We start from the raw sequence: 65,223 nt of genomic DNA on the forward strand, positions 1-65,223 counted from the left end.
AGAAAGGTTAAACACCTGAACGGAGACGGATTAAAAGAAGGCTCCTCACATTACATTACATCAACATAACTGATTTTGGGAGTGGTAAAAAAACAACAACAACCGTGTAAACAAAGTTAAACTAGTTGGTATGAATAAGGTAATACAATCTGCTATGATTAAGAAGGTTTAATTATTTGTTTTTAATAAATCCCCCCCCCTCTGCGATGCCGATTAATGTTGCAACTTAAAGTTACATAGCTAATTTATTTGACTTTTTTTTGTTTATATACATCAGTAACTCACTCGGGTTTCATACAAAGTTTTTTTACAAAATATGATCACGTCCTGTTGGCATATAGTTGCAGAGGCGGACAGAGTACACAGCTTCATCACTTGAGTAAAAGTACAGATACCCCTTGCTAAATTTTACTCAAGTACAAGTAAAAGTACTGCAGTCAGATGTATACTTAAGTAAAAGTACTGAAGTACTTGTTTTTAAAAGTACTTGAGTATCAAGAGTACATTTTCTAAATATTGCATTACTACTGCCACAGTGCTTACATTTTTGTACAGAAATGTCCTACACATCGAGTTATGAAAAATGTTAATGTTAATATCTTGGAGAATGTAAAAGGAATTGAAAGTAAAACCAAGTCATTTAATCTTTTTACCATGTTGCTTTATTTAACATTTCTCACCAGGCAGTAGCACAATGGCAACACTCTGACAAACCTCTGCTAGAGTTTGAATGGATTTTTTGCACCCACATTTGAACCTGACTGTGTTAAACACACCGCATACTAAAGAACATCAAACCAAATGCTCGGCTTAATTTTTGTAGGCAGTGATGAAGTTCTGTTTGGGTAAACACAGCAAACACTTGAAGCAAAAACTATCATTCAATTGTTCAGAAAATTGAAATAGTCGGGCGAGGTGGGGCCACGGGTTGACACATTCCCGGGATGGAACTGCTGCGTCTTCATCCATTGTTCGTCTCTTGTCTAATAAATCTGACCATGGAGTTGATTTCGGCGGAAAGCTGAATGTGATTGCTGATAGGCTGTCCCAATCAGTGGCGCCTTGCCGCCTGCACAATCCAATCACGTTTGAGAGGGAAACAACAAATTAAAGGTTTCCGAGATTTTTTTATTTTATTTTTTTTAGAAGATTTTTTTTTTTACTCACAGTTATGGATAGAAATGTAGCGGAGTAAAGAGTACAATATTTACCTCTCAGATGTACTTGAGTAAAGTCATGAGTACTCCCCAAAAATTAGTAAAGTACAGATCCCTCAAAATTGTACTTAAGTACTGTACTCAAGTAAATGTACTCCGTTACTGTCCGGCTCTGTATAGTTGTTATTTGGGAGTTTTACGCTTTGTTTTTGCTCCATTTGTTAGAAAATTACGGAGCCCCAGAACTGACACAGGAGAAAAAAGAGATACAGCGTGCGCACAAAATACTAATTTGTTCCCACAAAATACTAATTTGTTCCCACAAAATATTAATTTGTGGTATATATAGTGACGTATTGTGCCGTTTATTCTCTGCCTTTGCATATAACAATGTAATAAAAGTACAAGAGCATTCCATTCCTAGAATCCAGTTCTGTTAATGACTCCCAGTATCTCAAAAAACAGGCGTGGAGGTATAGCCTTCAGTTACAAGCTCCTTCTATGGGTCAGAGAGGCAGATAGTCCAGCAAGTCCAGGCTTAAAACGTTTTTGTTTGACAAAGCCATTCTCCTAGAGCCACAGTCCACCGTAACGCATATCCCATATGGTTTCAGTTTGTCATATGAGTCTATGTGTCACACAAAGTTGGGTCCCTGAGCAAAATATTGCCTCCTTCTGAGACGCCTGGCCTGGCGAGCTTGAGAACCAATGGGGTCCAGCAGAGATAGGAGGACATCCTCTTTTCTGACATGGATACCACGTTGTACGCACTTAGCATACATCCAACGATAACCATGGTCCTTTCCAGAGCCTTGCAGTTGGTCAACAATAAAGTCTATCCCAGCATCCAAGTTGTACTTCTGCCGGTGAAGCGACCTGGCCCTTAAAATTCAACACAAATGCCTCTCATTATTGAGAATTCCTTGAAACATCAAACTTCTCAGAATGTCTTTGTAGCTCATTCCTAGTCAAAAATAAAACTCGATCAGGCTGTCGTTGTCCATCACGTTTTGCTCCTCTGAGAAGGTGTGCTGTGCAGGAAGATTGTGTTTAGTGTGTTGTGCACACCTTATATATGTTTTGTGGCCACAAATTAGTATTTCGTGGGAATAAATTAATATTTTGTGGGAACAAATTAATATTTCATGGGAACGAATTAGTATTTTGTGGGAACAAATTAGTATTTTGTGGGAATAAATTAATAATTTGTGCACACGCTGTATCTCTTTTTTCTCCCATGTCAGTTCTGGGGCTCCGTAGAAATAATGTCCTTCATGTATATTTATAATAATAACAGAGGTACCACACTGCGCATGTGTAGCAGGTGTTAAACAAGGAAGCAGCTAATGGCTATTAGCATCTTCCAGCGAACTGTGGAAACGATGAAAAAAGATCTAAGATCCAGTGAAAAAAAAAAAAAACACCAAAAATATATGATTCCAAGAGGGAAAAGGCTGGAATAGCGCTGGGAATATACTATGAACATTAGTAAACGTCCTTATTAATAGTATCATAATAGTAATAGCAATGATCAAACAACATTATAAATAGATTGATTGATCGATTCTTACCATGATGCTGTGTCCCTGTTTCAGTTCATGAACAGGAATTTTATTTCTCCTTGATGTTCGGATAAGAGGCTCTTAGAGTTGCTGTAGATAGGTTTATTTAATTAACGGTTAGTCTTTGATCACACCGGCACCGCTGGTAGATGGCACCACGTCTGTTTATATCTGCCCGTTGCTGGGGCTCTATTTAGGCTAAAAAACATTATAAAATTACTGTCTGGGCGGATGCTTGGAATATATAGCCTTATTTTGTCCAGATCAACTGGATTTTGGTGTTTTTAGGTATAGGCATAACGGGGCTATATACCTTTAAATGTCCCAGAAGTCAATTTAGGAGCGGTGAGTGACGTCACACCCGAGCCCACTGGGTCGTAGTTGTCATTGATTATCCTCTTACTAAAATATATCAAAGGAGCACATAAATCTAACATAACTGAAAACACACATCTCGAAGTATTTCAAATGCACAATGAAAGACAGCGATGGATGCAGAAACAATATGGATGCAAAAACATCAACGACAAATACCCGGATTTAGCCAGAAATCGTGGATCAAAACTTTGAGCCTCTGATGGGACTCAGGCTACTGGCTGTTTCACCCCATTGTTTACAACCTCCAGTTGGTGAAGGATGTTTTGCTTTTGTTTGGTTTTTATTTTTTATTTTCTCATCTGACTTGTTTTCTTCACTTTTTTTTCTCAATTTACCAATTCTCCAAAACTATGTTTAAAAACTGAGACGATACGCCCCTGCTGTGCGAGTTGGGATACGTTTTGGAGGGTGATAGAGCCCTTAGGTTTTAGGGACTCCAGTGAGCCACAATGAGATTTATTACCCCCAAATGCATAAAACACAGTGAAACTTACCCGGAGTGACCAACCTATCAAAATTACTCCAAGAGCTCATCAGCAATAAATCCAGGAGGTCCTGAAAGAACCCAGAAGAACATCTAAAGTACTGGAAGCCTGACCTGCCTTAGTTAATGTCAGTGTCAATAACAAAAACACTGGGAATAAAGAGCACCTAAAAGAGAGTTTCATTGCTAAATAAACACTGTTGAACACACCTGTGTCATATTTCTCAAAATTAAACTTGATAATCCCCAAAGCTTATGTAAATATTCTGTGGATTGGTGAAACGTTTTGGAAGATTAGAGTCCTGGCCTATAACTAACACGTCATTTTTAAAATAAAAAAAGACCACACCTACAGTTAGACATAGCGGCGGTAGTGAAACGATCTTTGCTTCATCGTGACCGAGACGACTTGCTGCAATTGATGAAATCACAAATTCGTTGATCTACTAGAAAGTTGCAGAGGAAGAGAGCGGAGGCCTCAGTTTGCACACTCGGATTATGCAGCAGGACAGTGGTACAAAAGTGTAGCACACCAATAGGTCCGTCTCTGAATGTCTATGTTTTGGAAGGACCTGTTTCAAGCTTTGATTTAAATCTGACTGAGATGCAATGACATGTATTTCTGTAAATAAGTCGGTTATGCTCAAAAAACCCACCAGGTTTGCTACATTAAAACTATTCTGCAAATAAGATTTGGCCAAAATTCCTCCACAGCCATGTAAAAGGCTCATTGCCGGTTGTCTCAAATGCTCAGTGACAGATGTTATTATAAAGAATGGCAGAACCAGTTATCAGATTTCGGGCTGAATTACTTTGTCAAACACAGCCAGTTGTTTTGCGTTTTGAATTCGCTGAGGTTATCGGCACCGGAACAGATCTTTGTCACACCACGGTATTTTGTTTTATGCTTGGGCAACCGTCAACAGTGATGGCAAATGTCTCAGAATGAAAGCGTGCTCATGTATTGCTCCTTTGTCAAGTGCAGTCGTGCAGCCTGATCATCAGCATGGTTCCAGCACTGGCTGAGGTCACTTTACAGGAACAAGATGACAGTGCAAAGTAGCAAACAGAGCATTCCTCTGGCGGCATGAAGCTGACCTGACCGAGGTCGCCGCACAAAGAAGCTGAAAGCATTAATGGTAGCTGATCAGCTAGAAAGGCACAAAGAAGTAGGAATATGAGTATATTCAACACTCAATCAAACACAGAGATAAGCGCTGAAATATAAAGTAATACGCCAATCTTTCATTAATCTGGTTAAAGTTTTGATTCTTTAATTAGTAAACTTTTCAACCTAATGAATCACCAGACAAGAATGCGGTTATATTTTAAGTCACTGTGGGAGGTGTTTTTTTTTTTTTTTCTTTAATGGTTGAATTATCGTTTGGAATGAGTTCCTCCACATGCACAATATCCTCAAAACCACAGCACACCCAAACCTCGCCGCAGCATGCTGGGATGTGTCCCGCAGACAAAAGAGTCAGGAGTTTGCGTCTGACCAGCATCAGACACACTGATCCAGAAGATTAGGCGGCAGACTGCTGCAAGAATCCGAATTTTATGTGCATCCAAGTCTGGCGCTGAAAATATAAAGAGGGACACAAACCGGTTTCTCACACGGGCACAAACTCAGTCGTCTTCCTGCCTTTGTGGCTGACTGCAAAACTCCTCATGGGGAAGTGCAAAGTTTAAGACTTGGAGGATTTTCAAAAAACATAAAAAGTATTTTGATTATGTAAAAATAAAAGCTTTTTAGGTTAACGTCAGGATGGGACACATGGCGAAGTGTACGGGGTCTGTAAGTGAATCTCGACTGTGAAAAGGTGGATGGCTCCTTCCGTGGCAGGAAACTGTCTCTACCTCGAGTAGTGGGGTTTAAGTACCTTGGTATCTTGTTCAGAAGTGATGATAGGATGAAGCAGCACAACAAAAGACGGATTGGGGAAGTGATGCAAACTGGTTTAATGGCTGAAGAAAAGCATGAGGTATGGATCGTGGTTGACAAGAGATCCCTGCCACAAACAGCAACAATGATCTCGCTCTGTAGGGCGGCAGATTTTCTCTCTTGATCAGATTTAGTTTATACACACGGCTTTTCAAAAACTTTGATTTTATCCCTGTCGTGATGTAATTCCTTTATTGATTATGATGTATGCTTGGACTCAATGTGTCGCTGAAAAATAAAATCCTTCTAAATCTTCAACTTCTCAGCAGCTACCTGAAGGTTTTAGGTCTGAACTGACCGGCAGCTGGAAGCGCTCATTCAGTAACTTCCTTCACCGTTCATTGGAGGAAAAGGGATCCCAGAGCGTAGCGCTCCCACCACCATGTCTCTCTGTGGGCTTGACGATCTTTATGTGATGTGGTGCCTTGTTTCTTTGCCAAGCAAAGCTTATTAAACTACCATGCAACACATTTTCCAACATGGTTTTGGGTGATTTTACCCAAACGTGGATATTCTTTCAGGAATCAAAGGTATCTGTCCTGCAACCCTAACAGTTTGATGAATACAGGAGGTTTTTAACAGACGGCCTGCAGTTTGCAGAAACATGTAGTGTTTGAAATGCCCCTCTTGTTCTCATATCCATCTACCATAATTCCATCTATACCCGCGTATCCGTGCAGGTTCAGATGATGGTGATCTCATGATGCTCAAATAAAGTTACCTTTTTTTAGAATAACAGCTTTTAAACATGTGTTATACATGGTTTTCATTTAGCCCACGTTTCTGTTTTTCCATCCATCTGTTTTCTTCCGCTTATCCGGGGTCGGGTCGCGGGGGTAGCAGCTTCAGTAGGGAGGCCCAGACGTCCCTCTCCCCGGCCACTTGGGCCAGCTCCTCCGGGGGAATCCCAAGGCGTTCCCAGGCCAGCCGGGAGACATAGTCCCTCCAGCGTGTCCTGGGTCTTCCCCTGGGTCTCCTCCCGGTGGGACGTGCCCGGAACACCTCACCAGGGAGGCGTCCAGGAGGCATCCTGACCAGATGCCCGAGCCACCTCAACTGGCTCCTCTCGACGTGGAGGAGCAGCGGCTCTACTCTGAGTCCTCCCCGGATGACTGAGCTCCTCACCCTATCTCTAAGGGAGAGCCCAGACACACTACGGAGAAAACTCATTTCAGCCGCTTGTATCCGGGATCTCGTTCTTTCGGTCACGACCCAAAGCTCGTGACCATAGATGAGGGCAGGAACGTAGATCGACCGGTAAATCGAGAGCTTCGCCTTTTAGCTCAGCTCTCTCTTCACCACCACGGACCGGTACAGCGCCCGCTTCACAGCAGACGCCACACCAATCCGCCTGTCGATCTCCCGCTCCATCCTCCCCTCATTCGTGAACAAGACCCCAAGATACTTGAACTCCTCCACTAGGGGCAGCACATCCTCCCCAACCCGGAGAAGGCACTCTACCCTTTTCCGGTTTAAGACCATGGTCTCGGATTTGGAGGCACTGATTTTCATCCCGGCCGCTTCGCACTCGGCTGCGAACCGCTCCAGTGAGAGCTGTAGATCACGCCCTGATGAAGCCAATAGGACCACATCATCCGAGAATAGGAGAGACGCAATCCTAAGGCCACCAAAACGGATCCCCTCAACACCTTGGCTGCGCCTAGAAATTCCACATTTCTGTAGTTCATAAATTTTTCTACTAGCCATAAGCAGAAAATCATATTAGCTATCACAGAAATAGGCTCACAAAAACACCAGTCTGTGTGTGTAATCTATCTATCTATCTATCTATCTATCTATAGATAGACAGATATCTTTTGTATCTTTCACCTGACTGATCATACAGCAATGGAATACTTTTGATCCTTTCTGTGGAAAACCTAGTGAGACATCTGAACTTTCGTTACCATCTTAAGGTGCTTCAATAAAGTGCACAACCTTAAACTTAAACTGAGAGGCCTGTCACCACTTTGTGATAAATTACAAAAAGTATAACTTTAAAAACTAGAGAACTGTGATAGTTTGTTGGGTTTGTTGTTTAACGATTTAATGTAGGTGAAGTGTGACCTGACAACATCTAGTGGGAGAATGATTTATGAACTGTTTCCATGAGTCAATAGGCCATGACACAGTGATGAAATCTTCTTAAAAATGATGGTGATGGATGCTTTAACTGATGACATCTGTTGCTTTCTGGAAGAAAGGTGAGTCTGACACGAAAAAAGTGTTTTTTCCACCATTTTCACTGGTTTTTCATCACCAGGTCTGCGCCTCCCACTCAGACTTTGACCTTCGTATTTTTCAACTTAAAAACATTCCTGACCCCTCTGTTAACCAGGACTTGACGTAAACCTGTGACAGTTGAGGTTTGTTCATTCTTCCTCCAAAACATTGCTTCACCTTCTATTTGTGTTGTCACTACATCAGCCTACATGTTGATCACAGGGATCGGTATTTATAGCCCTAACGTGTTGGAATGATGACAGAGCGGCTCTCCACTCCTCAGCTTTCAGGAGTTTCTCACAGGACAGGTGCAAACACGTCGCTGTGCTTTGTCCCCGCCTTAAAGACTGCCGTTTCTTTACGTGGAAGCCCCGTGGGCAGGTGGAAATGCTTTACACCTACTGTAGATGACAAAGGCAGCCATTTGTAAGAGCAAACCCACAACAACAATTTCAAAACTAGACACACGCCCAGATCTTGGCCAATAAGCTCTCGGGTACAACAGTTGTGTCTCGAAAGCTGGAATATGGAAACCCAGTCCTGCCCATGGAAAGTATGTACTGTTCTATTCTATAGTCTGACAAAACAGGTCGTGCACACAACATGTTGAGCCCGTGCAGGTTTGGTCACTCCAGCGTAGTGAGATCTGGTCTCCTTGTAAACACTGAAGGTGTGACTTTATGCCAAGAAATCAGGTCCGAAGAAAGGCTTTAAATTTCAGCTCCTGATAAGCAGGACCATAAAAGGGTTCTTCCGTCGCCTCCTTTGAACATCAATCGCACAATAGCACCGAGGGCTGTAAAAGTATTCTAACATGGTTCATTTTCAATCAACAGATGCAACGATAAACTCTACAGACGGTATAAAAGAGACTGCTCTGTGAGCCAGATAGGATGTCAACCCATTTATAAGCTCGGTAAAAGCTGGAGTCTCCCCTCAGGGTGCCTACTTTCATCTCTCTCAGTAAAATAGCAGCAAACAATTTCCTGGCCTTGATGGAAATGTTTCATCTTGAAGGATAAGGAGCAAAAACTTTGAAGAGATTTTCTTTGTTTTAGTTGAGCCGGATCAACTTAGTTTTAGAAAAATAATGGTTTGTGTCGCAAAATCAGAAGCTGTTTCACAGAAAACTTGAGCAGTTTTGGAGAAATGTTTTTCTACGAGGCGGTTTTCCCTCAGATCTAAGCTTGACGCAGCGCATCCCTGTGCGGTGTACATTTGAGGACATCCTCTGGTCTCAGTAAAACTCTCTCAGACATCAGACCGTAGAGGAAAAAAAAAAAGCTTCACTTTACTGAAAAACCTACCGCACTTTAATCGAACGTTTTTTTTTCTGACTAAAATGTCTCAGGAAGAACGACATCACACTAACAACCCCTTTGTTCCTCAAGCATTTTTAGGCTGTGGACATAAAGGAGCTCTACTTATTCTGGCAAGAAGAGAGGCAAAATATTCAGACGGCGTTATCCCTGAAGCTCGTTGAAGGCAACAAAACGCGTGTCGCTTCAAGCTGCATGGTGGTGCAGTTTCTAGCTCCTTTCTACAAAAAGTTTATGTGTTTTTTCCGTGAACGCGTCGATTTTCTCCGAGTACTCCAGCTTCCTCTCACAGTCCTGAAACCCGACTGCTAGATTTACACGGTCTCTGTAAATAGCTTAGATTGTAGTTACAGATTTGAGAAATAACAGTTTATCTAAAACATTTCGGGAGAGGGGCAGAGGAAGGCGTTTCCCTCGGTGAAGCAGGGGAAAACAGTAAATCCTGTAACTGATTGCGTGCACACATGGTGTCTCCTGAACCTGAAAGGTGGAACACGGTCCAGATTTCACCCTGTGAATTATTCACTAAGATACGGCGTTCCTCGTTCCTGCACTCTCAGCAAACACCGTTTTAGGTTTTAGAGTTCCCTTTTTTTTTTTTTTGCGTAGTTGGTTTAAAGTTCTGGTTAATAATTCCTCCCCAACATTTCTAACTCAGTTAATTAAAAGACAACACAGCAAGCTGATGTTAAGCACGTAAAGAGGGAAGTTTTCAATGACATGGGTGCGCCTGATCTGCCTTCCTGCCTTGCGTGATGCTTATCACTGCTATGATGAACAATAACAGCTCTGCAACGACAGATAAGAGACAGAATAAAAAATGAAAACAACAACAATGGCCTGTTTGTGGCTTCTGCAGCAGCGCTAGACAAGTGTTCAGTGTTAATCCAATCTGGATTATAGAGCTCCCAGTAAAGCCAGTATTTAGCTATGATTCAAATTTATTTTTTTGTTGTTGTAGCTCCACCAAACTCAACGTCCAACTGGTTGGTGTTGCATAAATTTCCAGCGAGCTGCTCCTCGTTGGCGTTTCCCGGATGCTCTTCGCTAAAAGTTGTCATGCAGTTGTTGTCCGTAAAATACCCCCTAAAAGCTTTCAGTTTAGTTCAGGTCAGTCAGCATTCCTGGGAACGTCGCAGTTTTCAGTTTTTTTCCTGCTTTACCGACATTTTTCCTTTGCAATGTCATGAAGCAGGAATATTCCTTTCCTGCTTCAAGCTCCTCATGTATGTGCATCTTCAGCTTGTTTACCAGTGTAAGTTTTCCCACATCGCTGCCGTTTACTTCCTGACAACTTTGAAATGTTTTGTTTCTTTTTTCCCTCTGTGGGAGTCATTTACTGTCCCTCTTCATCGATGGAGACAGGAAAAGGAGTTTGGTTAGCATCCACATTTTATTACAGTGATACGCAATGCATTATTAAGGCTCTGTCACTCATTGCTATTCATCACGAGTTACGCTTCAGGGAACAAGTTCTGTCCTGTTTTTGGTACGTCGGCATTAAAAAAAAAAAAGACCGTTCAGCGGCTTTTGAGATCAAGACTGTGACAAAAAATAAGCTTAGCAAGGTCATACATCACACATAAGTGTTTATTTTATTTCTGGACAGGATGCCTGCAGGGATTCTTGCCCATTTCTCTACTCAGAAATTCAGCATTCAGAATATTATCTGTTCATTACTTCTTTGATGAGCCCTTACTATGCGTCTGAACCAATGCACAGTGCCCCCTATGATCAGAAACATCCCAAAAAAAGATCTGTACAATCACATTTAAATAGACTGTTGCTATGGCGACCTGGTAACCCCTGGCTGCCACTAGTTGCTGCAGTTTAGCGACTGTTGCAGATATTTTCTTTTAATCTCTCCTCCATCCTTGCTGTGATGAACTTGGGTCCACATCTAGTCTTCTTTGTCGCAGTTCCAACTGTTTTAACCTTTTTGAATCCTTGCTGTCTTCATGCATGCTCGGTATGAGGGATTGCTGCAAAGCTATGGATACAGATGACTCTCCCTGTGGCTCTATGCTTCTCCAGGAGGAGTAAATGCTGCTTGTCAATACTTGATGCAATCACCTGGGTTCCCTTGAGAGAGGAAACTTTTTGACCTATCTGTACAATCTGACCCAATCTGCATAATCTGATTGAATTTGACTTTGGAAAGTGCCTTGAGATGACGTGTTTCATGAATTGGCGCTATATAAATAAAATTGAATTGAATTGAATTGAATACTTGGATGGCATGTGCTCCTGCTTTTCCCTTTCAGAGGACTGGCTAGAAGAATAGGGCCTCCGTATCATTAATACAATTTCTAAACACAGCAAGGTCATCAATCCATAATAAAAGGTTTGTATACATTCTGACAAACTTCAAAATGTAAGGTAGAAAAGAAAAACAAAAAACAAACATCAGTACATACATTTTTGTGATTGAGAGTGCCTTGAGAAAGTGTTGAAAGAGATGAGCATCATAATAAAAGACCAAGAAGAATTCGCATATTAAGCAGTAATTGTAGCAGAGTAAATTTTTATTATGTAAGAAAAAAATTTTCAGGGTCAGATTCAAATAGACATTTCTGTGTGGCATTACGCCGCTTTAATTAAAGATGAAAGGTAAATGGTTTAAGGTGTGTTAAAAGGATGCTGAACTCCTCCGTTGGAGGAAAAACACTGTAACCCCGTTTGTTTGTTTGTCTTTTATGTGTACTCCTAGCCAGAGTGGCCAAAAAAAGAAATTTCACCACAGTAACAGGTGGTGACAATAAATAATCTTTGAATCTTTGATTTTTTTTACAGGGTTGTTGGTGGGCGGTCGGGTGGGGGTGTGGGCCATTAGAGCTATGTTTCCTTAATTTGTATTGCAGGCGGAGAGAATAGCTTCCCATAAACCGTATCGTTTAGGAGAACAAGCCACACTGGTCTGAGTAAAACAGAAACTGTGTGTCAGTAGGGTTTTAAATGGCTACTCTCTTTTTACATTATTATTTTTTTTCCTGTGAAGTCAGGTTTTTCTGTTTCTTTTTCAATCTTCATCCGTCTGAAGACAGGGTGATCAATTTATGACAAGCATTTGGTCATTTTGAATAACCAAGGATATCCAAAAACTTTCATTCTTCCACATAAGGACATGTTTTATCCTCAGGAGATTTCTCTGTTGTGCTTTTCTTCTTTCTACAAACATTTAGGCATTTCGATTGATCAAAACTAAATGTTTAAAGCTCATGTCAAGAAGCTTTTGGGGAAAAACAGTAATATTTGGTTCATTTCAACAGAAACAGGTCATGTTTTTCTTATGATGCAAGGAAGCAACTTGTTGCACTGCAAAAGAGGAATTAAAAGAAAGTAAAAATTTGTTGAAATAAGTGAAATTGTCTTTGATTTGAGCAGGTATATAAGATTATCTGCCAATAGAATGAATATTTTGACCCCTAAAATGAGATAATTAGATATACTGCACTTGAAATAAGATGGCTGAGATTAGTTTTTTTGTATTTTAAAAGCAAAAATCTTATTCCATTTGCAGATAATCTTATTTACATGCTCAAATCAAAGACAAACACTAATTTCAACAGAATTCTTTCTTACTTATATTTAGTTCCCTTTTAACAGTGTGCTGCCACCATCCCGCCTATGGACTATGGGAGACGTTTTATTTTTTCTCTTCAGTTGTATTCTGTCTATCATGGAGTGCTAATGTTTATAACTGGATGTAAACATTTTACCCATCATTGCGCTATGTATTTTTTTTAGTAAAACAATCTCTTTCTGTAGTTTCCCAATGATCTATGTTATTTACTTTGTTAACTTTTATGAATTATGTCTCAGTTCTCTAATATTCAGTTGGAATTTGAGTTGCATGTTGTGAGCTGGAAGGCTCTAAGTGTTTTGCTCATTGGAATTACCAAAGTTGTACAATGTTTCTTTCTGTGTCGTTTTCTAACCTATGTACATGCATGGCATTAGAGTTGCTAGTGTGTAAAAGGGAATAAAACTACATAGAAAACAAACTTTATTTTTGACAAATGAATGCGATGTGAGCAGGATTGGTCTTGTGTGCAACAGTGTCATGTATGGCCATCAATATCCTGCTAAAACAACAACAAAAGCTGTCAAAACTAACGTGATTGTTTTTTTTTTTCTCTTGTGTTTTTCCAACGTCATGATTTACTTTAGTCCTTTAAAAGCTTAAAGTTAGCTTTTTTTTCTCCATTGTAATATAGGTCATTTCAGTAGTTTTTGGTTATTGCACAAGCAGTAATGACAGACTGTTTCCCCTGAAGCTGTCATGACAACTTATCGGACACATTTGTGGACAGTCTGGCTACAATCTCTTTACAGAAGAACGCCATCTTCCAGAGAAATTTGCTGAAACAGGAAGGCAAACTTATCAGATGTCTCATATTGTAGTTATCACCGACTCATCCTGTGTGTGCGTGTGTGTGTGTGTGTGTGTGTGTGTGTGTGTGTGTGTGTGTGCACCGATTCAAAAGATAACTCGTCAGTTTAAACATAATATTTATTGTAGCTAAATTACCCGATAATAGAAAACTAAAACATCTATTTTGTGAAGTGCAGTAAGTGGAAAATGTTTCCAGTTAACAAGTATCGTATAAAACCAGAATGTTTTCATTCCTCTACATTGAACAAATCATTCGGTACCTTTTTTTCCAGATTAACTGAAAATGCCAGTACAAGCATTAAATTTAATAATCAACAACCAATTGTTTAAAAGGGTAAACAAAATAGTTTCAAAAAAACAAAGACAAAGAAAAAAATAATAATCACAAGTTATTTGTTCACAATTGAAAGGCATGGCAGTATATATATATATAAATGTTTCACTGTCTTAATACATAGGAATGCATAGTAATTAAGCTGCCTTTACAAAAATACAGAAATTTGTAGTTGGCAGATGAAGTTTTGGCCTTTTTTTCCATTGCAAGAGGAAAACCACTTTATTTGGGCTCTCAGTCCAAGAGAAGGAAATTCGTTCTGCCTGCAGGCACGTTAAACCTGTTGCACTTTGAGCAACAAATCGGGGACGGCAAGAGAAGACACAGCAGGTGATTCTGACCTCAGTGACTGCAGGACGATTGTATAATTTACCTAATTACACAACAGTATAATCCAACGGGGGGGCAGCGGTCGTATCTTCAGCCCTTCTGTGTTATGAGCAGATTAAGACTGGAAGGTGGAGCAACATCTTATTTCAAACTAGCTATTTTTCCATTTCCAAAACATAGATACAAACAATATGTCACGTGTTTTTAGTGAACATAACGCGGCAGTCTCATTCAAATGTGATTTTATGAATTTATTATGTTTGATTAGCTTGATAAGTAAAAATCATCTGCTGCAGTTTCACGTGTGACAACAGTTTCCTGGTGTCCAGAATCCAACCAGGCAATGGCGGTGCTGCTGTTCAGGAGCTCCTAGAAGGTACGAGCACTACTGATGATTCTGATGAAAGTGACCGAATGATTTTAGCGGTTTGGGTAGAAATTGTCTCAACTTTTCCACTGGCCCCTTCTTGTTCAAGGTGCTAACTGAACTGCTCTGAAATAAGCTGGGAAAACACAATAGAGATGATTTAGTCATGAAAAGGCATGGTGAGGTTACGGGTGTCAAGGACAACTGAGGTTTTAAAATGTTACGGTATCAAAGTTGCAAAACTACAAGTTGTACCATTAATTCGGTTTATTGCTGCACACACCTTGTCAGCTGGCTGAAAGAAGGCTCCTTCACTTTTCCCTTGCTTACAAGGAAGATATAGTTGGCTGTTTATACCACAGAGAGTCATAGAGAGTGGAAACTAAAGGAGATCACTGCTTTTATGGTGACACAGTTTCACAAGATAACTAGTCATAAGTGTCGTGTCTATAAAGCAGCTGACTGTGTGGTGATCTTTGGACACTTTTTTCCTGCTTGTAATTTTGTTTTAGACCTTTGTTTAGTATTTTAACAAGACTCAGTTGAAAAACAATAGGTCCAGTTCATCCAGATTTTAAAGGTTCCCCATAAAAAGTAGCAAAGTGGCCCTCTATTGATTTCTAAAGGCACTCAACCAAAAAGCAAAAGACTCAGACAACATTGTAAACCCAAATTGTGATGTGAAAGATTAAAGATTGAGCTTGTAATGAAAATATCAATCAATGTAAAATCTACATTTATCAAGCTTCAATTCTATTTTTTCCCCCACACAGTCCTGGAAAATAAAGGTGACTCCCAGTTTTTGCTATGCTGCGTAGGAACGCTGTAATAAACCATGAAAAACCTTTAATCCAATGGGTCTTTATTTGATATTCTTGCTGAAGTATTTTCATCAAAATCAAAATAAATAATCCATATGTCACGTTGTTTAGCCTTTGTATGAATAATTATTTTCTATCTTTTTATTATATTATATTGTTCTGTTTAAATAAATACTACATATATTTACTTTAAGTTATCATACCACAAGAATCTGACACCGGCCCATGCCTGGTCATGGATAACTACGTCTGCAGCAGCAGAAAGCTCTCGCAAACCGTTGTGAAGCTTATCAGGAAGAATCTCCACCACTTCTACAGTCTCTTCCACCGCTGCTGTGATAATGACTACAATTTACTTAGTAATGACTTAGTAATGTAGGTTTGATCTGATGACATCTGGACTGGAAACCGCAGTAGAAAAACCTTTTAAGTGGTAGTAAAAAGAGAGATGAGTGAATTCGAAGTGCAAAGTGCTTCAGAAGCGAAGCAGCTCTGAAATGGTCCAACATCCTGAATTTGTTCTAAACATAAACTCAAAAAAAAAAAAGCATTAAAGTGGGCTGGTGTTCAGTGGCGGTCCAAGCTGCATATGCTGGAGTACCTTCAGCAGTACCTTATGTAAGGTCATGTATTGTGTGCATGACATGGGGGGGAGGGGGGTTGAGGGAAATTCCTCTAACTGCTGGGAATGTTTTGTTTCCTTACATTCATGCTGGGCTGGAAAAATTACTCCCAACCTTCAGCTCTACAATGTGTCGCTTCGGTCCTGGTCGTCCTCCCTCATTGTTTGCTGTGCGTTCCAAGCGCTCGTCTAACATTCCCCCACCCCCGCCCCCAGTCTACGCACGCCTCCCCTTCGTTTATTGTTCTCATCGGTGTTATAATGTCCACCTCTTGTTCTGTTCTGCCCACGGAGGTAACCCTTAGCAAGAGCTGGTCTGGAGGTTGCTCTCTGTGAGGAATGAGGTGATAGCGGAGGGGTCGTACAGGCTGTCGTCGTCGTCGTCTGAGCTGAGGGCCGATGAATCCAAAGCCGGCCGCATCGAGGCTTGAGTTTTCCTCCTATCAGACACACACAGGAATAAATGATATGTTCAGAGGAACGGTTTAAAACCTCAAAATGTTCTTTTCTCTTGGCCTGTTTGGCCTTCTGGCGGAGCAGCGGTCCTAGGGCTCCCTCTACTGGCCAGTTAAGCTAACAACGTGTTACTCCGGTGTCAGGGGAGCTGTTTGTGACGTAATTATGTCCACAGTGAATGAGCAATGCACAATGTCTGTTAAATAAAAAAAAAATACTGCGCTTCAGGCAGGTTGTGTAAACTTTTACCTGCAGTTTGTGTGTCATAGCCAAAGAATCTGTGTTCACTAACTAATGATGTCATATTTACGAGCAGTTTTATATATCTAGTCATGTAAAGAGGCTGAGGAGGAGACGCTGTCAGTCTGTTAGTCACCCAGAAAGACAGCTGTGATGATCTCAGCTCTAAGGGGGGCGTGTTCGATAAAACCGAGCAACAAACTCAAAAAAAGAAAACGCTTACTTGAGCTCCGTTTCCAAAGCGGTGACTCTGGCCTGCAGTGCATCCTTGAGCTCCATTTGCTCCTCCATGTCTCTCTGGGCTTTCCTCCTCAGCGTTTCAATCCTCTCCAGCTCCGTCTCTCCCTCGTCCACCTGCCTCTTCAGAGCCTTCACCCTCAGGGTAAGCTGCAACATGCGTTACATATTAGATCGGATGCAGAGCGTCAATGAGCTGCTTTATAACCGGAATTATACCTGATCTCTCTGTTCAGTGTGTGTTTCTCTCTCCTCATCCAGGGTCATGTTGAGCTCCTTCAGTTTCCTCTCCAGTCGACGTTGTGACGACAACATGGAGTTCTTCTCTCTTTATGGCAGAGGAAAAAACACTAACAGCTGAACAACTTCTCAGCCGTGTCATTTTCTAGGTTTTCGCTGTTAAGGAAACTCGTTATTTTTTTTTTGTACATGAGTGAAGCATGTTTTCTGTGCCTGTTGCACTGTACCTTTCCTCAGTTCGTAGGCGGTCCTCCAGCTCCTGAATCTTGTTTTCCAGCTGAGAAACTCCTGCTGAGGAGCGAGACTGACCCTCCATCTCAGCCACACGGTTCCTCAGCTCCTTCAGCTGCAGACACACAAACAATCACTGTTGAATTTAAATCTCCCTTTAAAGGAGGTAAGGCTTACACTGCAGAAAGGGAACTAAAAGTAATTAAAGTTCATCCCCATCATCTTATTTCAAGTGCAACATATCTAATTATCTCATTTTAGGGGTCAAAATACTCACTCCATTGGCAGATGATCTTATTAACCTACTCAAATCAAGCATAAATACACTGAATTCAAGAAAATGTTAATTACTTTTAGTTCCCTTTTTGCAGTGTAAGAGCAGATTAAAAATGATATTTCTTCATTTTGTCACAATACAAACACACATTTTTGCGATAGATCAACAAAACAACAGCTACGTTTACGTGCACAAAAGTAATCGGAATGAAGTACAGATCGGAATAAAAATGCGTCACGTAAATACGACGATCGGAATATTGTGATCAGATTAAGCTCAATCGGAATAAAATGTTATTTTAGAGACGGGTGGTTTATGCCGATTGACAATACAATCGACACTCATGTAAACACTCATCAGGTTCATGTTATTCTGAATGTGGGAAGCTGACCTGAGAACACATGGTGCCCCACATCAATGTGACATTTTTCTGCTTTGAGTGACAGAAATACTGGGAGCAAAACTGGCTTAGCTTCCGATAAACCTATTAGAAACATTAAAAGAGCTCAAAACTAATATTTATTTGGTATCACTTCATCTGTAACTAGAAGCTGGTGCACGTCCAGCCGGGTAACTTAAAAGATAAACGATCTGGTACACTACTGCTTTGTCTGCTTTTTTTTTTGTTGCTCAACAAAAACAGAAAAACTTCTTCTGTGGGTTATTTTAGGCAAATTTGATAAATTTGATAGTTGTAAAGCCTGGTAAATATAAACGCACATCATGATCAGATTAATTGATTGTGTGCCCATATTAATGATACAAACCGATATTTTGTTTTTTAATCTGAATACATTTCAACCCTGCACAGTGGCGCAGTGGGTAGCGCTGTTGCCTTGCAGCAAGAAGGTCCTGGGTTCAAGTACACCCCTGGGTCTTTCTGCATGGAGTTTGCATGTTCTCCCTGTGCATGCGTGGGTTCTCTCCGGGTACTCCGGCTTCCTCCCACAGTCCAAAAACATGACTGTTAGGTTAATTGGCTTCTCCAAATTGTCCCTAGGTGTGTGTGTGAATGGTTGTTTGTCCTGTTTGTCTCTCTGTGTTGCCCTGCGACAGACTGGCGACCTGTCCAGGGTGTACCCTGCCTCTCGCCCAGTGAACGCTGGAAATAGGCACCAGCAACCCCCGCGACCCCATGAGGGAATAAGCGGTTTGGAAAATGGATGGATGGATGGACATTTCAACCCGATCGGGAAATTTTGTGCATGTAAACATAGCTAATAATCATCATCATCTTTGTCATTGCAATATTCATTCTAATGAAAAGTGTCCTCTGATTTAAGCCAACCCTTAGGGCAGTGGTCCCCAATCCTGGTCCTCGAGGGCCAGTGTCCCTGCAGGTTTTACATGTGTCCCTGATCCAACACACCTGACTTACTTCCCCAAAGTGGTGTCAAGTTCTCCAGAGTCCTCCTAATGACCTCATTATTTGACTCAGGTGTGTTGAAGCAGAGTAACAAATAAAAGTTGCAGGACACCGGCCCTCGAGGACCAGGATTGGGGACCACTGCCTTAGGGGGTGGTGGGCTGCCACTGTGCAGGGACCGGGGAGCATTCAGGGGCTAAGGGTCTTGCTCAAGGACCCAGATGAGTGGCAGTCTGTGGGATAGGAACTGGGAAAACCTGTGCCCTGCTCTAGCCACTTGCATTGGTGCCATCTTCTAACTTTGGGTGATGGATTAAACAGCTTAGATATTGTTTTATAACCCAACTCTGCCTTAAATATCTCCACATCTTTCTCCCTGGCCTGTCCGCTGTGTTCCCTGGTCTTCAGGATGCTGTTTGCTCACCAATGTTCTCTAACAAACCTCTAAAGCCGTCACAAAACAGCTGAATTCATACTTAGCTTTTCACATTAAAGATGGCTGAACCAAAATATACACTGTGGCCTTTTCAGGTTTGCATTTGCAAAAAATGTTGAAAGCATTTTTCTTCCACCTTTTGTCAACGTATCACATAAAATACACTGAAATTTGCAGTAGTAAAGTAACAAATGTAGAATGTTCAAGGGGTATGAACACATTTTCAAGGCACTGTAATCCTAATCATTACTAATGCAGTTTGACGTACGTGTCTCTCCATGGCGTTCTTATCCAGCTCCAGGTCCTGCTTGGAGGATCTCTCCTGCATGAGCTCAGAGCGCAGCTGATCAATCTGGTCTCTGCTCCTGGACACTCGGTCCGTCAGCATCTCCGCGGAGCTTTTCTCCTCCTCCAGCTCCAACTCCATACGCTTCAGCTTGTCCTGAAGGACAGAAAGAAAAAAAAAAAAAAGAGAACTCTTTACAAACGCCTCCTTCATATGTATTCAACATCAACTTTCCCGATTAGACAGTAAAAAAAAAAAAGAAAAAAACAAAAAAAAAACAGGGAGCATCTTGCCTCCAGCAGGCGAATTTCACGCGTTTTCTCATTGAGGCCGTTTTTGCTGGCCTCTATCTCTCCCTCTAGGTGGCGCAGTCTGTTGGTGAGAAGCTCCTTATCCAGCTGGTGGTTGTCTCTCTCCTCGCATGCAAGTTGAAGCTCTTTCTTCTGCCGCAACATCTGGTTAACGTAGCAGAAAAAGATACCATAACGCTTTATTAGTTTGTGGGTTTCTTGCACATTCCTTATATCTTAATAAATTCATTTGTTTTAGGAAGTCAGTTCAGAAAGAGTATAGCTTCATTAAACACAAAGTGATATATCTGGAATGCATTGATGCAGCGTGGCATGGATGGAATCAGCCTGAGGCTCTGCCGACAAGTTGCTTTAGTAGCGACTTTCAGCTTGTCGACATTGTTTCTCTACTTTCTCGTCTTTTTGACAAATATACTCCATACATTCTCTACAGGGTTTAGGTAAGCATGCTAGCCAACCAAGCACAGCCATGGTCAGAAACTGGGAATTGGTGCTTTTTTTTTTTTATTTATTTATTTTCATACTACACGTTTTCCCTCCATTCATACTACACGTTTTCCCTCCACTCAATTTTCCAATAATATATCAATGGTTTGCTTATCAATGGTCAAGTGGTTGCGTGGGCCATAACAGAGCTGTATTTGAATGTCTGAAACTGTATTTTGGGTTTTAATAATCATCAGAGTTAACTGAAATAAACAAAATATAACTTTGTGTAATGAATCTTTATAATATATCAGTTTTAACTTTGAGCTAAATTACTGATGTAACGTAATATTTATTGGTATTCTACGTTACGGAGAGGTCCCTGTATATCAACCATTCATCCCCAATCAAAGAAAACTTCACCATTAAACATTTTATAAGTGACAACAGTTAAAAAAACAGCTTATACTTCTTCCTCCAGTCGCCTTAAACTCAGTTGGTTTCGTTCCAGCTCAGATTTTGTGTCGACTCCTTGACGTTGGGCCTCCTGCACCTCCTTTCGTGTTCGCTCCCTTTGCTCCTCAAGCTGAACCTTGAGATCCTGGATCTCTGCTTTTGAGGTTGTGTTCAGAGTCTCGTACTGTGGTGGTGGGGGGGGGGTGGACACATGAATGAAACGAGTTTATTTAACCATTTCCTTTTGAGAAGTTATGATCAACCGTGAAAACAGCCTCTCTTACCTCTTTGCTGAGTTTCTCCATGGCTTTCTCCTGCTGCCGTTTGGTGTCCTCCAGCTGGCTGATGGTCTGTTTGAGCGTTTCTCTGTCCCGCTCTGTGTCCTCCACACGTAGGCTGAGATCACGGTGCTCCTGGCTCAGCCTGGAAGCTTTTCTCTTGGCCTCATCCAGCTCAGATCTGAGGCCTCTTACCTCGGTGTGCAGGGCGAGCTCCGCCTCGGAGCTTTCTGTAGCTGTGCTCTGCAGCTGAGCCTGGGTGAATCACAAATAAGTCATCCTTTCATGTCTGCCACTTTTAGAGCATCCTTGAGAAGGATAACATTCAGAAAGACTCAGCTTTACCTCTAATCGTGAGAGTTTGTCTTTGAGCCGGCTGTTAGCCGCCTCCTGGTCCCTCTGAGCGTCTTGGAGAGCAGTAACTTCCATCTGAGCTTTACAGAGACCTGTTTTAGTGGTTTCCAGCTCCTCTTCAGTTCCAGAGAGTTTCGCTTTAAGCTGGCTCACTTCTCTTTGTGCCTCACTGAGCTTTTGCTCCAGTTCTGAGATGGTTGCTGGGCTGGGGAGCTATTTGGAGGAGGAGAAAGTGGAGACTGAGACATTTTGTAAGAGTAAAGTTAATATCTCTGAGAGTAAATCAAGAGTAAACCAACCTGCTTATTTTTCTCCTGTGCCTTTGCATAGTCGTCTTTGGCCTTCTGTAGCTGGTCCTTCAGCCTGTCGATCTCGTACTTTAGCTCAGCCTCCTGGTTCTGGTGAGACTTTTTCAGGGAGATTGTTTCCATGACCTTCTTGTCATACTCCGTCCTCTGCTTCTCCAGCTCTAACCTGGCCTTCTGCAGATCAGCGCTGCACCGCTGGAGCTCCTGAACACATTTATTTTTTAACAGTTTGATGTTGACATCTTTTATAGGTTATGACACTGCAGGTGATATAAGCTACTACATATACTGAACATTGGTATGACTAATTAAATAATTTGATGTGTTTATGACGCATATGAACTTTGCAGGTTAGAATGACAATACAAAACAAAAACATAAGGGGAACAAGTTTGAATTTATTGTGGATTTAGAGTTCTCCTTATCCATTAGATCCATTTTAAACAGTAAAATACAAAAGCTGGCCACAAAAAGGAAGAGAGGAAGTCACAAAGAAGCGAAAAAAGACGGGCATAACAAAATATGGACACAACTTTTAGACAATGGGAAAAGGAGAAAAGCCTGGAAATTCATGTATTTTCCCCAGACTCTTATTTCATACCAGATTTCTTTGGACTATATGTCACACTTTCTTTCGTAGTTTGGCTGATCCTGCGACTTACAGTCAGGTGTGACATATATCAAATAAATAACATGTTGTTTTAATGGTAAATCATAGTGACCAATATGAACCAAGGAGTAAACATTACAGTCTATAGCCACAAGATGGCGCTGTAAGCTTGTGAAAACTTTGTGCTGCTCCTGTACAACTTCAACAATTATTAAAACAATAACTTATGGACAACAACGACTAAACACGGTTTGTATGTTGTTTCAGCTCAAAGGAGGAGCCCAGACCACAACAGAACCGCATTATTGGGCTGTCCCTGAAGCTAATACCAGCTAGCATTAGCTTATGTGTTTTCTATGTTAGCTTAGTACGTATCACTGTTACTGTTACAGTTTGATTTCAGCGTAATTTTGACAACTTCCAGCATTACGGCCCAATACGAAGTGCGATGGCAAAAACTTTTGGAGTTGCTGGCTTGTTATATTAATTTCAACCTCCCAGGTATGTTCCATGTTATTCAGCCTGTTGTGGAAGTAAATATGTAATTGAATAAATTGCCTTACCAGATTAAATGTCAGTTTTTAGTCTTGGATTTTGTGAAATGCTTTAAGTAAATGCGACATATAGTCAGGTGGGACTTATGTTGCTTCCTCCTTATGACAGTTTTTTTACTGATGCATCTTATATTCTGGAGCGACTTATACTCTGAAAAATAAGGTATTTACAAACTTAAGAAATGGAAAATACTGAAACCAAATAGTTTTCAAGACTGCATAAGGAGCCTGTTTTAGGGACTAAAATGGAGATGATGAAATGAAAAGATTTTATGAAAACCTAAAAGGTTTTATGAGCTCACAGGAGTATGCCGGTATATTTACTGCACCTGGTTGAGCGCCTCTGACTGGCTGGGGTCTGCTGTCTTCTGCTTCATGGTGCTCATTTTCTCCTTAAGCTCCTTTAGCTCATCCTCAGATTCCTCTTTCTCCAGACGGATTTGCAGAAGCCTGAACAATGTTCAGAAACAACCAATTACAAGACATCGTACAATGTACTGCTATTTTAACATGCCATTTAATCACTGAATCAGCAGCTGCTGGATTGTACGGGTGAAAATCATTTATTTCATATGCGTACATGCGGATACTGCTGCAAATAATTGTATCCGCTAACACAGGAACACTTGAGTAGATTATGTTTTCCACTAAACACAAACAAATATAAGGCTACCCACACCACTCCTGTGTGTTGTAATGGTTTATGCTGACATATAGAGGTCACAGATTTTAATAAACAACTTTAGGAAGCAATAAAAACTCCCCTCGTATAAGAATAAATATGATCCATTGTTGGAGCTGGGTCATGGAGCTCATGATTAAGGGAAAGCATCCTGAATTGATTACGCTGTGTGTGGATAGTCTTAACACAACGGTGAGAAAGCTGCTAGCACAGTTAGCTAAATCTAAAACTTCCACACGTCTGTACACAAATGCTGTAAAATCAGTGACCCTCACTGTGTTTCATAGCTGCTGGCTGGCTCTCTGACAGAGAGAGGAAGAAGCAGTCACCAGAAAGAATGAGAGGGAGAGAGGAAAAACAGGAACACATCAGTAGAAATTTAATTGCAAAGAGAAAGCGTGGAAATACGGTGGTCAAATCCACGTGGAGGTGAAGAGTCAAATACAGAAACCTTGTGAACAAACCGAGCTCTTGGTTGAACTCACTCTTGTTTGGCGCTTCGAAGCTCGTCTCTGGTGGCGTGAAACTGCTCCATCCAGTGGCTGCTCTCGTCTCTGCAGTCCTCCAGCTGCTGCTGTAAGGTGCGAACCGACGCGTTCACACGCAGCCGCTCGGCTTCGATTCCCGCGTGAGACTTCAGCAGAAGGAAAAGAAGCAGATTGAATGTAATGCTCAATATTTTGAGCAATTTTCCTGCTCAAATTCAGAGGCGCAGCACAAGGACATTGACATGGACCGATATTATAGTCAATACTTTATCCCTTATAGTCAATGGACAATATTAAGTCAATACTTGATTTCAACAACTGAAGTACAGTTAATAGCAGTCGATAATCTCTTCTTTTATGAGCTCTGTCTAGTTTAATAATTCCCATCACTCAGGAACAAAAAGAAAAACACTGGCAGGCTTCAAGAAAAATGTACATCATATTAACTTTTCCAGACTATGATTATTGTTTTTGTCTTTTTTGGGCAATTTTTTCATATATTCAACAAGATATTTATTGCAAGTTTTAAAAAAAAAAAAAATGCTTAGACCACGGTCAGGCTTCGGTTATCACCATCCTTTATGAACCTTAAAAACCAATAAAAGGGCACATTTTTCACCCCACAGGAAATCCCAGTGCATCTAGCTAGCTGCAGCGAGCTCTCCACACCTGAGACACCTGCTCCATGCTGCTGCGGAGCTTCTCCATGTCCGCTCTGTACTGCTCTCGCAGCGCTTCCGTCTCTCGGTCGTGCGTTGCCACCTCGTCCTTTAGAGCGCCTTTCAACGCCGTGAGCTCCCTCTCTCTTTGTCTGAGTGTCTCCTCCAGCTTCTGTTTCAGCTGGCAGACCTCCATCAGTTGTGCTTGACTGGATATCAGGTCCTGCAGACAGAGGGAATGTAAATGTAGTATGTACAGACGAGATTTTTCAGTACATGTGGCTTTCTACAAAAATCCCCTGAAAGACGACGCGTCTGTCGTACCGTCTTACTGCTGCTTTCTCTCCGCAGCTCATCTTGAAGCTCCGCCAGGTGGTCCTCCATCTCCCTGACCCGGGTTTCTGCGTTCTCTCTGTCCATACGCAGCTGAGTCAGCCTGCAACGTAAACAAAAGACCTGCTTATATCTGAGAAGGATTGATTCAATAGAAAAGAACGGACGGTTTTGTTTGTGGTGCAGACTAGTGACAGTAACTACTTGTTTCTTTAAACCGTCTCAGCTGTGACTCACAGACAGAGGCATAAAGCCTTTCTTTATGTGTGAGTGTGCGTGCTCCTGTTCCCTCACTCTGACTGCGTTTCGTTTAACTCCTTCTTCTTCCGGTCCAGCATCTCCTGGAGCTGCAGATTATCGTCCAGGCAGGACTCGAGCTCAGCTTTCAGAGCGGCATCAGAGCTGCTGGCGGAGTCCTGCACACGAGCAGACGTGATGAATAAATGACGGCGCTGAAACACGAGGCGTCGGGCGGCTCCGGCGGAGTAAACAACTTGCTTTTAGGAAAGGCTGCTTTTACCCGGCAATCAATATGCATAAGAGCTTAAGTTATTAAGAGCCATTTGAACTTAGGACTTACTGAGCTACCTTAAACCAACGTATAAAGAGTCATTAGAGAAGATGGATTTTTTTTTTTGTGGGTATTTGTGTACATCTCCAACAAAGCCTGAAGGCTTTACGGATTAATCTGAGGATTAATCTGGAGCACACTCCCACAAAACCCCATTAGCCCTTCTGGACAGATTAGTTAAAGAGCAGAAGAAACACTGGAAACTATTTCTTCCTATCAGTCAAACTGAATAGCAGGTGAACTCATGTCTCATGTCCAGGCAGCTTACAACAAGTGTTTATTTGTTGGACTGGATGAAAGCCATATAATTAGTCCAAAGTTGCTCTATGGCTGCCAACCCCCTGAATGGCACCCCTTCAATAAACAAACTGAACTGAGAAAGTCTTTACGTAATCCAAAACGCAAAAACTATTGTAAATCTTCTAAGCCGGCCCCCCATTTACAGGACTGATTCGGCACAGAACTGGTGAGATGTGTACAGTGCAGCACTAGGGCTGCACGATTTAAGGAAACGTTGCGAATGAAAATATTAGTAAATGTTGTAATAGCGATTCAACGACACAGCTTGCGAAAAATGCAGAACAAATTAAAGTGATAATGTCTTTCTGCTTTAGGATCATAGCAAACAGACCCCTGATTATGTTGTCTGTTCAGCTACTAAAAAACAAAGAAACATTCATCATTTCCATCTCAAGGTTTTAATAAAAAGGTTGCTTCTGTCTGACTTGTCATGTTTTGACAATGAAACAACTTAGTTGTTTAGCTGTGGTTTGTCATCACTCTTTATCAGAATCAACTTTATTCAGCATCAGAATAAACTTCCCAAACTGTTTATGTTTCATTAAAAATCAAAATGTCACCAAACATATTAGGGACACTAAGTAGCACTGAATGCAGGGTGCTTAAGCTAACACTTATTGAACTCTAGGTGATTCTTTGCAATATACATAATATGTTCCATGACATTGCGATGACAACAAATTAGCAATGTTGTACAGCCCCAACATGCACATAAAAGTGTTTTTCAGAATACATGGATGATCCAAAATGAAACCTCTATATGATATTTTCAAACCAGCATTTCCCTGCTGAAGTTAATTGTGGCTTTTCTCTAATCCACAAACGGCAATATGTTCATACGGTCCCACCAGTCTTTGGATAAATGTCCCTTTGCAAGATGCAGAGTAACCTTGTGCTCTCTGCAGCCGTCGACCAGCTTCTGGCATAATTCTGGCTGACCACTCTTTATGGCTCAAATGATAACGCTCATTTATATTCATTGTTTTACTGGCAGGGAGTTTGATGCTGATCCGCTTTATCTATTTTAAAACAAACCCTGTTATGAGACCAATGTCCCGTTGAAACGCTTAAGTGTTCACATTTCAACCATCTAGCTAATTATTTTAGCTGAAATTGAAAAAAAAAAAAAAAACATCATACTAAATTTAATTTAAAAAAAGGACCCCTCAGACTGATACTACCACCTCAACATTTAACAGCTGGCACAATTTTACTTCCACTCCAAGCAAAATTATTCTCATTGTAGCCAAATAGCTCAGTCTTGGTGTTATTGGACTATAGAACCTTTCTCAAGAATATTTTGGCTCGTTCATAGGGGCAGCTGGATTTTCCGGTCTCTCTTAAATGTGCTGGTTTGCAGGGGCCATTATCCTCAGCCGGCACCATTCTTTTTTTCATTTTTTTTTTCCATGTTGATGTTAAACTGACTTCACTGTGGGCTGTGATACTGCCGTTTAAGTATCTTCCTGTTTATCTTAGGCTTGTGATTTAGTTGTTTCTCCGAGCTGTTCTTCACCAACTTAATCAATTTCCTTCAATCGGAGGATGCCAGTTCAGGCCAGATGTTCGAACGTTGGACACCACTGGTTGTCAAAGCATCAAAGCCGGTTTTGGAAAGGCGCTGAGCTCAATTTTGTTGACAATGTGCACTTTAAAAGCCAGGTGGTTGTTGCGAGGAAACAAAGCTGCTTGAAAGAACTGAACCGGCTCTTCAAACATCCAGCACTAATAATGCCACAAAAAAAGTGTGATTCCTCTGCAACCTGTAAGCTACATTTTCTCCGAATACCATCAGTAGAGCATGTATACAATTGGGTTTGTACGTATAATTAGTGGTTTAAAGAAAATCCACAGTAAATTCTCCCTTATTCACCCAGTTTTTGTACCCTTTAAATAGAGAGCGGCTCAAATAAAGCATTAAAAATCCCCAAATTGATGTGAAATCTAACACGCAGTCTTCCAACGAAACCGTAGCCCAGTGAGAGTATAAAACTTTGATTTTGTTCAGAGAAAGCTGGAAGAAACGGGACAATTATTACCTTGTGCCTGAAGGTCACAAGAGACCCCCGCCACCTCACATTTTTCTCTCTGCTCCACTTACCCTCCTTTCTTCGCGCAGGGCCGTCTGCAGTTGGGCCACCTTTGTCTCCAGCTCCCTTTTTTCTCTTATCCACTCTTCCCGATTGCTTTCCTTAGGCTGCTTAAAAAAAAAAAGAATCAAAAAAGGAGATGGAGCTGTGAAGCAGTCTATTGAACAGTAGGAATACTTGCTAAAAATAGTGTGGTTTTAAAAAAAAAAAAAAAGAACAAACCATTATGCTCTGAAACTTCTGAAAAACTGTTTTGACTTTGTTCCTGATGACAACATCACTCTCAGAAGAACTAAGGGGAAAACAAAAAGGGACGAGTTAGCTGCGACGCTCTTTGACCGGTCTAATGTAATCCTCAGGTAGGCGGAGGTCTGTACCCCTGTCTCAGGATGTTGTACACAGTCGTCATGACCTGCTCCTCCTCAAAGCTCATCTCTGCACACTGAACCTGGTCCAGCAAAAGGTCAGGGGTCACCTTAAGACATAGATCAGAAAACGACTCTCGCAATGTGGCATGCCTTTGTTTTATTTATAGCTCACAGAAACATCTGCTGCGATGCAGGAGCAGAAAAATATTAAAAAAAGCTGAGCACTCACTTGTGCTTCTGTCAGATCCACATGTCGAGGTTCCTCTGGGGCCCACTGATTGGCTGAGGGCCCAGGGACTCTGGAACCCAGAGTCTGGCCTTGTCCCGAGCTGCTGTGAGCGGAGGATGGAGGCGAAGTGTAAGGATTTGGGAGGAGAGGAGACGTAGTTCTGGGATGCTGTTGTGCCCTGGTGCCAGTCCTCTCTGCTGGCTCCCAGTTGTCGCACCGTCAAACCTGTTGATCAGTCTGTTGACGGGACTCGGCTTCCGATACGGGGGAGGCTCGTTAGCTTGTTGCCGAGGTTCAGGGTATGAGTGATTGTTCCTAACTGATGACTTCTCAGGCCCTACCTGGTGAGAACTAGCCCACGTATTGCTGTCAGAAACCCCTTCTCTACCGCTGACGCCCCAAACCTCCTCTCTGTCTCTCCTCACTCCGATCCCTCCATCCAGATTCCCATAGCTACCAGACTTCCCATCCCCAGGGGGTCTAGACAGCTGAAAATCCTCACTGCTGCCACCTCCGTCGTTGTCTAGCAGTGAGCCGTGAGACTGAGCTCGGCGGAGCGGCCCTGGCTGGCCTCCCCCTCCTCCTCCTCCTCCTCCTCCTACATCTCCCTGCTCTGCTCCCACCTCTGGCTTCTCCTTCCTCCGGGGAAGGCTGCTGTAGCCAGAGGAGTAGCCGGGCCTCAGCTGGACCCCGTAGGAGTCTCCCTTTTGTCCATCCTTCAGGACCACATACGGCATCCCGGCGATCCCCTGCACCCGGACCGCTACGCCATATTTGGACTGAGGTTTGGCCTTCGGCTGGGACAGCGGCTGCCCTCCTCCGGCATCACCGAGCTCATTGATGAAGCGGATCTGGACGCCGTGGTCCACCGGGGTCCTTTGGGCAGAAGACCGTGTGCTCATGCTACGACAAGCAAGAGGAAAGACGGATTTGGTTAGAACAGGCAGCACAAGAGGCTGAAGATGAATAAAGAAATGGACTGTGATTGGACACTTATTTAGCTTGATCAGGCCTCATACAGGTGCTCTGTTTTATTCTTTCATGCTTCCTATTGCTGTTGTGGGAAAACGTGGACCGTGAAAGGCTGGCAACCGTTCTGGAACTCTTTAGTCTAAATTTAACATTTTCAAGGAAATTCATCCCTCTGCTTTGCCAACATCAGCCGTGCTAAATTGCTAAAGAAGCTAAAGACTATTTACAATTTTAATTCCATAATCTTTCCGTCATCACTTAAAAAGAATAGTAAAACCTGCTTTACATCACCTGCTCTCTGACGTCATGATCTAAAAGATTAATGACTCTTGACTGAAGGAAAGAAATACTCAGAAAGATGTTTTTCTATCTTATTATATTATATAGTTCTTTATGTCAATGTCAAATTTATTTATATAGCACTTTAAAACAGGCATAGAACTGCACCAAAGTGCTGTACAAGAGGGACAACAACACAAATGAATAAAAACAAAGTATCAAACACTAGTTTAATTAAATGCCAAAGAATAAAAATAAGTTTTAAGAAGCAATTTAAAATGATCCAGGCTGTGGGCAGATCTAATTTGGAAAGGTAGATTGTTCCATAGAGAAGGAGCAACAGCAGAAAAAGCCCGATCTCCTTTCCTCTTAAGTCTGGTCCGAGGAACTGTTAGTAAAAGCTGATTATTAGAACGTAGGGTTCTGGACACGGGCTGAAATTTTAAAAGTTCCAGAAGATAAGGGGGGGCTACTCCATTTAAAGCTTTATAAGTTAATAAGTGAATCTTAAAATCTATTCGATAAAAAACAGGCAGCCAATGTAAAGAGGCCAGTATGGGCCTTATATGGTCACGCTTCCTGGTTCCTGTAAGAAGCCGAGCTGCTGCGTTCTGGATCATTTGAAGTCGCTGCATCTGTGATTTATCCAGGCCTCTACATATTGAATTGCAATAGTCCAAACGAGATGTGATGAAGGCATGGATAAGTCCTTCAAAGTCTTTTAAACAAAAATAAGATTTAACTTTAGCTAAAATACTTTAAAGAAAAACAAGGTCAAAGCTTGACAGAGATCAGAAATCTGTGCCATTTGTGGTCAGTAAATTCCTACATAGGGCTAAAGGTTTAAAAAAAAAATCTAAATGTTGTTAACTAAGAACATTTCCTTTCTTAAAATTATTTAAAGGGCCATCCCCACCAAAGACTTTAACCCTAACTAAGCACTCGTGTGCTAATTTACTGGAGGGCAATCATGTTTTGTAAACAGAGTCTGTTGTCACGCTGTATTTGGGCCTTTAAAAAAAAAATGCTGCTCATTCCCTTCTAATGCTGCAGAGCGCAGAAAGAAAGAAGAAGCAAAGCATAAAAGGCGTGGGCGGGTAAAAATTCAACCATGACAAGAAGAATCAACACCTACAGCCGGTGAAGGAGGAAGTTTATTCCTATTTGTTTTTTAATGCCACTCCGAGAAAAAGAATCCTTGCGATTCTGCAAAAGGACATTAGGAAATCTTTGTGCAGTTTGAGCCAATCATTAGGTGAAACGTTTGTGGAAAGTAGATATATTAACTAGTTAACAGCATTTTTTAAATTATTATAATAAAAAAAACATTCAAAACACAAGGACAACCATATCATTTTTTTCTCCGTCTGAGACTTTACAGCTAGACTGAATATGAATAATTCTTTATACTGTGGATGAGTTATGAAAAAAAAAACTAAAATAGCATCTTATGTATTTCCCCCAATCAGACCCAAATGGTAGTTTAGCTGATTAACAAATGACTCAATCCATGTTGCAAAAAGTTTGACAAACCTATCCAAAGCGGCCCGGGAGCTAAATTGATGGTGACTTCTATAGGAATAAACCAGTAACATCAAATGATAAGCAGAAGAGTACCAGTAATTTCTATGTTTGATTAAGACCAAAACAAACCTGACAATGTCTTCCATGTCCGAGGTTTAGCTGCGTGATGTCCATATATTCTGTTCAACAAAATCACCAAGATTTAAACACATTTACAGTTAAATCTCTAACCACCTAATCTAGTGAGAGAACGGAAATTAAAGTCTGAGCAGATGCTACGGAGAAAGAAAAAAAAAACTCAGTGTAAGATAAATTAAAAACGAGTGTGTGCAAATGTTAAAGAACATAGAGTAAAAAAAAAACTCTTAAAATGAGCAGTTTTACTGAGCTATAGAAGAATTGATCCCCTAACCAAAAATTATCACAATGCGAATGTTTGAGCACCTCATTTAAAATGTAAGGGCGATAGAGAGTTTATATTTATATCAAAGATAGCTTTTTGCATTGCTTGTGAATAGACTACAAACCGTCGGAGAAATACATTTGATGAGAAGAACATGCACACATTGTGCTGTGCTCAAAATGAAAAGGTGTGAATGGTGGTTGTGAGAAACCAAGGAGGAGAAACATTTAGCCGGATGAAGGAAGAGAAATCGTCCAAAGAAACATTTAGAAAATCGAGAGACAGGACACGTGACTAGGGCTGGGCAATATTAATATGTTGTTGTAAATTGACTGGGGTTTGAATACTTTTTCAAGCTACTGTAACTGGATTAGTACAGTAACCCATTCGACAATGGGTACGTTGTATAGTTTCCAAATATTTTTGTGTCTGAGAGGCACCGGCAGACGTCTAGCCAAGAAGTCTGAGCTGAATTAGTGACCCGTGTGGTTCCTCTATCTCAGCATCGTAGCACAAATAGATAAATGATCAGACTTTACTTTCACATTCCTGATTCCTACTGTTGATACAAAACCAGCCGCTTTTCAGGAACTCTAGGCAGAATTTAAAAAGCCCAGAACGCTCAGTAGAAGAGTTCAAAAATAAAACTCTCATAAAAACAGGAACACAAACAGACACCTCTGGAAGGTAGAGAGAACGGAAAAGTGGGCCAGATTTACCGACGCTGACAAGTGTCTGGTCCTTGACTGTTTGTGTGAACTTTGTTCCCGCTGCTCCCTATTAGTCATTAACCTGAGAGCACACACCCAGACAGGACTCTCCCCTTTGTGAGGAGCAACAAACTGGAAGTTTCTGTGCCTCGAATCATTTTTTTGTTTTACAACATTTGCCAGCCAGAACACAGACAGGTGCCACATTTACTGTTTCTGATCAACACCCCAATGCCTTTTAGCCCAACTCAGTGGGAATAAACGCATTCCAGCGATAAAAGCCCAGCGTCGGGATACAATGTGCAATCCGACGTTGCAGAGCTAGTTTATTATTGCGACAACGCAACCACATGCAACACTCCCTAATAACCGCTCCAACTGTGCACCTTCCACCTCGCTGCATAGCTCAGAGGGTGAGAGACGGGGAAAGTGGGCAGGGAAAAAAAAAAAAAAAAGAAAGGGAGGGTTGAGTTGAAAGACAGAAAACAGTCCACTTTTCTTCTCTTATCTGCGCTTCATGCGATAAAATCCAGCCAAGCTGTTACAGCGAGGCAGCAAGCAAACCCTCCCCTTCACACAGAGGGACTGACTGCGGAACTGTAACCCTGCATCAATTCGGCCTTTAAACAAAGATCATTTTGTCCAACAGAGACTTTCTTTTTTCTCAAGCAAAGCAAAGTTTCCTCCCACAAAGAAGCGAGCCAATAGGCAAAGCCTCTTGGCTAAATTAAAGGAACAGGTGAAGAGGACGCCTGTGCCGTCAATAAAGACGACACGAACAGGTTCCAAGGAAATTAAAGGTGCGTAGGAATGAGCTGTAGGTGGATACAGTTGCCAGGTTTGTGGCGTTTTTTTTTTCTTTCCCACCCTTCCAGGCCGGAAGAAGCGTCGTGTCAAAAGAAATATGTGCAGCCATGTCTGAATTCTGCTGCCGTGCGAGTCTTGCACGGCGCTCCGGCATACCTGTCCGACATCGTTTCACACAAGTATCACGTAAAAGGAGACAACAGTATATATATTGACGGAAGTAGCATCGACTTACAGGAATGCGGAGTTGGAGCTGAAGCCGTTTTTCCGGTCTAAATATTTGCTCCCCTGCATTTTTTTTCCCAAGAGTTTCACTTTTTATATATGTCAAAGGAAGAATGCGACGCCAGTTTGTGGGGATGGGGGGGCTTTTGGAGACAAACCATCAAATATTTCATAAAGCATTTAAAGAAAACATTCTAGTTGATTGATGGGCCAATTAACTGGCAGGTAGCTGAAGTCATTCACTTGTTTTCTTGAACAGCTCAGGCTGGTGACAGGTCAAAGAATAATAATTAAAAGTTTTTTTTGTTTGTTTGTTTTCTTGCCCTGCTCATTAAATTTAACAAAACTGGGGGAAAAAAGCAGCTTAATTTCTGTTCATCCTGTAATTATTATGTTGTGGCTTCTCTTCGAACAATAATCTAGCTGATGCGTAGAAATTTTAAAGATTTTAAAACAGAGTGTTACATAAGTAAACAGATACTATTCACTTAATAGAAGTATACATTAATATCTAATCTTCCCAAGATTCTGTGTATATGTTTTGCTATTATTGAACAACTTATTTTTAACCAATAAGATATCAACATTATAGTGTTTCTTTTTTTGCCACACCGTTCTTTAAATATCCTCCATCAGTCACTAATAACATGCCATGGTTTAATCACTAAAGATCCCAGAATCCTCCTGCAGGTACATCCCCCCCCCCCCCCCCAGGTTTGCTCGCCCAGCTTTAGCGAGTCATTACCCTGCAGTTATGCTGACGGCTTCTCTACCTCTGACTCCAAATCTAATTCTTAGACAGCGAACTGACTTTGGGGCCACCCTGCTGTTAAGATCCCAGAAGGAATGGAAAATAGAATTAGGAGAAGGCCGCCAACAAGGAGAGACCGAGCGGAGAATCGGATCCCGCTGAGACACGCGCTCAGGACATGGTTTCTCTGGTCCGGTCTGGTAAAACCAAACAAAATAAAAACATGGACGCTTCCTTTTCGTCTATATTCCCTTCTGTCATGTTTTGTACACGACAGAAGTTTTGTACATGTGCCTAGGTTTCGTCACCAGGGTCATCCAGCTCAACAACATGTGGCACGGACAGAGAAAAATCTTTGAACTTTCGAATTAAATGTTAGTTTGTATCATGCAACAGGTCACACATGTATGTTTTGTGTTTGTCTACCCCTCCCATTTCTCCCCCCCCCCCCCCCCCCCCCCCTCATCTTTTTTTACATAGTCTCTCTTTTAGGGTGGGTACTATTAGAGTCTCCCTGATTAGGATTTTTTTTTCCATCCAGAAACCAAGAACGAGTCATTAAGGATTAGGTATTTGCCAACAAAGTCTGATGCGTCACTAAAGAACATAAAATATATGCCATGTTAAAGCTGACAGACTGGGCAGCTTTAAAATGCTGTAAAAAATAACTCTTCTGTTCCATCAGTGTTACACTCACTGAACAGTGGGGTTTACGCTGCTGCAGTCTCCGGTCTTCTTCATAGCGACACATATTTTGTCCCGTCCCAAAACTGGATCTGAACAGCCTAAATGTGCTGCTCCAGCACAAGAGCTGACTGTTAAAAAATAAAAGCTGCTACAATGTTCTGATTATCAATCAGCTAAAACAGATTTAAACAAACTGGTGCTTGGCGTTGACTGTTGTGAGATCTAAGTAGTGTTTCAGCTGCTCTCTGTTCAGCTTTCTCTCTCAACGCCGTTTTCTGTGAACCGCATCAAGGCCAGAGGAAGAACATCGGACTGGCCAGATAGCTTAATGCCATTCAGAGTGTGAATCTGTAGCAGCTGAAATATAATGATTCAACCAAATATTGAACCAAAGAGGTTCTTCTCAATTGGGATATTGCATAGACTAATAATTTGATTCAATATATTGGACAGCTCTACTTGGGATAGAGGATAGCGGGTCACGTGTCATTAGGAGAACGCTGCGGCAGCTAATACAGTCTTTCTGCGGTGTTTGTAAAACCGTAGGAGTAACAAATTAGGGTTACTCATCCATTCATCCATCTTCTACGTCCATGTTCATGGGAAGTGTTTGTAGGGTTGTGAGCAGCTTGTAATACAGAATATTTTGGATAAGGATACATAAATAAGAAGTGATGAATAAATAATAACTACAATAATGCAACCACATGCCTGGTTAGGGAACATCAAGGGCACGGCTGGAATAAAATTACGGGAACTACGGCCCACAACAAGAATATTCCTCAATTTGAAGCTGATCATGTAAAATAAGGCCTTGGTTGGGAGAGCCTTATCCACCGATTCAAATATTGATCAGTAACTAAAACAAAAGGAAAAGGTACAGCTGACAGGTTGCGAGAGCCGAAAGGTATTCATATTTAAATATCTATTTAAATAAATAAAGACTGAACTTTCTTAGAGTCATTTTCCTTTTTCTTCTGAGCGGGACGTCATGGCCCGGTTGGAAGTAACAGTAACTCTGCGCCGAGCGGACAGTTATCCACTTGCTCCACGGGGATATTCTCCTTCTCAATTACACCCTTAACGTAAAACCAGACCCTTGTCCTCTCTCCAGACGAGTTACCACTCCTCTTTCATGCGCACACAAATGTCCATTTATTCCTCTTTTCACATCCAAAGTAGCTCATTGGCATGACAAAGCCAGACCTCAGTGTCACCAAACAGCACACAAATTACACCATATTAGAAGCACATAAGTGTGGCCCTCCCTTCCTGCACATTCCTGACACTTGTGCCTCTGTCCCACTCACCTAATAAAACCCAAGAGGCGGATTTCTGGGATTCTTACGTCACCCTCGTGGGCATCAACTGCTTGCAGTGTTAAAGCAGCGTGATCCGTGCCAAACTATTAGAAGATGAAACCGCGTCAGGAGCTCTGCAGGTGGAGAGGTGTCATTAGTGAAACGCGTGACACAATCCATGAGCCCTTCCCTACCTCAGCACTATAATCTTCTGAGATTTATGTCATTAGATTCATCTGAGCTGCTTTTATTTAATAACTGGAGAGCGAGAACAGTTTCTCTATGCGATTTTACTATAGTATTTTGGCCTCGTTTAGTGACAAAATGCGACTAAAACAACAGTCAATTGTATGCTCACCACTGTATTAAATACAACTAAATAATGAAACCAAATTATTTTCAGACTGCCTAGTTCAACAGATCCTAAAAGAACCTCTATGACCATTTGCGGACGGTTTCGGTATAGTATTTTTGCCTTTATTTAATGAAATCTAACTAGAACTCTTGTCATTTCCATACCTGCAGGTTTAAAAAAAAAAAAAAATGGTACAAAAGAGATGAAATCAAACCATCACCACAATAGGTGAGCACATTCCAAATCAACACACCCTAAAGATCACCTGTGACAGTTTTCAGACAGTTTAACTGTTGCCGTCCTGTTGCATTCATGACAAAACGCCATTTAAGTTCCAACCAGTTGTATGTGGGCCACTTTTTTTTTAAAGGGAAATAAAATAATTAACTCAAATTATTGTCCCAAAATACCACAATTTGTGGTTTTGCGCATCCTAAATGTCTAAACTGAGTTTTGTTATTGTAAACTGGTTTTATTAAATGGTATAATAAGAACAAAATACCAGTCAGTGACGTTTCAGTGGCATTTGATCATTAAATAAAACCAATAGAAAACTGTAAAACCACTTGAAAATTGTCCCTGGGATGTTCATTAGGATGGATTACCACCAAGTTATATATAGCTTTTGTTTTAAACAGCTGCCAGTGTAGAACTGATGCGTTATAATCAGGTTCCATCATTAAACAAAATAATGTCCCACAAACCACCTGCAGAGCAAGCATGTGATCTGACCTTTTTAGAGCTTTTTCAGAATATATTATGTAGTTTACAACACGTGATTAAAAGGCACCTTCAAGTATTTGCAGTTTCCATGATCATAAAATGCAGCCAGAAGGACAATCAATCATTTAAATAGGCCAAAGTGTAGCGGTGTGAGAACACAGTATTAAACTCAGCATCAAGTGTTGTTGACTCATAGCTGGGTTTTTTAAGCAAATTTGTAAGCACTATTTTCCCCTCCAATCTGTTTTAACATTCCTAGACATAATTGGCTTTTTACTGTTGTCACTTGGGCTATTTCGCTTGATAATTTTGAGACCCAGCTCTTGTTTATTTGCGACCCCCAGAGGGTTCCCGACCCTAACTTTGAGAACCGCAAAGGTGTGCAGGCGCTGTTATTTCCATAAACGCTATGTTTGTATAAACAACATAAAATGACACCCTACTCTAGTATATATATATATATATATATATATATATATATATATATATATATATATATATATATATATATATAAATGACTAATCAATCCTGAGGTGTGGTTGCTTCTCATCACAGAATTAAACAGTTAAACAGTTAAAAGGTAAAGTTTTCAAATTAATTAACTTTTTTTCTGTAGTCAACAAGCTGAACTTGCAAGTAAACAAAACATAGCATCATTGTAACCCACTGTACGTGAATTCGCTAAAATAGAGAGACAGGTACCAAAGGGCGACAGCAACTCCGTGATAAAGCGTCAAACTCTCGGGAAATCACACCAACCGTCCGTTCTGAGCCGTCTGTCGCTTCGAGAAGATCCAGTTCCGACCGAAACTCACCTCTTCTCCTTTAAATTATCTCCTCAGCCTATCTTATTGTGCTTCGTGTCGTCTTGTCACCGAAGATACTTTAAATATCTTCCCAGACATCCGTCAAAGTCAACACAAAAAGTGTGTGTAAAGCCAGCTCCTCTGTAAAACCACCGCAGCAACAAGTTCATTACGCTGCTGCTCCTGCTTGAAGCTGCAACCTGTTACCTTTTTCCTCGGGATACAAACCACCGCCCACTCCCGTAAAATAGAGCTCTCTGATTGGTCCGATCCTATGGCGTGGGCGGGATTTGATGTGCAGCCACCTTTCCCATTGGTAAATCCCTACGTCACTCACCGAGTTTGCTCCAAACAATTTAGACACATTTAATGTTCTAATTAAAGCTTGAAATATTACCATAAGTGAAACCGAAATGTAAAATATATTTTTAAACTGAACTAAGAGAGGGTTAAGATCAGTGACTGTCAAGGTGGACACTATTTAGTTTATGCATGTTCTATCAAATCTGTCCACGAGATGGCGCAAATATTCTCAAATAGGCACCACTGTCCCATTACAACAAACAGATTGCACTTCCAACAAAGATTAAGATGTACCGTTGTTGCAGAAAACCTGAAGCTTGAAGAAAATAAATAAATAAAAGCTACATATTTTTAGCTGCAACACAAAACCCGTCCCACCAGCCAATTGAGGAGATCTATATTTAAAAACAAATATAGATTCACAGGAGGGGCAATAAATGGAAAGTATGTGAAATAATTTCCCAATATACTTATATGCATGTTACCTGCTACTTGATACAGTTTCACATCTGATTCCATTAAAAGTTAGGAATTTCTTGTGTATCAACCCAGTGCTAGTGAACATTGGATAACTAAACTTGCAGGTGCATCTAATTAAAGTAGGATATCATTTAAAAGTTAAATTGTTTCAATAATTTTAATTAAAAAGTAAGGCTCAAACATAATATAGTCACATTACTCTTAAAGTGATAGATTCCAAGTGTTTAACAAATATCAAGTGTTCATGTGAATGCTGAGAACAATTTGTGGAAAGTTTAGTGAAAGGAAAATATGTGGAAAAGACAAGGTTCAGAAGCAACAGTCTTGAGAGAATTGTGAGGGATAGCACATTCAAAAGTTTGGGGGTTGAGTCACAAGGTGTGTACTTTGGCTGGTATCAGTGTTTCAATGGCCACCACACACAGAGGAGTTCATGACATGGACTACATTTCCTGCTTGTCTTTCAATCAGCAATTCCTGAATCACAGTGTTAACTGAGTTTAGAAGACAAAGGGTCTGGGAGGGTTACAAGTGGTCCACAGTCCTTGTAATTTGTATCATTTGTTCAAAGTCACCGTTTTTCAAGATTGTCCATTATGATCTTCATTTGCGAAGCATCCTTCTTTGCACATTCATCTCTAAGTCCAAGAACACACCCCAGAACAGAGTCCTTCCTGTTTATCAGCTGTTTCAGCTTTTTCAAATCACTGAAACTGATGCTGCTAACCCAGCAGGTGACTAGAGATGGGTTTTCACCCCTCCACAACAACGCCCTCAACAATGACATCGAGGTACAGCCTATCTCTCCGTAATCTTTGCTCCTTCTCCCATGATGGTAATAGTGTTTGATATATTCTCTTTTCACCTGAAATCTACAATAATCTCTTTTGTGTTGTTTGCATCCAAGAATAGACAATCATTCTCACACTAAGCCATGAAGCAGTCAACCAGCCTTCTGCACTCTTCCCCACTTGTCCATCTCTGATACACTCAGCAACAGCAGAATTTCAGGTGATGATTGAACTCTGTATTGTACTGAAAGTCCAAAGTGTACAGACGCCATCTGGACCTGCTGTCTTATTGCTGTTCAGTCTCTCCAGTTGTCTCTACCTGATCGCTAGAGACGATCAAGATGAAGAGGGAGGCAAAATGAGCACAACTCTTGATTTAGACACACCAGGATCCATAATCAAAACGTAACATGCCGTTTTCAAGATTTAGTTCAAGCACATACCCCAAATTAATTTCCAAAGTTATTTGCAAATGTATCTCTAAATTGTTACCTTCGCAATCGACTTGTTTGCAAAAACTCATAAGTTATCATTATTTTATTTACTTACTTTTATTATTTTTTTTTGGGGGGGGGGGGGGGGGGGAATCGCGCAACCTGATATTGGGGGCAAATTCTATCACACATCCCCAGGAGAGTTTGACTCCCACACCGCCCATTCCATACAGCTCCTCCCCACGACACAGCAGCTTCCTTCTTCATCTCATCACTTCGCTTGAGCTGCTGACTGAACGCACTCGCATCTCACGGTCTGGGAATGGGATCTTCACTGGGTTCAAAGAAGAACTTCCAATTCTTTCGGGTTTACGCTCTGCAGAAACTGCTTTTCAAACTTCAGGGATAGTTGTTGCTGCAGGTGCAAGGTGACCACAGCGCAGCCTCTGAAGAGAAAACCTCACCAAGACGCACCGGGGCTTAGGTATCCAGCGCAAGAAACCATCACGTTGTGAAAAGCTTCGCTCGGTACAGCTGGATTCTTTACATATATCTGCATACCAAAGCCAGCTCAACGAAGAAGTAGGCGAAATAAGCGTGCGTAAAAGTTGGAGCTGTTACGCACGGGTGTAAGGTTGGTCTGAGGACGCGTCTATCTGCAAGAAAAAGTTCAAGAACACGGATTTATTGGAGTTTAAACCGTAGGAGAAGAGTTACATTTGCAGTCATGGCAAAATGGTTCCGAGATTTTCCCATCAACCTGAAAAACGGAACGGAGAGGGTCCGCTCGGCCTCTGAGTCTGGTTCCCAGACTAGACCCAAACCTACATTTTCACGGGACAGTCTGAAGGGTAATCCACGGAAAGACGGAGGGGTGGGGAGCCTGTTAGCTGGCAGAAACAGGAAAAACTCTGCCACAGAGCTGGGTCGCAACAATGCCGGCTATGGAGGGACCGTCTGGGACAGCCTGACCACTGGGAAAGGTCGAAAGAACTCCAAAACTGAGACTGGGGCTTCAGATGAAAACCGCCCGGTGAGGAGCTCCAGTCTGGCACAGGCGTACATCAGCAGGATGATCAAAGTAGACAAGCAGGACAAGACCCCCAAACTCGACGGGATAAGCGAACAGAAGCTGTCTGAGAACGAGAAGGCAAAGTCGGACATAAAAACTACGGTGAGTCGCCTCAGACTGAACCTAAACCTAATTGCACCTAATCCAAAAGTGGGATTTTGTTTACTTTACTAAAATCGATGAAAATGTCCCAATGTGCCGTTATATATATATATATATATATATATATATATATATATATATATATATATATATATATATATATATATATATATATATATATATATAAACAGACATTAATGCAATATGTGTTCTTATGATATCCTTTATTTATATTTTAAAAGAATAAGAACTGCATCAGGTGGGTTTTGTTAAAAATTATTTTGGTAGGGCATATTCATTTTATAATGAAACTAAAGCAAGCACAAAAGAGAACCTTTGATTTTTTACATTTCTTTTTTTTTCTTCCATGTCCTGCGACCAATACCTCAAACAAACACAGAAAGACAAGAGAAAATAACACCACTGCCTGCAGTGCAAAAAAGCTTTCAGCGCTTTTCTTTGTTTTCTCCCTCCTCACCTCAGTTCATATTCAGTTTCCATCCCTCTCAAAAGAACACAATGCAGTTTCACTACATTGTGTGACATCAAACAGGCACCAAAAAATGCACTGACCTCTTTGCACAAACATTTCCGCTTGTCCCTCTATTACTCGTCACTCAGTCATAGACACCACACACACGCACACACACACACACACACACACACACACACACACACACACACACACACACACACACACACACACACACACACACACACACACACACACACACACACACACACAGGGTCTTGGACCCCTCTGTTGTCCTTTTTAAAGCTTCATCAGACAAATTACAGGCCTTTATTTATCTTTTTTTCTTCCCCCAGTTGATAATCCTGGAGGATTATGCAGACCCCTTCGACGCAGAGAAAACCAAAGAGCAGCGAGAGGCAGAAAGAGCAGGGGTGAATGATGGCTACATGGAGCCATATGATGCCCAGGTCATCATCACAGGTGAGTCCAAGTTTCGGCATCTAATGATCAATTATACTTATCTCAGAGTCTAAGGTGGCATCCTGACTGAACGAATCCAAAACTCTTTGATCATCAGATCATTTGGGGGAAATGGTTCAGCACAATAAATCTTATCAAAACATTGCATTGTTTACATGTCCCTCTGTTCACTTTGTCTCACTGTCTTTTTAAATAATGACTTTAAAGAGAGCTGGAGCCACACTATACCCTCTGTCTGTGCAAAGACTCTCCTCCTGGCCGGCGGCTGCTATAGTAACACTGTTGTGCAGGGACAATGGGTGCAGCTTCCTCTTCCAGCTTCCTGTCTCCTGCCTCTGTTTCCTTTGCCCCATTCTCTTGATAGAACATTGGCTCTAAATGTGCCCCTGCACTCCACTCCACTACCCTGCACACACACACACAAACACACACAGGAGCAGACACATCTAACACTTTATGGTCTCCTGTGTGTGTGTATGTGTGACAACAATCCAAAGAGTGCCCCTGTCTCTCCCCACTGCTCCATTCCCCCCCACCGCAACTCCTCTCCTGGTCCCGGACCGACCCAATCACTTCCTAGCAGTCAGGAAGCGGCCCCGGTCACCCAGCCAATCAGCAACTGCGCTGACCTTTTCTTCCTGTAACTCCATTGTTTGGTCACACAATAGTGCAGACACACGGGCTACCTGTCAGGCTGCGGGGAAACACAACAAGTAGAATTCCCCGGAAAAAAAAGAAAAAGAAAATGCATGCACCAAGTGGTGCCCAATTAATACACTTTAGTGTAGCTCAATACCTAAAGAATCATAGAGTATACATCTGCGAATTAAAACAAAACGTGACAAGTAATAAATAAATGTATTCCTAATAAGGCATACTCTATGATTTATGTCATCTAATTTATAATGACACAGTGGTGTGGAAAGGTTTAAGTACACAACCATGAATATCATATGGATTTTGGTTCTATGCTTGATAATGCATAGGAACTGTTCCTAAATTCACTGGGAATGACCACACAACAGACAACTGTAATGAATTTCCAAAACAAGGATCAAGGGATCAAATTTGATCTTGAATAATCCTCATGTGTTCCAAATTATCCATAAAGGCTCAAATATATACAGACTTGCCTGCGCTAAACTTTGACCACATGCCTATTTTATGGTTCTAGGTAGCAGTCTGGCTAACAGACAAACCTCTGGCTGAATATTTGACTAAACCTCTTGTAAGAACTTGAAGTGTATAGTCAGATTTCTTTACCTCCTGGTACATACCTGGCTATTAAGCAAACAAGTCTTAAGGCATGTAATATAGTTGGTTTCAGGGCATCGGAAAGGCCATCCCAGTAGCACAACACGTCCAGTCCAAAACCAGTTTCCAGTGGGATCTTTATTCTTTTGTGGCATCTAATTCTGTCCACCTCAACAATCTTTAAAAAAAGGGGGAAAAACAAAACAGATACTACCAACCTACCATAAATTAGAAACTACCGCAAACACCAATACCACTGTCCACAGAGAAATTAGTTGAGAAATAAGACCTGAAACATTTTGACCTGATTTAAATTTGCAGCTCCCCACTTGGACAAAACAAATCCCTTTTGGAGAAAGGTTTAATGGTTACATGGGGCAATCATTGAGCTTTTTGGCCATGATAACAAGAAGAATAGTCAACTTGTGTCCTTCAAACTGTCACAGCTTCAGCTGTTTTCCTAGCAGTGGTACCAGTGAATTGAAAGACTAACTCCAAATTCTTCAGTTTCCTCTCAAATCACCTCCTTGATGCTTAAAAACTGGACAGAATAGGTTTTTCCAACAGGACAGATTTCTCACACACAAATTAGATAAATCAGTCTTCTGGAATCACCCTTGTTAGAAATGCATGTACAGTGATAAAAAACAATATCCTGGGTAGAAATTATAATGTTTAAATGAGCTCTAACAATTCTGCAAAGAAAATCGTTTAGACATCCACTCAGAAGTCTGCTAGGACCTTATTAATGGCTACAAAGTGTGTACTTAAGGTGTATTTTGGCAAGGGATACTTAGTAGAATATTAGCAGTGAATGAAAATGTACAGTATGTTAATATTTGAGCCTACATGTGTAATTCTAACTCAGTTTGGATTGATGAATATTCATCGACTTAGCCAGTAAATATAACCATTTATGCTTAGAGGGCTGCAGGGAGGTTGGTGCCTACCTCCACTCTGAAGACACCATGGGCAAGTATTCAGTATATCACAGAGCAGGATAACACAAAATCAATAATTAGGCCTAATTCAGACTTTCGGACCCAATTCTCATTTTTGAAATTCATCCAAGTTAGATAGCGTATGATCATCCCACCTGCAAAAAATAAAAGCAAGAAAAAAAAAGACATTCTGAAATAAGCAGAATTAAAATATCATTCAAGCCAATAGCCACTGGGGAAACTGCATAGAAATCTAGTCATGTTTTTTAAATTTAGCAACTCTGCCAACAAGTTTGCAAATATCCCTTCATTTCAGTCTTGGTAACCAGTAATTCTCGTCTCTGCTCTGTGGAAGATGTCCGTCGGCGGGGCTCCAAAGACCTCCTGAAAGTGTGCGTCCTGCTGGACCGAGGTCAGAAAGAGGGGAAGGGGGAGGACGGAACGCCTTCGCCCCCTAACATCTACGACACGCCCTACGAAGGCGGACTGGAGGGCGACAGCGAGGGCGTGTGGATCCCTGTCACACGACCGGAGTCTGATGTCCGTCCGGCCGGGGAGTACGAACTGCCCTGGGAGTGGAGAAAGGAGGACATTGTCAGAGCTTTGTCAGGTAGAGAAAGGAGGCAGGGGATGATGGGAAGGGTGGAGGACCAGGGCGTGGAGGAAGAGCGCCATTTGTATACCCGCTTCATACAACAGCTTTGTGTTTGCTTTAGAGAGGAAACAAACTCCATGTTTCTGAATGGATTTCCAGGGAAATGTTTACTCTAGTATCCCTGGCATGCTTTGATAGGACTTCTTATGAAATGTTGATCTTATCTGTCCTGCTTCGTTTCAGCTCAGTTTGAGGGGGTGGATTGTTCTCCCAGTAAAGAGAATTCCCCGACATCTGGCCGTCAGGAGCAGCAGCAGCAGCAGCAGCAGACCCTGAGGGCGAGGAACTGGAGCCACAAGGCTCTGGTCTCAACCGCTGCATCAACTTCCTCCTCTACGTCCTTTCCATCTTCTCCTATTCTTAAACTCTCCCCTCTGACCTTGCCATCTCCTGCTTACCCCACGCTCAAGCTCTCGCCCCACTCGCCCTCTTCCAGTCCCACTAAACTGTCCCCCCCATCCCCTATTTCTCCCAGTTCCCCACTGGATGGGGAGATGTCCAAAATGGATTCCAGCCTGCCCCTGGAGAAGCAGAGGTAAGGGGGGAAGGGGCTAGACCAAACTTCCTCTGTGTTATTGCTGATTTCCTTTATCGTAGTTTTGTCCATCAAGATAAAACTTTAAATTTTACACCTGCACAGTAAATATGACATGCATTTTCTAATAGGACCCTTTACATTCGGCCCTCCTGGAACAATACCTTTAAAAAAAGTTAAATCACACTTTTTTTTACAATTCCTCTTTGCACAATACCTCCAGAGTCCTGGGACCTCTTAATCTGCTCAGTTTAGCCCACAGTTTTTTTATATATATATTGGAATTGGGTCTGAGGATGGAGATAATCAGGGAAAGGGGCTAATTTTGTGTCTGCTAAACCATTTGTGTGTTTTGATTTATCCATATATGTTTTGGATTGTTAAACATGCTGAAAACCTGGGGATGATCAAAGTTCAGTTTTCTGGTTGTGGATACTGGATTTAAAATTTTTTTCTAGTGTTTCAAATAGACCATCCTTTGTGCACATTGAAAAGACTTTCTGGACTTATCAAAGAGAAATAGGCCTACAGCATTACAGATATTCCCCCATATTTATCAGTGGGAATGAAATAGTTTTTTCTCATTTTCATTCTCTGCGTCATGCCAGAACCACCAGAAGTGTTTCTTGGAAACAAGCTTCATCCATCTCTCATGTGAACAAAAGACGTTTCCAGTTTAACTCCCTGTAGCGTTTAGAAAAGAAGAAAAAGCAGTCATTTGCGTATTTGTCCCTGCTTTTACCCGGCATGCCTCTCAGACATCCAGCTGGCTTTTATGTAATGCCTTATCATTTTCTGGATTCTTGGTGACCTTAAGGGGCCCCTATTTGCTGCAGTTCTGTAACATGGAATTTTGCAGGCTTTATTTCCACTTTCCTTACCATTTCCCTGGCTGTGTTCGATAGCAACATATATATCTGTTTTCAGTTCAGGGATCAGATGTCTAATTAAAATCTTGTCTTTCAAACTGTCTATGAAGCCTTACTCTCCCAGGGCCTTCAGAGGATAAACAGGCCCACAGCATCACAAATCCTGCACCATACCCAACAATGGGCAAGATATGTTTTTCTGCATGCTCATCTCTGGTTTTATGGCTGATCTACCTCGAGTATTTGTAGCCAAAACGTCAAGTTTTAGTCTCACTTCAACAAAATATCCAACTCTGGTTAAAGTCCCCATAGGTCCAAATATTTATGTTTGCGATGGCAAGGCAGGAAGGAAAATACTTTTTTCTTGGCTTTTCTTCCAAGCATCCAATTTAGTATAAACAACACCTGATAGTTATGGATACTTGGAGACCACAAGATGGCATTCTTCGCTGCCGTTCTGCAAACTTTGGTTTTCATACCTCCCTTACCATCCTGTGGGCTGTTGGTTTAAACATTGCATCTATTGCTCTGACTGCAGATATGGGCAGGTGTAAACAAAGGGTTATCTTCTTGAAGCCATACAACAAGCATCTCATTTCCATTAACATCTACCAGGAGGAGTCATAAGGTCAAATCTAGTGAGAGTAAAAGGGCCAAATGTACCCTGTGGGAAAGCCTTTTTCTGACTGGAGCTGTTTGTTACCAGAAGCAAAACTAGCCCTGATGAAAGCGTGCTTAATGTAAATAAAGGATTCAGAGTTCAACCTTCAGGTGAGCCTTAATGAAGGGCAGGCGGAAAAGTCTTATTTTACATGCAAGCCAAACTGTCCTTCTACGGTGTAGCGTGGCCTTTCTTTACATGCGGGACCTATGGGGAACATGCTTGGAGCCTGTTTGCATTTCAGTCTCTAATGCTAAGTTTGAATATCTTTAGCGTTTCGCCTCCAGGTGTCAACGCTGCGTACGGACTGTTTATATATGTCGCTTGCACGCAGCTGCTGTCAGCTACGCTTTGAATCTGAACACACTGTACACAGGCACTCACGTTGTCGCAATCACTTTAAAATTTTCAGCTTTACATTCATCATTGTCGCCTTTTTCCGCCACGCAGTACACCCGTAGATCAAGCATACAGTAAATTTTAGTTGACTTTTTTTTTCGTTCCTTTTCCCCTGTTCTCGCTGTCTTTTATTGCGTTTACATGTCGTTAACTTGACAGATGACTTGAGTCCATGTGTCAATGTGCTATATGGTAGTGATCTACTGTCTCTCTGCATCTCGCCCCCCTCCTTCTCCCCCCCCCCCCCCCTTTTCTTCAAGCTGGTACCACGGCAGCGTGAGTCGGCAGCAGGCTGAGGCTCAGCTGCAGCGCTGCAGGGAGGCCAGTTTCTTGGTGAGAGACAGCGAATCAGGGACTAGCAAATACTCCATCGCTCTGAAGTGAGTATATGCAAGCATGCGAGTGCAGTGCATACAGAATGTTCTGTCTCTAAATTATTACGTATGGTAATTTTAGTCGCCATTGTTCCTTTTTAGAACAATATCAATATCATTTTGTGTCCGACTTCCAATCTCCACATTTTGCAAAGCTCCAACCTTCTGATACCGATTTGGGCTGGTTATGGTTTGTCTTTTGGAGCTGCAATATAAGAAGATGAACTGCATTCAGATGTTGTTTTCCTGCTGTAAGCAGTCATTAATTATTTGTTTTAGCAGAAAGATTGACAAGAGATAGAGTAGTCGCTGTAAAACAGCTTTGTCTTTTTTTTAAGACCGAACATTTTAAACCGTCTTTAGCTGTTTGTAATGGCATTAAAAATGTACATCACAACTAACACTGATCAAAGAGCAGTCTTTGTGTGTTTATCCCAGACCCACGCTACAGAGCAGAGGTCTGGGGTTACTGTCAACAGCCCTGCAGCGAGAAAGTCCTGTGTTGTGCTTTGTGTTATTTTATTTTATTTTGCGTGTGCATAGAAACACTCCCCAACTGGCCTCATTTGGATATATGGGATGGGAACTGTGTTAAGTCAGATACATTGGGAGTACAGTGCGACTGTGGAACAGGTTTATCAATTTGTCAGATAATAGATTAACTAAGCATCTTTAAATAGGACTTGTCCAGTAGATGCACCCGGGTTAGACAGGTAGGGAGGACATTTGAGGGAACTGATCTGCAGTATATTTACAAAAATAAGCTGAGATGTAGCATTAAACAAATTAAAATGGCTTATTTAGAAGCTTGCAAGTACAAATGGGCTAGTGACGTTTTGTGTGAACCAAAACTACAATCTTGTATTTTGATAAAAAGTGTTTACTGTCCAGAGCCTTATGCGACACGTAACTTAACCAAAGCTGTGGGGTCAGTGTGTGCACAGCTCAGATCCTGTACTTTACCTCTAGCCAATAGAAACTGGATGATTCCAGTCAGTCCCTGAGGAGGGCTGAAAATGTTTTCTGTATGGCTTAAATGAAATTGAAAAATCAAATGCACTTTTTGCTTTATTGTCCACTGTATATATGAGTTTAAGGAGGGAACTGTTTGATAAAGTCATTGATGTGTCATTGAAGTGTGATGAAGATAAGCTGCAGTATTTGTTTAAGAATTGTGTTTTTCTGTTGTCTCGGTATGGTTTAAAAGCTTGGCATCTGCGAAAGAGGAAGCTTTATGTTTGATGAACGGTGTTGATATTGGTCTCTGTCTGCATCTTTGAATATGATCACGTGTCTTATAAGCCCATCAGTGTTGGGATCCTCTATGAGGCATGGCACATAATTAATAAACTACTAACTAACTAACTAACTAACTGTATTAGAAAATAAAGGTTCTTGACTTAACTCAAAGATATCTAATAGTTGCTAATATTTGCAAATCCAGGGCATTCAATGACAGACAGAGGTGGTAACCTCTAGGATAAAATGTTGTAGAGCAACACTGCTGTATTGAGCCTTCCTGTTAGCTCACTATCCCAAAGCCTGACAGACCTGTCTCCAAATGTCATAGAGTTTCTTTTTAACTGCTTGCAAATTCTCAATTTTTCCTCAACGTCATTTTAAACAGCTGAGTGATACTGAGAACAGCCCAGTCTGAGTCCCTTTCTCTCAGTAAAAGCGTCGTCACTTAAGAGTATTATAGATTCTGGATATAGTACTGTGATCAGATCAATTTGGGAAATAAACAAAGGATCTTTTAAGTTTTTGATGCGCTGGTCTGTCTTAAGGGCTGATCAAGCTGGAAAATAACCAATATCTGTTACCAGTCAACTTATTAGAGCATCTCTAAAATTGTATTCTCAAACAATTATGGTTTATAAAATTTTTACCTTGACTTTTGTACCTTTTTTTTTGTGGCGTTAAAAAAAACTGTGTTTGTAGTAACAATGTATGTAATTTGAGTAATGGCATCCACAATAAAAAGTGCTGCTGCTAATCAGGTAGTGCTTACGTGTGATGCATCAACCTCTCGGAAAACAAAAGTGCTTCAGATCACCGGTCAGGTCCAGTCATGCTGTAGACTATCCAAATTCAGTCATCAACAGATTTCTCTAACAAATACTTATCCTCAGAATAATTATAAAGGTAAATTTTTCCTTTCTTTTTTGTGCATTTACCAGGATTATAATAATTAGACCATAGATTTGCAGCAATAATATGAAAACGTGGGAGATTTGAGTAATAGTGTGTATTCATGCGCCTCGGTGCACATTGGTTGAACACTGCTCTTGGGACTCCACATCATTAACCCCATTTAACCATTTGCTGAACTCAGGAGATACACCGCCTCATTAGAGGAGTGATGATGTTTCCAATTTACAGGGTCTGTAGTTTCAGAACCTCTGCTTGTAAAAATTGTCTTTCTGGAGAGTGTTGCCATAAATGTATATATTATTTATATTTTGCTTTTTTTCTCTCCTCTTTTTGTTTTGCTCCACCAGGACCAGTCAAACTTGCGTTCACATCATTGTGGCCCAGACTAAGAGCAGCAAGGGCTTGGGCTACACGCTGGATCAGAGCAGCTGCGTGTTTTCCAGCATCCCTGAGCTGGTCTATCACTACTGCTCTCACAGACTGCCTTTCACAGGAGCAGAGCACATGACCCTGCAGCATCCAGTGCCCCGGCAGCACTAAAACATAAAAAAAAAAGCAAGAATACATAAAGGAACCACATTCAGAGACCACTGCACATGACTCTCCACAGACATAAATGAACACAGACACTCCACTTTTGATAAATGTGTGCACAAAGTGGAGGATATGCTGCTTTACAAACCGCCTTGTACGCCTACTGGGTTTGTATTGCGTCAATACACCACCTAGTGGTCAATGTCAGGCACTTCAATTCAGTACATCCTACTGTAGTGCTGGCTTTTACAACATTGCCATCACTGATCTAACGCTCTCAGTCCTTACTGAACATAGACAGGAAGGTAAGACAATTATTTCTGAATCTGACTCATTGTTTTATCGGCATTTTCAACAACAGCAACAAAATATTCTACCATCCCTAAAGACCCACACGATGCCTCTACACAAAATCAAATGATGCATGTATAGTAGAGACTATAACATTTAGGCAATCATCTCACGGGATGCCCTCAAAAGAGTGACAACATAATAGATTAGCACGTTCAGATACAGTTAGGCACCATCTGCAATATGCCTGATTAGAGTATATACAGGTGTCCAGACTTGTGAATGAGCCGATTGATCTGCCCTGAAACTCTTTGTCAGATAAAAAAATTAACATTATTGACTACATGAGTGTAACTAAGGAGTTCTCATAAACCCGCAGGACACAGTCAGCAAAACTGTTTCGGCATGTGTGACTCTGCAAATATACTTTGGAAAAAAGGTTTCTGCAGTTTAGTCTAATAGGGTAATTAATATGGAGACCATGTGGTGACAATACAACATTAGACAAAACACAGGGAAAAAAGGTGAAAGAAAAATACATAAACGCTTCTAAATGCGAAATAATATTAGCAAGCATGACTAAGGGAGGTTGTCAACAACAAAACTGTTTTTTAAGGCTTTATAATCATATTCAGTTCTTTTGTATCGAAGATGCCATGTTGCTGAAGTTCTTTAATGTGCTGTTTTGTTTTCACATTTTGTTATTGTCCCTTTGTGTTGCTGTGTTCTGTCTAATGTAGTTTCTGCATTTCAGAGCCTCTGTACCTTATACTGGACTGTTTGTTTTTTACATGAATGCCACTGTGATGTGGACTGTGTTTTATTGTTTGTAAAACTGTTACTCAGCAAATAAAGTACAGTTTATTTTACCTATAAATATAAGGTGTCATAAATACACTTGTCAGCAGCACAATGATGGTTGGAGTTGCGCAGGCAAGGCCCAGAGATGAAAACTATTGAGAGTCTATGGAAGGAGCTGAAGATTAGGATTAAAACAAGTGCACCCTTTCTTCCTCCTCTGGACCTCTTGGAGTTCTGTCATGGAGTCCTTCAGCGTTTTTTCACTGTGGAAACTGTAACCTCAATGTCTGCTGCCACAGAGTCCTGCTCATAGACGCCTCCTCAGGAATCCGGTGGCATTGATAACGTCCTCATTCTGCCACATCCAGGTGATTGATCTGAAAACTAGGCTTCAAGCCTCTGCTGTCTTTTTCTATCCAATTCCTTGGTTTCTGCAAGAAAATGAACATTTTGGATATTTGTCTTGACTCAGCCATATTTCTAACTTGCAATGAAGCGTTCCTGTCATCAGTTTAGGTATTTGAGGTGTTCTTTCGCAACCCAATGAAACTAATGAAGTCCTTGATTGGTTGCATCAGGTGTGCCTCAGACAACACCAGATTTATGATTCATAATTGTGGAGATATATTTTCAGGGGTGGTTTGATGATTTTAAGACTACCGAAAGTAAGATTTAGTGTTTAAACTCATTCCTCAACTGTTCCTGGATAATTTGTGTGTTGCAAACACTTGAACAATTTAAAATTTTGTCAAAAAATAAATAAATTGCAGATGGGGTTAAATAATCTTAGGCTCAAATGTACCAAAATAGCTTTTTCTGATAACGTGTTTCAGCAAAATAGATACGCTGAAGTTGCCAGGTTCACCTTCGACCAATACGAGCGCACACAGACTCAACATTTTTTCACTCTCTTTTGGGGGGGGGTGTTTCAATCCTCACCAAGACACACAGATGAAGAGACTGCAAGACTAAGCAACAATTATCCATGGTATGCACTTGTGGTAATATGTGCCTAACCAGTAAACACCAGTGTGCAGGGTTGCATGAGCATCTCTAACGGAGCGTGTGCATGACTGTGCAGGCGCGACTCTGTGCAGCCGAGTGTGAGTGAGTGTGTGTGAACATGTTGTTCTTTTTCTCTGGCTCTCTAAAAAAGAGAAAAAAAAAAGGCAGTGAGAATATTTCTGTTCAGGGATTACCATGTTGCCATGGTGAGTAGTTGGAGTGAGGTAGCGCCATCTCTACGGGGAAAGATGAGAGAGGAGGAGAAAGAGGGAGGAGAGACAGGCTGTGGTATAAAAAGAGCTATGAATAATCGTAGTCATAGTAGCAATGTAGGTCCCACACAGAAAAGCCTGCGTGGTTTGTGAATGAATGGCTGCGATATGAGATGTGAGTGCTAGAAATTGCCCAGAATGACGTTTCTCACTCCCGTTAATGTCAGATTCTGGATTCGCTTCATTGGTTGTGCAACACCTTGATGGGTCAAAGTGCAAGACTGCCTCCAGAACAAACACAAAGCTCCAAATCTTTGGTACCGTGCTTCCTCAGTGGGTCACACATTGCAAGGTTACACAACAGTAATCTGGTTTGGCTATGTTCTCTTAATTAAATTATAAAGTAGGACAAAACAAACATGAAGCCCGGGCTGCTGGACACATGATTCTTATAGCCCCTCTCTGTGGTATGGAGGACCAATCCTGCCATAATTAAAAATACACACAGAAATAAATGAAGGACTTAATAATATAAAATGGCTTAAGAAAAGTGTCTAATAATATTAATTTGTGTGCCATTTAATGTGACAAAATAATAAAAATAAGATATTTCTTCAACAATTCATCAATTATTCATCAAAAAATATATATTTTAACTTACACTTTTATTTTTACTTTTCTTCTTGCTTTTATGCTGACTTATTTTTAACCCTTGTATTTCTGAAACAATCATTTATTTCTGCCTCTAACATTTCTAGCTGTTTTTTTACCCAAAGGATTTACACCTGCCCTTTTATTTCCTTTTCCCCTTTTTCCACTTCGTGTATTTCTAGTTCTTGTATTTAAAGCAACATTTTTAAAGCATGTTTTTACTCCACCATAAATATTTCTTTCTATTTTATTTTAAACTTATATTTCTGAAACATATATTTATTTCTGCCTCTAACTTTTCTAGCTGTTTTTTTACCCAAAGGATTTACGCTTGCCCTTTTATTTCCTTTTCCCCTTTTTCCACTTTGTGTATTTCTACTTCTTGTTTTTAAAGCAACATTTCTAAAGCATGTTTTTCCTCCACCATAAATATTTCTTTCTAATTTATTTTAAACTTATATTTCTGAAACAATCATTTATTTCTGCCTCTAACTTTTCTAACTGTTTTTTTACCAACCCAATTTTTGCCTGCCCTTTTTATTTCCTTCTCCCTTTTTTCCACTTCTTGTATTTCTACTTGGTGTTTTTTTACTTCCTCTTTTTCCACTTTGTTTATTTCTACTTTGCGTTTTACTTCCTCTTTTTCCACTTTGTGTATTTCTACTTCGTGTTTTTTTACTTCTTCTTTTTCCACTTTGTGTATTTCCACTTCATGTATTTCTACTTGGTGTTTTTTTACCTCCTCTTTTTCCACTTCGTGTATTTGTGCTTCGTGTTTTATTACTTCCTCTTTTTCCACTTGGTCTGACTGCAGCTGTTAATGTTAATACGATGGCAGGGAGGGAGGGGGGAGAAGGGGGCGGTGTCACCGGCAAAGCTTCACAACTATTGGCTAAGGCCTGCCTCCCCGGAAACGAGCCTGCATCAGCTGGCCGCTTTCCCAGAATGCACCGCGGCCGCAGCTTGCTTATGGACAGCGCTAACAGAGATCACAGTGGTAAGTTAAAAATTACCTTTCCTGCTGCTGTTGTTCTTTAAAAGTACGTTTGAGGCAACAACATTATACTTTTAAGCTTCCCTATATGGCCTGTTTACAGAGTTAGTGTGTAATTTAAAAAGAACAAGTCCGACATGAGTGGACCACAGTGATCAGCAGATTCATTCGGGAGCGTCAGAAAGCTATGGTGCGTTCAGGAGCATGGGACATTTCATATTTACAAGGAAAGAGGCATAAAACGGAACAGAACTTCACTCATACAATATTGTGTCTATCCAGAAACAGTGTGGGCTTTCTTACAATACTGAATGCTCTATAATTGTATTTCGGTTATTTTTTTTATTATGCACACCTGCTAGCTTGTTATTCTGAAACTTCTAATGTCCCATGCTCCTGAATGCACCATAGCTTTCTGAATGCGCTGTGCTGTGTAGATAGATTCACGTCTGATCTTCCGCTTAAGACAAAGCTTTGCAGTTTCAAAACTCATGTCGGCTCTCACGGTTTACTGTTGTGTGAATGACAAGAGACCACAACAAATAAATCAGCCATTCCTCTAGGGAACGCAAAAGTATTCTGAGGTTACGCAAAAAAATATATATATTTTCCCCATGTCCCCTAAAGGGCTCTGTATACACTTCCCTCGGCCTTGTCGTGTGTCAAGTGCTGCTGGTTCTGATGCCGTTTTTTGTTGTTTTAATTCGGCAAAACGTTCATTTGTTTTGTGTTTATCTCACTGACTTGAGTTGCTTTGCTAGCCCAACTGTGCCAACTGGTAGTCATTTTAAGATTAACATGCCTATTTCCTACTTTTATCTTAAAAAAAAAAACATTGAGGATGGTATTGAACAAGTGATAAGGTTGAAATTGTGACCATTTCTTTATAACTCATGGGAAAACGAAAACACAATTTTAACATAACATTGCAGGGTTAGGGTACTTTGTTGTACCTACTGACCACAGCATTGATCATTAAGATAGGAAAAGTCATTTCTATGTCTGCCCACTTTTACAGTGATTAATCTATAAATTATGTGCAGTTAGTTCAGTTCATTCTCTTAGTGAAATGGCAAAATTAATCAATACATCTTACAATGAGAATCTGTACATTATAAAAACACCAGAGAAGAGAAGCCATTTGTTACATTTGCTATACTTGACTAGTTTTACAGGACTATACATTTTACTTTTTCTTTCTTGAGAACTATATTAATTTACATGTTAACCAGGTATAGTTTTATGATATGAAAAGGTGAGAAATTAAAAGCCAATTATGGTAACATTTGGCATTTTTTATTTACAGGAAGAAACACCAACAAAACATGTGAGGATAAGGAGAGTGCTGGTGACCCTCTTCTGGCTGGCGGCGGTGCATCCTATAGGGAAACAGCCGACATCTTTGTGACGCCCTTGTGTGCCAGGTGGTGCACAGAGTCATGAACTCCTTGATGGGGATCATTAAAAAAAAAAATTCTTCCCAAAAAGACAAGATTTGGAGGGAGTGGGTGCTGGTTTTGCCCGCCTTGCCGGGATCGAGGCGCTCAAAGGAGCGGTGCCATTGGTGGGTGACGTGCGAATTGTTCCACCTGCAGAGCCACAAAGGAAATGTTATTTAAACAGAAAACTCTTCCCTTCAATCATCCTGCAGGGTGTGTGTGACGCACGGGGAAAGATTTTGAATGTTTACATCGACAATGTAGGCTTTGTCCATCACTCACTGGTACTGTGGCGCTCTCCGTTCTATAAAAATGCTTTATACCCACCTAAGGGATTTTTTTTCTACACTGCAATGGTGCATTCCCATGCCTCCTGGACCCAATCACCTCCCTGACGCCCTATCGCCCGCCAGTTGCCATTAAGATCTCTTACCTTCTTGTCCTTAAATAGAGCCAACAATGACACAAAATTGATACATAGATTATATTAATTGGATAGAACATTAAGACATATCAGCATATTACCTAAATTACAAGTTATTTTATATTTGGTACAGTCCAAGTGGAGGCACGCCACTACAGGCACCACGCCAAGGCAAGAAACATCATTGAGCGTGCCTTTGGTGCTATAAAGACGTGGTGGCGTTCCATTTTCTTTAGGGCGCTGGAGGTCCGCCCGACATTGGCCCCAAAAGTAATCGCCGCCTGCTGCATCCTCCACAATATTAGTATAGAGGCAGGGGACCAGCTTGACGTGGAGGAGGAGGAGGTTTACCCAGAAGAGAACGGCCATCCGGCGGCTGAAGACAGCAAGCTGTCTGGAAGCTGCCTCCGAGCCAGACTGGCAGCCCGGCAGAGCTGGCTGCATGTTTAAGTGAACAAGCCTACATGTGACCTAACCTAGATCAGTTGTAGTCATGTACACATGCTGCTTAATTTAATTTTTTTTCCACTACCTGTAAAACAAATTAAATCAGTAAATTAATTTCCATTCCTGTTATTTATCAATTGTATGTTTGTGGGTGTTCTCTTTGTCCATGGTGTTTATAAAAGTTAATTATTTGTTTTAAATCTTATGTTAATTGTTCTGAACATGTTACATCTTGACTCTGTTCCAAAGTAAAATCATTTGTATAAAATAAATGTCTTTTTACACTGTTACAATTGTTTTCTTTCCCCTCTCAATTCTCTGTGTCCTTGCTCAAAAGAAACTCACTTAGATAAGAAAAACATTTATAGATTTTATTTAAAACTTGTCAAGTTTTTCTAAAAGGGACAAATATTTATTGGCCCTTTTGGTAGCCAAAATCACACAAAATCACTAGTTTAATAGAAAACAAGTTTAGTGTCACAAGAGCTGAACATAAACATTTAGGCAGACATAAATAAAAATTACTTACTGCCATTCGGTTTTGGAGGAGTTCCTCCTGCCTGTAAATAGGCCCTCATTGGGAATACGCCAGTTGATGAGGGCCTGGGTTCCTTCTGTGGTCCCTGTTTAAAATATAAATGCCAATTATGTAATACTTCATAATAAAAGATGAACAGACAACAGAACCCACGTTAAACCTAAAAGCTAGGCAATATTACGACTGCTTCTGCTATGTGTAACTAACATGACACTCGCAGACCGAACATATTTTGTAACCTATATAATAGCTGATAACTAACTGCTTCTGCTTATGCGTTTTGTCCTTAATGCTGCTGTCGTCCTTGGGAGACATTTATAATTTATTCCAGCAAGTATTGAGTTAATAAAGCAACTCAAGTCAGTGAGATAAACACAAAACAAATGAACGTTTTGCCGAATTAAAACAACAAAAAACGGCATCAGAACCAGCAGCACTTGACACACGACAAGGCCGAGGGAAGTGTATACAGAGCCCTTTAGGGGACATGGGGAAAATATATATATTTTTTTGCGTAACCTCAGAATACTTTTGCGTTCCCTAGAGGAATGGCTGATTTATTTGTTGTGGTCTCTTGTCATTCACACAACAGTAAACCGTGAGAGCCGACATGAGTTTTGAAACTGCAAAGCTTTGTCTTAAGCGGAAGATCAGACGTGAATCTATCTACACAGCACAGCGCATTCAGAAAGCTATGGTGCATTCAGGAGCATGGGACATTAGAAGTTTCAGAATAACAAGCTAGCAGGTGTGCATAATAAAAAAAATAACCGAAATACAATTATAGAGCATTCAGTATTGTAAGAAAGCCCACACTGTTTCTGGATAGACACAATATTGTATGAGTGAAGTTCTGTTCCGTTTTATGCCTCTTTCCTTGTAAATATGAAATGTCCCATGCTCCTGAACGCACCATAGCTTTCTGACGCTCCCGAATGAATCTGCTGATCACTGTGGTCCACTCATGTCGGACTTGTTCTTTTTAAATTACACACTAACTCTGTAAACAGGCCATATAGGGAAGCTTAAAAGTATAATGTTGTTGCCTCAAACGTACTTTTAAAGAACAACAGCAGCAGGAAAGGTAATTTTTAACTTACCACTGTGATCTCTGTTAGCGCTGTCCATAAGCAAGCTGCGGCCGCGGTGCATTCTGGGAAAGCGGCCAGCTGATGCAGGCTCGTTTCCGGGGAGGCAGGCCTTAGCCAATAGTTGTGAAGCTTTGCCGGTGACACCGCCCCCTTCTCCCCCCTCCCTCCCTGCCATCGTATTAACATTAACAGCTGCAGTCAGACCAAGTGGAAAAAGAGGAAGTAATAAAACACGAAGCACAAATACACGAAGTGGAAAAAGAGGAGGTAAAAAAACACCAAGTAGAAATACATGAAGTGGAAATACACAAAGTGGAAAAAGAAGAAGTAAAAAAACACGAAGTAGAAATACACAAAGTGGAAAAAGAGGAAGTAAAACGCAAAGTAGAAATAAACAAAGTGGAAAAAGAGGAAGTAAAAAAACACCAAGTAGAAATACAAGAAGTGGAAAAAAGGGAGAAGGAAATAAAAAGGGCAGGCAAAAATTGGGTTGGTAAAAAAACAGTTAGAAAAGTTAGAGGCAGAAATAAATGATTGTTTCAGAAATATAAGTTTAAAATAAATTAGAAAGAAATATTTATGGTGGAGGAAAAACATGCTTTAGAAATGTTGCTTTAAAAACAAGAAGTAGAAATACACAAAGTGGAAAAAGGGGAAAAGGAAATAAAAGGGCAAGCGTAAATCCTTTGGGTAAAAAAACAGCTAGAAAAGTTAGAGGCAGAAATAAATATATGTTTCAGAAATATAAGTTTAAAATAAAATAGAAAGAAATATTTATGGTGGAGTAAAAACATGCTTTAAAAATGTTGCTTTAAATACAAGAACTAGAAATACACGAAGTGGAAAAAGGGGAAAAGGAAATAAAAGGGCAGGTGTAAATCCTTTGGGTAAAAAAACAGCTAGAAATGTTAGAGGCAGAAATAAATGATTGTTTCAGAAATACAAGGGTTAAAAATAAGTCAGCATAAAAGCAAGAAGAAAAGTAAAAATAAAAGTGTAAGTTAAAATATATATTTTTTGATGAATAATTGATGAATTGTTGAAGAAATATCTTATTTTTATTATTTTGTCACATTAAATGGCACACAAATTAATATTATTAGACACTTTTCTTAAGCCATTTTATATTATTAAGTCCTTCATTTATTTCTGTGTGTATTTTTAATTATGGCAGGATTGGTCCTCCATACTGTGGTGACTGAGGGTTATAGCAACTTAGCTCAACAACTGACATACAAAACTAAGTAGGAAATGCCTATCTCCAGTTGTTCCTGCTTTTATGCAATGTAGCATTAGCACTGCAGCATTGATAGGTGCTAGTATAATAAAGATAGAGTATGTGACAACATTAGTACAGGAAGTAGAGGGCTTTAAGAGCTGCAGCCCATCTTATCGGGGGACTTTACACTGAGGACATTTTAAAACTGATTTTTGCTAAAGAAACAAAATAAATAATATAGTTGAAAATTAATCTCCTATTATTCTTTCCGTTTGAATAAAAGTTTTAGCAGCGCAGTGCAGCTAGCTACCATATGAAATTAGAAAAGTACTTACCCTTGTTTTTTTTATCCTGTTATTTATTTTGACGCATCAAAATCCATTTAGACTGAAAACTGCTGTTGGCAGTATTCACAGTATAGTTTTTTTTTAATTGGTTTGCTTTAATTATGGAAAATAATCGCTCTGTTACAATATTACAAAGAGCAGGGAGATATTTCTCTTAGTAGATTTGTAAGATTACATGAAATAGCATTAATAATTAATAACAGCACTTTCTCTATATATTAGCAGTCCAAATTAGCAATCTCTTGAGCCTCATTCCCAAAAGACTTTTAAACTTACAAAATGGAGCATGTTTATTTTTTTGTAGTAGTGTCATGATTTAGGTTTTTGTTTGTTTGTTTTGGACTTATTCTAGTTTCAGCCTGGCACCTCTCGGCCACCAGCCAATCAGCTCAGTCTCCTTCCAGCCAACACCCTGCTCTTAATCAGAAACACCTGCTGCACTAATCAGTCAACTCTGCTCACCTGTTCATATGGCTACATATACATGCCTCAGTTATCCACTCACTGCTAGAACGTCTCTTCTTTTGTGTTGTGCACTGCCTCTACCAGTTCCTATGTGCTCAGCCAGCTGGACTCTTCTGATGAAAGTTACCTGTGTCTGCGTGCTGCACAGGTCTGCCTGTGTCACCGTGAGTTCTAGCCGCTCGCTCTGCCCGTTCTGGTGGTTCCCCGGTCCACATCGCCTGCTCTGGTCTGTCCTTGCAGTCTTCGATGGTTTGTCCTTTCACTGCCTGCAAACCTTTGGTCATTCTGATTCTGCTTGCCTGCCTCACCTGGCACTACTCATTCCCTTCAATAAACCTTTTAAAACATAACTCTGTGTTTGGCTGAATATCAGGTTCACCAGCGTTATACCAATAACAAGGTGAACATTGTCATGAATTTCTGAGAAAAAAAAATCTTCTAAAACGCTCAGCTCTTATTTACCTAAATGTATAGCAATTAAAAAAAAATAAAAAAAATAAAATACAATTTCTGTTACATCCTAGTCCCATTTATCTTAGTTCTGATTTTCTTTTGGACAAGTTGAGTCTTGAAATATGACAGTGGATGTGACCTGCTATAGGTAGAAATTACTTAGGATCATAACCATGTTTAATTATAGTATCCCAATCAAAATAGATAATTTATTCATATAATCCTGCACTTTTGCTCTCTACTTGTAGAAAATGTAAACAAACAAATAAATCATCAGTCTATTCACGGTCTTACAATTACCTGAATGTGAGTCGTGGGTTTAATAGCCACGACATCCTTCCTTCTTATCTATTCACGAGGATCATCTCAGGATATTTTTGTCCAACCATAGAGCACAAAAGATTTGTATGAAATGATAGTATGAGAATCATCTGAATCGGCAGTACTGGTACTCGCCTCAGTGGTAGCTTGGGCAAGGCCATTTCTGTTACTTCCCTTTCTGCAACTCACCCACTCATCTACACACAGGTCAGGTCAGTCCAGTCCAAATTCCTTTTTTCTCCTTTCTTCTCCAGTTGTTTTGTAAAGAAATAGCAGAATTTTCTTTTGCTGTGCTTCTCTGTCTTGTCTCATTGTTGTAGTCTGACTCCTGTGTTTGCATCATGTGTGAGAGAGATTTGCATCTGCGCTTCCAGGTGTGTGTCTTTGATTGACAGGTATGATAAATTCATCTGATTGGATGAGGAATGGGAATGGTGCAAAAAAAAAAACACTGATTGGCCACGGGCACAGAGATCTGCTCCCCGAGATATGAAAGCCAAAAAGTAATGCAGACGCATACACATTCATCTGTCTGGCGCCCCTCAGCATTGAAACATTTAACCTGGAGGCATAGACAAAAATAAAAACAGAAACCAAATGTTTTTCCCAGTAATTTTGAAAAAGGCAGAGCCACACTATCTATTGATAGGCCACCACTGTAAACTATATTGTTTTTCTAATATGCTTCTGTCAGTCTGCCCCAGAGCAGCTGTGGCTACTAACATAGCTCACCACCGTCAGGGTGTGAATGTGTGAATGAATCGGTGAATGACTAAACAGTAGTGTAAAGAGCTTTGAGGCTCAGACTTGATAAAGCACTATACAATTAAAAGGCATTTACCATATGCCAGGAAACACCCCTATTATTTTTTTAACAATACGTTAGTAAAATTTTACTTAGCAGACGCTTTAGAAAACCAAACATTCATGATGTGAAATTCTGAAAACATATTTCTGTTGAAAGTAATAAAGAAATTTAAGTGATCTGCTCACTCAGGTCGGCAGATCAGTTACTGTTGGTTGTCCCGAAGCCAAAGAGGACGATGAGGTGAGCGAGCGTTTTTAGTCGCCGCCACAAACTGTGGAAAAGCTGTCTCTGTAATCAGACTCACAAATCTTCTCTTAAAAACGCATTATTTGCATTATTAGGGTTCACCTGCTGGGTCCGGGTGCCTGGTACCCATTTGGGGGGCCGGTGCCCGAACCCGGGATTATTGGATGTAAGTGGTATTTTCGAATATAAATAAATACCTTTTTTTTAATGTATTTTTTTTTTTTGAAGAGCGTGGTGCGTTGCAAGTGGGGGCACTAGGCTGGTTCCACTTCAGCGTAGCTGGCTGCCGGCAGGGGGCTCGTCCCCGCGGCTCCTGGGGGCTTCGGCTTTGCAGCGGCTGGGGGATTTCCTTGGGGCCGTCTATCCTCTTCCCTTAGGTGGCGGGGGGGGGACAGATTTCCTGTGTTGGCCCCTCTTGGGCACCTTTACTTTGGGGGTCCCTTTGGGCATCTGGGGTTTTGGGTCCCCCGGCGCCTGCCTCGGTGCTCTGGGGGGGGGGCTCTTCACAACCACTACTGAGCATTTTTCTTTTGATTAAACTTAACATACACAAGCGTACTCTCACAAACACGTACAGATGCTTGGATTCAGGTACTTAGAGATTCACTTCCATACAGAAAAACCCTATTTTTATCTTCAGCTGCCACATTATACATGTCAGAATAAATAATACATGTAATTCAGCAATGGTATCAAGGGGTTGTATCTGTTATACTACTGTATATCCGTTGGTTAAACGGATAAATAAATGATCCACTGATTTCAGTGCTTAGCCGGCTATTTATCTACCAATTTCTGCCTCTTCAGCTAGAATAGTTTCAGAAAATGCTTAAAATGTTCAAAACAAAGGTTTGTAACCATTCCACAACAACTGAACCTATGAAGAAACAATACCAATCTAATCAGCCGTGTTACCTGTGTGAACAATTACTACTAACCCTCAGAGATGTACAGCAGGCTTTTTAGGGAGTTTTTCCATTATAATCACCATAAAACTAAAAAAAAAAGAAACACACTGTATCTTTCCAGGATAAGAAGTTAAATAAATACCAACCCACATTACAGCTAATCTGGCACTATCAGACATAAAGATCAAAACTAGCAAAAACTAAAGACAATTCTTCAAGCTTCTAAGAGAATAAATGAGAAACGACGAACTGTTCTGAAAATGAAATGCATTTTATGCCCATCTGTTCCTTTTTACTTCATTTATCCTGCTCCATTAATTCATCTGTGACTTACGATCGTTGTATGTTGTGTTTCCCAGACATGACAGAGTCACAGGAGGTAATCGCAGCAACTGGAAGACAGAATGACAGCGCTGCAGGAAGGGACGGAGGAAAAAAAAAGCAACGAGGGAAGGAGCGTGAGTGGGTGTTAGGGGAAGACAAGCACTTGTGGGGGTCCCAGCTTCTAAATAATTCAGGGGGAGACTAGCTGCACTCAGTGCAGGGGAGGAGCACTGTCAGGTCAGCTCATTCACTGCGGAGGGGGTGTGAGGAGGAGGAAAGGATGAGATTGTACAGAGAAGGTTTAAAGATGGCATTGGCGAATCAGTGGGAGAGTTTGCCTCTGTACCCGTGTGTGTGTGTGTGTGTGTGTGTGTGTGTGTGTGTGTGTGTGTGTGTGTGTGTGTGTGTGTGTGTGTGTGTGTGTGTGTGTGTGTGTGTGTGTGTTTTAATGTGCTTATATCACTGATATGCTTGTGCACAACCCTGTATCGTGCTAATTGTACATGCGTCCTCTCTGTGTGCGTCTGTGATGAAAATAGAAAAAATGAAGAAGAAACAGCCTGCCTCTTTGTGGATATTTTCTTAGTCACCACAGCAACCGCCTCCTCCCTCCATCCTGCACTCGCTTTTTACTTTGTTTATTCATCCCTTATGCCCTTCCCTACATTCCTCCCACACTCTGTTGACTTCCCCCTTTCTACTCTGTTTTTTTTTTTTTTTTTGTGTGTCCCGCAATCCTCTTGAGCTGATGACAGTTCTTCTCTGATCTCATTGTTTCATTATTATCTGGCCAGTAAGCCTTAATTCCATGCATTTACACCCACATTTCTTCTTCCTGGCCTCTGGGTGACTTCTTCAAATATTACTCTGAAGAAGGGTAGTAGAGATCAGTTAATAGGCCTTTGACAAGAGGAACAGGATGTGACATTAATTGCCACAATGCCTTCAGACCTCTTGAACTTTTTTTTTTTTTTTTTTTTTTTTTTACATTCTGTCGTACTACAGTCACAAATGTAATGCATTTAATTAGCATTGAATGCACCAGACCAACACAAAGTAGTGCATGTCTGCAAGGTGTCGGAAAAGGATTCATAGGCATTCATCATTTAAATAAAATCTCTAAATAAAAACCTCTAAATAAAATCCAGTACAACCAAAAGGTCTTTGTTTTCTGATTAGGTGGGACCTAATCAGAAAATAGTCCAATCAAAGTAAGTTATTAGCAAAATACAGCTGTTCTATGAAGACCACCGAGGATTGATGGATTAGTGAACGAGCGGCATCATGAAGAACAAAGGAACACAGCAGACATGTCAGGGAGAAAGATGTAACGACGTTTAAAGCAACATCTCAGAGACCATTGATCATCTTGCATACCCATACACCGAAACTGAGAAGACAAGCAAGTAGGGTAGCAATCAGTGCAGCAGGCAAGAGGCTCATGGTAACTCTGCTGCT

General features: G+C 40.9%; 2 protein-coding genes and 1 long non-coding RNA gene across 3 annotated transcripts; 1 reads left to right on the forward strand and 2 right to left on the reverse strand.

Moving 5' to 3' along the window:
* Positions 1-13,567: 13,567 nt before the first annotated feature.
* LOC105928491 (cingulin) lies at positions 13,568-38,461 on the reverse strand. The gene is given in 22 exon segments (XM_036134039.1): positions 13,568-16,378; positions 16,858-17,021; positions 17,091-17,199; positions 17,339-17,457; positions 19,690-19,863; positions 20,001-20,162; positions 20,914-21,084; positions 21,185-21,433; positions 21,524-21,745; positions 21,832-22,044; positions 23,334-23,454; positions 23,962-23,988; positions 24,172-24,320; positions 24,844-25,056; positions 25,158-25,269; positions 25,461-25,582; positions 28,139-28,234; positions 28,350-28,419; positions 28,505-28,602; positions 28,725-28,901; positions 28,904-29,627; positions 38,278-38,461. Coding segments are annotated over 21 exon segments (3,630 nt in total). The 5' UTR covers position 29,627; positions 38,278-38,461; the 3' UTR covers positions 13,568-16,239.
* A 2,076-nt stretch (positions 38,462-40,537) lies between these two features.
* she (Src homology 2 domain containing E) lies at positions 40,538-51,949 on the forward strand. The gene is made up of 6 exons (XM_012865711.3): positions 40,538-41,450; positions 42,279-42,405; positions 44,956-45,210; positions 45,439-45,790; positions 47,980-48,099; positions 50,595-51,949. The coding sequence occupies exons 1-6, from the start codon at positions 41,004-41,006 to the stop codon at positions 50,785-50,787; spliced, it is 1,494 nt and encodes a 497-aa protein (XP_012721165.2). The 5' UTR covers positions 40,538-41,003; the 3' UTR covers positions 50,788-51,949.
* Positions 51,950-56,346: 4,397 nt separating this feature from the next.
* Positions 56,347-58,737, reverse strand: LOC118557823. Its single transcript, XR_004928039.1, has 3 exons — positions 58,684-58,737; positions 57,575-57,668; positions 56,347-56,616 (listed from the first exon to the last, which is right to left on the reverse strand). It is a non-coding gene; the product is annotated as an uncharacterized LOC118557823 (long non-coding RNA).
* Positions 58,738-65,223: the final 6,486 nt, after the last annotated feature.

This window comes from Fundulus heteroclitus, chromosome 3 (assembly GCF_011125445.2).
Source record: "Fundulus heteroclitus isolate FHET01 chromosome 3, MU-UCD_Fhet_4.1, whole genome shotgun sequence".
NCBI lineage: Eukaryota > Metazoa > Chordata > Actinopteri > Cyprinodontiformes > Fundulidae > Fundulus > Fundulus heteroclitus.

What these genes read in the sequence shown, in the direction of transcription:
- she (XM_012865711.3), top strand. Translation starts at nt 41,004, where the DNA reads ATGGCAAAATGGTTCCGAGATTTTCCCATCAACCTGAAAAACGGAACG. An exon ending in TGCCCAGGTCATCATCACAG is followed by an intron (nt 42,406 to 44,955) that starts GTGAGTCCAAGT and finishes GCTCTGTGGAAG; the next exon opens with ATGTCCGTCGGCGGGGCTCC. An exon ending in AAATACTCCATCGCTCTGAA is followed by an intron (nt 48,100 to 50,594) that starts GTGAGTATATGC and finishes TTGCTCCACCAG; the next exon opens with GACCAGTCAAACTTGCGTTC.